At 38.6% G+C, this 72,089-nt stretch overlaps 2 protein-coding genes and 1 long non-coding RNA gene across 3 annotated transcripts; 1 reads left to right on the forward strand and 2 right to left on the reverse strand.

Annotated features, from left to right (window-relative positions):
• Positions 1-8,627: 8,627 nt before the first annotated feature.
• LOC145128363 (alcohol dehydrogenase-like 7) lies at positions 8,628-11,334 on the reverse strand. The gene is made up of 10 exons (XM_079063162.1): positions 11,092-11,334; positions 10,765-10,901; positions 10,608-10,654; positions 10,170-10,495; positions 10,000-10,082; positions 9,706-9,781; positions 9,552-9,616; positions 9,364-9,459; positions 9,104-9,268; positions 8,628-8,988 (listed from the first exon to the last, which is right to left on the reverse strand). The coding sequence occupies exons 1-10, from the start codon at positions 11,321-11,323 to the stop codon at positions 8,869-8,871; spliced, it is 1,347 nt and encodes a 448-aa protein (XP_078919288.1). The 5' UTR covers positions 11,324-11,334; the 3' UTR covers positions 8,628-8,868.
• Positions 11,335-41,777: 30,443 nt separating this feature from the next.
• LOC145128364 (alcohol dehydrogenase-like 7) lies at positions 41,778-44,952 on the reverse strand. The gene is made up of 10 exons (XM_079063163.1): positions 44,775-44,952; positions 44,505-44,641; positions 44,336-44,382; positions 43,760-44,085; positions 43,567-43,649; positions 43,338-43,413; positions 43,193-43,257; positions 42,952-43,047; positions 42,545-42,709; positions 41,778-42,104 (listed from the first exon to the last, which is right to left on the reverse strand). The coding sequence occupies exons 1-10, from the start codon at positions 44,824-44,826 to the stop codon at positions 41,988-41,990; spliced, it is 1,164 nt and encodes a 387-aa protein (XP_078919289.1). The 5' UTR covers positions 44,827-44,952; the 3' UTR covers positions 41,778-41,987.
• Positions 44,953-45,291: 339 nt separating this feature from the next.
• LOC145128680 (uncharacterized) lies at positions 45,292-47,368 on the forward strand. Its single transcript, XR_013717043.1, has 3 exons — positions 45,292-45,775; positions 46,319-46,390; positions 47,235-47,368. It is a non-coding gene; the product is annotated as an uncharacterized LOC145128680 (long non-coding RNA).
• The last annotated feature ends 24,721 nt before the right edge of the window (positions 47,369-72,089 follow it).

Raw genomic sequence — 72,089 nt, forward strand, 5'->3', positions numbered from 1 at the left:
CACAAGGTCGATCCTGAACTCGACCTGCCTCTCTGGAGGCACTCCTGGTAACTCCTACGGGAACACGTCCGCAAACTCCCTGACTACTGGAACCTCTGAAACCGAGGTCTGATCCCTGACCCGCGTATCCACCACATACGCTAGATAACCCGCACACCCGTCCTGAATGTACTGCCGAGCCCTGGCAGCCGAGCAAAACCCTGATCCCAACCTGGTGCCCTCGCAGTAAACAATCAGTTCTCCCCCACTTGGGGTTCGAACTACTACCCGCTGACCCTCGCAGTCAATCATGGCACCGAAGCGACTAAGCCAGTCCATACCCATGATCACACATACATCCCCCATGGGAATCGGGATCAGGTCTATCAGGAAAGATACCCCGAAGATCTCCAATACGCAACCTCGATAGACCGAAGAATCGGAAATCCCGTGTTCGTTTGCGATAGAGACTCGCAACATACACTCTAGCTCTCCCACAGGCAACCCAAACTCCCTACTGAAAGACCGAGAAACAAACGACCGACTCGCCCCCGAGTCGAATAATACCAAAGCAGGTAAGGAGTTCACTAAAAACGTACCTAATCACAGGTACAACATATAAGCATAAAACAGATATAATTAGTAAGATAAGGGATAGAAACATACCAGCAACCACGTCTGGTGTTGCCCTAGCCTCCTCTGTTGTAAGCTGGAAGGTGCGTCCCTGAGCCCTAGGGGGCGCTGCTCGGCCCTGACCCCCGTCATTAATCCTCAGTGTAGCCGGCGCTGGAGCCTGCGCCGGCCTGGCTGCGAGCTGTGGACAGTTGGTCTTCACGTGACCAACCTGATGATAGTGGTAGCAGATCCTCATATCCTGAATCGGGGCTGTCTGGCGACAATCCCTCGCAAAATGCCCCTCCTTGCCGTATTTGCGGCACGTGCTACCAGATCTACAAACCCCCGAGTGACCCTTCCCGCACTTGCCACAAGTGCGGCCCTGCTGTCCCCCTGACCTGGAATCAGCGGTCTTAGACCGCATCGGCGCCGGCTGTGACTGTGTCGGGGCCTGCCGCTGCTCCCTCAACTGCAGCTCAATCTCCAACTCACGCCGCCTAACGGTCTCCTGTAACTCGTGCAAAGTATCACATCGCTGAGTAGCAACAAACTGACAGATGTCAGTCTTGAGCATGCTCAGATAACGTGTCATCTGAGCCTGCTCAGAAGCAAACTCCGGGCAGACCATCGCCCTCTTCTTGAACATGCGAGTGATCTCCGTCATCGTCTCACCATCCTGTCTCAAATCCCGAAACTCCTGAGCTAACCGTTCCCGCTCGACTCGTGGAATGTAGAGAGCGCGGAACATATCCCTGAACTGCTCCCAAGTAACTGCAACTCTCTGATCATCCGAGTACGATCCAGTCATCAACCTCCACCAGTCCTTTGCCCCAGTCCTCAACAGGTTCAGGGCACATCTGACCTTCTGGTTAGTAGGAGATGAACACGTGAAGAAACACCCCTCCACGTCAGATAGCCACCTCATGGCTTTGATGAGGTCATGGGTCCCATCAAAAGTAGGGGGCTTCGTGTTGTCGAAGTCCCGATACTGAAAAGACCGACTGACTCCTACCCCTGCCGCCGTTACAGCCGTTGTAGCTGCTGCGGCAGCCGCCTCAGTGAGGGCTGTTGCGGCAGCCACCTTAGTGAGGGCTGCATAACGATCATCGAAATACTCCACCATGGCGGTCTTGATAGACCCAAACATCTCTGGTAACTAAGCCCGGAACATAGCAACAACCCCATCATGCAGGATCTCCCGGATCCCGACGTCCATCTCGTCTGGCCGATAGTCTCGGGCGCTGTCGGCGCCTCCTGTCCGCCTCCTCTTGATCCTGACCCGGATCCAGTCACAAATCGTCGAGTAACCACCATGCTGAAAATATACCGGAAAGATATAAGATATTCCACATAACAATCCGGGAACCAACTCCCAACAAAACCCTAGGGGTTGTGAATTCCTTGCTACGCGTATGGGTCCTGTGCTTTCAGTAGTACGGGCCCATACTACCTTCCACACCTACCCATATTTGTCTCAAGTATCATCACAACGCCCTAAAACTATACGTAAGCATGGCATGCACTCAATCCTCACTCCTAGAGGAAGGCTAAATATCTCATAACTGGCGGACTCATCCCAAACAACCCATCCATGAAACTTCCACCAACCTTGCAACACTCGTGTATGCTAGCCATACATAACGCTGGACCCTATAGACTTTCGAATACCTGATCCTACCCTAAGCCCTTCATCAAACAAGAACAGGAAATAAGGTCAAACCAAACATTCTCAGGCTATAAGATCTTAATTATGTACAGCCGTAATGCATACACTAAGCAACTACAGTAATGATGTCAATTTCATATAAGGAAAACCCTAGGCTATCAGGCATCATATAAACAGGCAATTCTACCATGCAATTCCTGAAGATCCCTAGCCTAGTACTAGCATGATGTTCTAACATATTACATAAATCAAATAATCCGCAAGGTAATTTGGGGTCTATCCACCAGCTCCGACTGATCGTACACTTGCATCCTCCCTTATTATTTTCAAAACATTTTAAGAAAATCATTTTAAAATCTTGTCCCCAGTTTGTTTGAGACTGGCGACACGCGAGTGTTTCCACCAATTCACTCAAACCAAGGCTCTGATACCAACTTGTAACACCCATAAAAATCATGCCAAATTTAAACTTTTTAAAACATTTCAAAACCAATTATTATTACAAAACTTGTTTTCAAAATAGTTTAATGTCAGAGTATCCCATAATCAAATCATAAACAATAGGAGGTGTACGATCACGCCTTCGCCTTCCCGTGATCGTCAGAAGTACCCGAAACAAAATCAACAAATGTAAGCCCGAAGCTTAGTGAGTTCCCCCAAAATACCAACGCCATACGATCATAATCATAACACATAAACAAACTCAACATGCATAATGAGCCATCAGTCTGAATGGATCGCCTCACAGGCCATCAGTCTATCTGGACCGCTCTCCGAGCCTTCGGCACGTCTGGACCGCTTCTCAAGGCCTTCAGCCTATCCGGACCGCTCGTCGAGCCTTTGGCCTGACTATATTCCCTCCCGGGTTTGCAGTCTATCCGGTCCGCCCTGGGTATCTTGGCCTACAGCACAAAGCAGTACCTGCCTCAAACCAATCCCCCAAACTAACAAACATGTGCACATAAATATCATACGCTAGCATGCAAGTACATATAATAATACAGATCTAACAGATCACTAACATGGCAACCATCCTATAACTAGGATACCGATCTAACCGATCAATAACATAGCAAGCATCCTATAACCAAGATACCGATCTAACATATCTCTAACATAGCAAACATCCTATAAACCAGGATACCGACCTACCAGGTCACTAAGCATATCACCATCATAACTACCAGGATGTAAATCAATAAGCATATCATGCAATAAACCTGGATACAAATCCGATAAAGGCCGACATTGGTGCCTAAGACCCTGTTGATATAGTGAGGATAACTCATCTCACAGATGTCAAACTGTAGTGATAATGCAAAACTCTCGAATCGCAGCCACAAACTCAACCACCTATCACCACCATAGGACCAAGTCCATCAGAATCCCAATTTACCAAAATACCCTCAAAAGTCCAATTGGTCAACCCTTGGTCAAAGTTAAAGGTCCATGTTGACCCGACTCGTCGAGTGCAGCTAGCAACTCGTCGAGTTCCTTAAGAACTCAGGAAGTCATGAAACCCTAACTGACTTGGCGTGTTTCCAACCAACTCGTCGAGTCCATGCGTGTCTAGAAGTCAGGGAAAACCCTTACTGACTTGTCGAGCCCCCTTACTGACTCGCCGAGTCCATGCAGAACCCAACCACGGTCAATCTTCATCGGACTCGTCGGGTCTTCTATGCGACTCGTCGAGTTCATGCAGTCCATTCCTTATACAGATGTTTTTAAGCAACCCCAAAGCTCCATATTGCAGATCTAACCTCCTAGGGCATGGTTTCCACGTAAAGTTGCAAACTTTACATACATGCATGGTCCTAAATGCCAAAACTAGACTAAGGGAAGGGTTAACCCAAAGGGAATTGGGAAAGACCCAAGCTTGCCAAATCTCATAACTTTATGGCTATAGGGACCAAGGGGAGTCCAGATCTGAAGTTACAACTTCAGATCTTAGCCCAATACCCGAAATGACTTCCAAATATCCTAAATATGGCACCAAAATTAGGCATGAAGAGATCTAATAAAAGATAAGCCAAGGCAACGACTTTATACCTCCAAAATGATGCCAAGATGAAGTAGAGTCAGATCCACAAGCTCCTCTTTGCTCCATGCTTCTTATACTTCACACCTTCTTCACAAAATGCACCAAAATCACTCTTTAAGCCTCACAATCACTCACGGGCAAGGTTAATGGTGATTAGGGTTTCTTCTGGCCGTCAATGGGTGATAAGGGACTAGAGGAAAGGACTTAAGGTCCTTTAAATAGGGTGAAAACCCTAAAAATTATGGTTTCATCTCCCAGCTCCTACTCGTCGAGTCTGGGTCCTCCGACTCGTCGAGTAGATCCAATAATCAACGCGGGCTAACCCGCCTCTACACGACGAGTTGGGGGCAACCAACTCGTCGATTAGGTCCATAGATATGAATATAATGCTTTAAAACTTGTACCTGGGAGTCGGGTTGTTACAAATGCTCTTTGATTTAGAGAATACTAATTCTTTAAGAATGCTCTTTGATTTAAAGAATACCATTGTTTTATACCAAAGAGAAAAAGATAAATTCAATTCTATAGACCACCGAAGAAGATCAAGTTTATTTAGCTTAGCATTTTACATGTTTTAGAGACATACATCAACAATATGTTATACATTCTTTAAGAATAACTCAATTTCTTTTAAAGAATGCATCATATTCTGTAAGAATACTTCATATTTTTTAAGAATACTAATTCTTTTGATATAATTTTCTCATTACAATGGTTTTGATTCTTCATTATTTCTATATTGTTGCTGTAATTATTCATTATTCTATAGTTGTTGCATTGAATGAGTTGTTTTCTTTTAAGAATTGTTTCAAATTTATAAAAATTTTACTTTGTTGTTGTTGTAATTCTTTTAGAAATGCGTTTTGTTTTAAAGAATATTTATAAATATTCTTTAAGAATGCTCCTTGATTTAGAATTTTGATTTTGGAGATTCTCTTTGAAAGAAAATAAAGATATTCTTTAAATAAAATAGATAATAATTAATAGAATTAATTTGATCCGGATAAGTTTCCTAAATTTATGGATTTGACTAATTGGTTTCCTAAAATCAAGATACACAAAAAGTCCATATTACCCCTAAAAGATTTTCAATTTGAATCCATAATTTATTTTTAATATTCTAAAACAATTTCAAAAAACCTACATTACTCCTGAATGATTGGCCCAGAATTGTCCTTACGTTCACACCATATATATCATCCACATTATAAGCTAGAACTAGGTTCATATGTGGATGAGCATCTATTGTGTGGATTTAGGGACCATATTCTTTAAGAATGCTCTTTGATTTAGAGAATACTAATTCTTTAAGAATCCTCTTTGATTTAGAGAATACCATTGTTTTATTCCAAAGAGAAAAAGATAAATTCAATTCTATAGACCACCAAAGAAGATCAAGTTTATTTAGCTAAACATTTTACATGTTCTAGAGACATACATCAACAATAAGTTTGTTTACGTTCACATAATAGATATCATCCATATTCTTTAAAAATGCTCTTTGATTTAGACAATACTAATTCTTTAAGAATGCTCTTTGATTTAGAGAATACCGTTGTTTTATTCCAAAGAGAAAAAGATAAATTCAATTCTATAGACCACCGAAGAAGATCAAGTTTATTTAGCTAGGCATTTTACATGTTCTAGAGACATACATCAACCATATGTTATACATTCTTTAAGAATAACTCAATTTCTTTTAAAGAATACATCATATTCTGTAAGAATACTTCATATTTTTTAAGAATACTAATTCTTTTGATATAATTTTCTCATTACAATGGTTTTGATTCTACATTATTTCTCTATTGTTGCTGTAATTATTCATTATTCTATAGTTGTTCCGAATGAGTTGTTTTCTTTTAAGAATTGTTTCAAATTTAGAAAAAATTTACTTTGTTGTTGTTGTAGTTCTTTTAGAAATGCGTTTTGTTTTAAAGAATATTTATAAATATTCTTTAAGAATGCTCCTTGATTTAGAATTTTGATTTTGGAGATTCTCTTTGAAAGAAAATAAAGATATTCTTTAAATAAAATAGATAATAATTAATAGAATTAATTTGATCCGGATAAGTTTCCTAAATTTATGGATTTGACTAATTGGTTTCCTAAAATCAAGATACACAAAAAGTCCATATTACCCTTAAAACATTTTCAATTTGAATCCATAATTTATTTTTAATATTCCAAAACAATTTCAAAAAACCTACATTACTCCTAAATGATTGGCCCAGAATTGTTCTTACGTTCACACAATAAATATCATCCACATTATAACCTAGCCCTATAAATATATATATATATATATATATATATATATATATATATATATATATATATATATATATATATATATTATTAGTAATCGGATCCATTTAAATCAACTAAATTAATCAAATCACTTCCATATGATGCTTTATGAAAATACCTTTCAAGTTGATGTGATAAATCTTAGATATAGAAACTTGTGATAGAGAATATGATCAAGTATATCGGTATCCACAAGTATACAATGTTGGATGTTAATCCTTTAATCACCAAGCAAGGTCACCTATTCCTTCTTTTGTGCTTGACAAAATTTAACCAAGAGCCCGAAGGAGGGAAAGCGGTGTCAACTAGGTAGCGCCCCTGGGTACGGGATTCCAAGGGGCAGCTCCCCGCAGGGTCCAAGGGGTAGAACCCCTGGCAGTGGTTCTTAGGCTCTAGGGTAGCGCCTCGAAACCTAAATGGATTTCTATTATAGGAAAGAGTTCGGACATGCATTTTCCCGCCAAAAATAGGTTATGCCATCATGATGATGTAATAGTTGGGTGCCTTATAATCACCTTTCAACCACTTGTTTTGGTACCATTTTGGCGTATAACCAACTTCTAACCACCATCTTCCTTGTATATAAAGAAGATGAATGTTCCAAAAAATGGTTGACACTTTTGATACCCGAAATTGATTATGTGAATCTATCCGTCTCTCAAAAACGCAAAACAACAAGGTACTTTTCTGTGTTTTGAATTTGGGAGTGGCCTGACTTTTAAATTGTCTTTCTTGGATTATCCCAAATCAAATTTCGTGATACCCCATTTAATATGGTCGAAATCATAGATTTTGGAAAGTGATTGCAATCACTATTCTTGAATTATCCAAGTTTATATTGATATTCCTAGACCCAAAATCTAACAATTTACACCCTCCGCTACACCACCATAACCTTGATTCTCTGGTTTCTTTTACCGATTTGTCATAGAACTAGAGAAAGACAAAGGGGGTGTGATTGTGATTTGTTTCTACAACCAGGATACACACACAAATAAAAAAGTATGATCAGAAATCTGTAAATTGATTCATGAAGAAATGGGGGTCAATTCAAGGATGGGCTTGTTCTTTTGTTGCTGACTGAGAACACACAAACTACACACTAGATTTGGGGGTGATGCTCGTAGGTTGTGGATCGAACCTGAAGTGGAACAAGCGTGGCTCTAGACTCAATAGAGTAAAAAAAAAGGAGACCTCAAAAAAAGCACCAAGGGTTTTTCCTTTTCATTTCCTGTTAGATTTACAGATGAAAACTTTTATAGGTTTGTTTGATTTGCATATCTGATCAAGTAAAGAAAGTGAAGAACAACGAGAGGGGAAATGGGTGGAAATGGTGGATGGTGACGGTGTTTGATAGTGATAAACAATTGATGGTGGTGGACAATGGTGGTAATAATGGTGCAGGGTGGTTCTGTGATGGTGAGGATGGATGACAATGTTGAATGATGGATGACGATGTTGAATGATAGTGAGGATGGTGGAGGTTACAATGTTTTATGAAGATGGTGGCGATAGTGGGTTGATGATTGTGGTTAGGTGAGGGGTAGCCGATGGTGGTGGAGGTCCAATGGGGTAGGGTAGGATGGGGTAAGTGTTTTTATTTCTTTTTTTAATTCTTTTAAATGTAAATCAGTCAAAAGAAATGTAAAAGAAATTAAAAAGAGTAACAAAAAAGTAATTTCATACATATGATGACCAACCACAATAGAAATTGAAAATACAGGGACTTTCTATGAGATGGAAAAAAGTTAAAAACTAACCTTGATATTCCTAATAACCACATGACCATTTATGAAGATTACCCTTTTAAAAATAACATAAAACACAAAGTTTATAAAAGTTCTCAAAACATATTGGAAGTAGCTGTTTTATTAGAAATTTTTTGTTTAAAATAAAATCCTTTAAACTTTAAACTCGTATGCAGACTTTTTATTAAAATAAGAGCTAAAAGTTCATAAAAAGAAAGCTTTATTTTTTTTTTCGACCCGTGTAATAAATTGCACAAAAAAAAAGCAATGAATGAAGTAAGCCATGTTAAATTGCACAAAATAAAAAAAACAATCAAACATTCCAAAAACCCTTTTAGGGTTTCTATGTGGTTTTATAATACGAATCTATCCTTTTCGTTTGAAGGTGAAACCTCCTCGAATTTCAAGATAAACTCTTGAAATATGTTTTTTTCCCCAACTCATGGTTATTTATTTATTTTTATAAATTTTGGGTTATAAACAAACCATGACCAATTCATGAATTTTGGTCATTCGTTGTTCATCCAAATCACACACCTTAAGCTCTTCCCTTGAAGAAGCAACTCAAAAGCCTTGTTGATGTCGTTAAACTTAACTTCATGTGTCACAAATTCATCTAGTTGTAGTTCCTACAAAAGATCAACAATTCTTAGATTCCATTCAAAATAATTTGAAAAGTCATATGTTAATGTTGGTATAATAAACTAATCAATTTAGAGTTTAAAAAGTCAAGATTTTGATTACCTTATCCATGTAGCGTTTTATAAGGATTGGAATATCAGATTTCGGTTTCACACCTCCAAAAAGTGAACCCATGAGAGTTTTTCCACTGTGAAGTACCTCAAAAGAACTAAAAGACAACATTGCCCCTGGTTGGTCAACTCCCAACACAACCGTTTTCCCCCATCCCTAAAGAGTACATTCATTGTTAAAAAAATATTCAATTAGTGGCTAAAAATATAATTTCATGTCTCAAAATATAAGAATATAAAAAACAATTAGACCTTTCTAGAAGAAGCATAAGCTTCATGCACAAGAGAAGTCAAACCAACACATTCAAAGCAATAATCTGCACCTCCACCAGTCATCTCAATTATCACCTGCTTCAACAAACATTTTTTTAATGTTATAAAACTTTTCATTATGAATTTAAAATCTTAATTTTAAAATAAAGCATAATGTATTAAATTACCTGGCTGACAGTTTTGTCCCCGATGTTACGCGAGTTCACAAAATCAGTGACTCCGAATTTCTTTCCTGACAATAAATAAAAAATTATCAATGTAATAAAAGAAACCATGGAAAAAAGCTTCTATATTTTATAAAGATTTTTTTTTTAAAATTACCTATTTCAAACTTGTCTTGATTCACATCAACACCAATGATCCTCTTAGCTCCACATAGCCTTGCTCCCTCAGCAACCTAAGATCCCATGTTAAAAAAAATGAAGTTTTTATTTTCAAATATGTCATACACCTTTGATCTTACATATTTCTGTGTATATGATGTTTTGATTTGATTGGAAAAATTAAGGTACAATAAAGTGATTAAACAGCAAAATTGGTCAAAATATATAGTTTTTATGTAATTTGTGCAAAAGTTTAAGATATATAAATTATAAAACAGAGTTATACTTATACCGCTAGCCCAATTGCACCAAGTCCAAATATAGCAACTGTACTACCAGCTTCCACTTTTGCTGTTTTCCAAGCAGCACCCACCCCTGAAAGCATAATTTGCATGTTAACTTTGTTATCAATTTATCATAAACATAGTAAAAAGAGAATAAAAAAGAAGACAGTTTAATTACCAGTTGATACACCACAACTTAAGAGGCAAGCTCTATTTGGTGGGGTTGCTGGATCAATTTTAGTTATGTGAGCAATGTCAACCACTGTGTATTCACTGAAACTTGATACAGACAAGAAATGGTATAAAGTTTTTCCATTCATGTCTGTGAATCTGCTTGTTTCTTCTCTATCCATCCAAGGGGAAACTTTGAATGGAAATTTTGAACATAGGTTGCTTTTTTGGGACAAGCAATCTGTACATTCACCACAATCGGCCAAAAAGATTGGGATCACAGTGTCGCCTTCAACAACTTCATGTACACCTTCACCAACACTCTCTACAATCCTTTAATCGAGGAAAACAGGATGATTATTACACTCTCTGATTTCAGGTTAAAATTTCCCAAAAAAGAAGAAGATTTGACATGCGCAGATTACTAAATTCGATGAATTCTTACCCCATTGCTTCATGACCGAGTATTCTGGGGAAAATAGCGGGAGGATGCTTCAAGAGAAAATAACAATGGTTAATTAACAATTTAACATCAACAAAACACTGGATGAATTTGAATTTGACAAAAATGTGATTTGATTTCAAATTCAACGACTCTATACCTCCAATTTCCAAAAGGTAACATCGCTATAACAAAGTGTAGTGCATATGATTTTAATTCGAACTTCGCGATGTTTAGGTGGGGCTACTATCACTTCCTCTATCACCAGCGGCTCCCTTGGTTTCCTAGCAATCGCAGCTGTGAACAACACATGCATCCATTAGTTCTTCAAGGAAATCAAAAATTCCGACGGATGGCGCCTTCATCCATTAGGTAATTGCTTATTTCTCAGGAAAACATGAAGTCTCAACATTTTCAAACAGATTTTTGATCTTTTCAAGTTCAAAACATGGAATTAGAGTGCTGAAGCATGGGCTGAAGAACTAACCTCGGCACCGGATAGGCTTTCCGGCAGTGTTGTTAGAGCTTTTTCCGTCCATAGCCAATCGGAGATGCTGTTTTTCACTTTTTTTGTCTGTTTCTTGCACACAGTTGTACTGTTTTTGGATTCTATTTTGGGGTTTTATAGTTGTTAGGAGTACTAGTATTCTCCGCCCGGCGGGAATTGGAGGGTGAGTAACCGACGTATTTATTTTTAATTTGGATTTATTTGAGGACATGTCTTAAAAAAATATTCTGACATGTCTATACGTTGGACAAAATAATAGACAAATGAATAAAAGAAATGGGGATATATATATATATATATATATATATATATATATATATATATATATATATATATATATATATATATATATCGGAAAATGATGTACTTGTTTGATATTATAAAAGAAGAGAGATAATGACTTAAAAGGTTAACATATTATTGGTTTTGTATATATTTAGTCTCCGATTTTTTTTGTCCATATTTTACTCTTGAACTTGTTGTTGTGTGTAAATTAAGTCTTTATTACCGGTTGATGCCGGTTAAGCCGGTCATTTTGTGTTTTACGAGATTTTAAGAAAAATGAAATTAGTTACGTGACAATTACCCTCTTCCACCCTTATTTATGAAGAAACCTCATTTACAAAAATCAGTTAGGGTTCTATTCTCTTTCTTCTCACAATGCGTTCTTGATCAGTGCCTCATTACTCACCCTTCTCTTCTCTCAAAACACCACTCTGATTCAATGGAGGAAAATCAAGCATTTCCAAAAGTCGATGTACACTATAATGGTACATTTGTGCCTAATCCATTAGTGTATTTTGCTCCAGAAGTACTACGACTGAATGAAGATGCAAACGAGTTTGTTTTCTCCGATTTCATCAAATATGTTGAGACGCTTATTGATTTTCAGTGCAAGTATGTGTATTTATGTATACCTGAAGTGAGATTGAGTGAGGGGCTCCAAACACTAATGAATGTGACTACTCTGAGTTTCTTGAGGTTGCAAATGCTCACAGACATGTGGATGTGTATATTGAGCACAATAATGAACCTATATTTGAGTGGATTCAGAAAGAAGAACCAGACGATGAAGAACCTGTGTATTCAGAAGAATATGTCGACTCTGTTTTGGCTGATGATGAGAGTTGTGAACATGAAGAAGATGAATCTGTTACAACAAGCAAAAGAATCTTCAAAAGAACCTATAATAATAAGTTTTTGAACAAGTTATGTCCAGTAGTTGTTGCAGATGAAGATGAAGAAGGCAATGATACAAACACTTTTACTTACTTTTTATACATGCAAGTGCTAACTAACTTTTTGTATTGACAGATTTTGGGCACCATGTGTTAGTGGATACAAACAGTTTGAAGTTGTGCAATGTAATGAAAGGTATGGTGTTGACTTGGAGAAGAGAGAATGTGAATGCAGAGGTTGGCAATTGTAACGCCCGCAGATCCGGGCCAGTAAATTTAGAGACGATGAGCATCAAAAATTAGTTTTTGATGGAAGATTATTTAGAAGGATTAATCTTTTCCAAGTGGTAGTATATGTTACAAGGGTTCCGTACATATAAAGAACGCCGAAATCCGAGTTATAACGAAGAAGTTATGACTCGTCGAAGTTTTTCGGCAAAACCGGCACGACACAACGCGATGTAAATAGTGAATTTACGATAGAAGAATTTTTAGCCTTAGCAATCTAAACAAAAGTTGTAGTATACATTAAACCGAGAGTGTACATAAAAAGAACGCTCAAATCTGACTTCGTATGAGGAAGTTATGATTTTTCTAAGATTTGGCATAGCAGTGCACGACCCGAAACTCGAATTTTAGATCGAGCGGTTTTTGGACAACGTGACCTAAATGAGAATTGAAGATCTCATTAATAGGAACTCAACGACAAAAAGACAGACGAAAACGGAGTCCGTATGTAGAAGTTATGAATTTTACGCGGTCATTTAACAGTATAATCTCCTCATACTGTTAAATTTAATATCGGTCGAGAATTAGCCGACGAAGTCAAAAGGAAAGTTGTAGATCTTGTTTTTACCTACGCGTGTATATAAAGAACGTCAAAAACGGAGCTCGTATGCGAAAGATATGGACGAAGCTTAGTCTCTACTTTTCGAGCGCGACGAATTCGATACAGTTTTGTAAATCCGAGATAGAATGAGAATTAGCCAACGGGGTCTAAATGAAAGTTGTAGTAATCGTAAATGCCAACACGTGGATATAAGTAATGTCGGAAACGGAGCTCGTATGTGAAAGATATGGACGAAGCTTAGTAGCTACTCTTCGTGCGCGATAAATACGATACGGTTTTTGTAAATCTGAGATAGAAGGAGAATTAGCCGACGGGGTCTAAATGAAAGTTGTAGTACTCGTAAATACCAACGTGTTGATATAAAGAACGTAGAAAACGGAGCTCGTACGCGGAAGATACGGACGAAACTTAGGGGCTACTTTACTATAAAATCCCTATAAATAAATGGTGAACTCTTCATATTTTCTTCACACCATAAGCCTTTCTTTCTCTCTCTAACTTCTCTCTAGCCTCCCTTAACCCCTCCCAAGTCTAGGGAACCTCCCTAGCACGAGAAGGAAGCCACAGAGAGCCCGACGGCTCCGAGAAGAAAAGCTTTCGGCTCGTAAACGCTGCTCCAGCGAAGCCCGATTTTTAATAAAAACCCGCTGTTTTGTCAAAGGAAAATTGTTTTAAGAGTAACGAAGCGCTGTCCGAGTACCGAGTCACCACCTTATCAGGTGAGTGCATAGTTACTTTCATCTTACACATAGATATGAAGTATTTTATATAAATTACGTGCAATGTGTGCATATTATCTGTATACTTGCTATCTATGATGGATGAACGATTTTATATATGTTTTAAATGATTTAAACTGTATATGTATTTTATATCTACAAAATATGTTGGGTAAAACATGGGTAGATGAATTATGATTTGGATGATGAGATGAGAGGTGATATAGACCACTAGATAAGGGTGAAAGGTGAACAATGAGGGAAGCCTTTTACCTAAGCGTTGGACCCGTCATCTAGCAGAGTATGGATGCCAACCACAAACTATTCTAGACAGTCCAGTGGAACACTAGCAGGCTCGCAACCTGTAGGTGTTGTGAACGATGTGTTCACCTGGTGTACTCTAAACCGGACGACTATGCAGACTTAGTGCCCGAATCTTGGCGATCATCCAGACTTGGTGCCTAAACCCTGGCGATCATGCAGGCTTGGTGCCTAAACCCTGGCGACTATGCAGACTTAGTACCCATTGTGTAAAATATGGCAATGATGGACTTCGTGCCGATTCCTTAGGATGATCCTTAGGAATGAATGAACGAGGAATAGATGATTCTTAGGGTAGATCCTTAAGAATAAGGAAGATAATGGGGATGGGTAATTGGGTTAATTGTTTGATGATTAAATATAATATAGTTATATTATTGTGGGTTGAAAACCCTATGTACTCACCAGGTTTCCCAACCTGACCCACTCAAGCTTATTTGCATCACAGGTGTCGATACGAAGCTGCTTTACACTGAGAGATTAAAGAGATGTAGATCACTAGTGTAAATGATTGTAAGTTCTGTTTATGCTTATGTTTTTGTATTGACGATGACATCCCAAATGTTTTAAAATGAATAAAAATACATTTCTTCGGAAATGCTTTGATAACGTATTTATCATGTTTTTTTGGAACAAATTCCGCAACATTTTTATTAAAAGAGTTACTCTGATTTTTATAAAGCATAAACAAAATCGGTCTTTTCTGGCCGTGAAAATGGGGATGTCACAGCAATTGGCAGGAATTCCGTGTGTACATGCCATATGTGTCATATCTTCTTTGAATCTTGATTCAGAGGAATATGTGTTAGGTCATAAATAGTGGTTTATACTTTGATTTTCATAAGCTATTAGAGTTCTCGGTCTAGAACCGAAAACACCATGTTTTGGTGTTGTTTGGACCAAAATCACATGTGATTTTGGATAGGCTTAATATTGGCTTGTTTGGATTTTGGGCTTAGGCTTTGTTATTAGGTTGAGGTATAAATAGTGTTATTTTAGCGTAGATTGGAGCAAGGGGACGTTCTAGGGGCTGCCAACAAGACAAGAAAACATTTTGGAGAGAACAAGAGAGAAAACAAATTGTAATCAGGAATCTTATGTACCCGATTATTCATCTATAATAGTGTGCATTGAAGATTGATTATATTCTTCTCATTCATCTTATTTCTTGTTTCATTCACTTGATTAGGTTTCTGCACCATCAAGTGAATTCGATTGATACATCAAAGCGTTTTTGGGGACTTACAAGTGGTATCAGAGCTTGGATCGGTATCAATCGGGTCATTGCAAACGGTTTTTCTTGGAGTTTCTTAGTGTTTTTGATTTATATTTTTATGAATTTTTGACCATTGTTCTTCGTGTTCTTCATATTTTTGAAGTTTCAATCGAGTTTGATTTTAAAAATTAAATTTTTCGTGTTTTTGGCAAGTTTTGGGTGATTTTTGGCCAAATTTTGCGAAATCTTAGCGAGATCCTCGGTCTCGGTCAAGATTCCTCGGAAATCTCGGACACGGCTTTCGCAGGTTCACGGTAAGAAGACGTTTTCGGAGCTCAGCAGCTTTTACGGTGCGAGGCGAGGGTTCACGGGCGAAGTTCTCGGATTCATCAAGAGTCACATTTAATCTACTCTATTAAATAAACATTTATTTTTCTACATGTCATACTCTTATTTATTTGTCATGTCATTTTATGGTTATTTTAAATTCCATTTATTAAATTTCACATAGTATTTAATTGTAATAAATGTATAACTTTATGGTTTTTTCAATTATTTTATTTATTTATTTATTTAAGTTATTTGCTTAAATTTTAAAGAAAAAAGAATTTCAATTTCAATAATTCATTATTTTTTTTCTTATAATTTTTAGATTTTATATTTAATTTTTTTAATAACCCGTGTAGTACACGAATCTCACAACTAGTATTTTAATGATTTAAAATCAATTACCGTAATTATAATATGGAAGAAAACATAAAAAGGATCTATCATAATTATAAGCTCAATGAACAAATAAATTAATTGCCATAAATATAGTATTTATTTTAAATTTAAATATTTGTTTAAATGTTAATTTAAAGATTTATTGTAACATCCGGATTTCCAGGTTTCATAAATTGAGTATTTATTTTATTGTCAAGGAGAGGGACTCGACGAGTTGACGCCTAGACTCGTCGAGTAGGATTGCGATTGCTAACTGGATTTAATGAATGGACTCGACGAGTCGGCAAGTTGGATATTTGTATGAGGATGACGGTGATGACTCCGGTGTTGGATACCATCCGAGAGGCCCAGGCAGAGGCTGTGAGACCGGAGAACCGCAAGATAGAGCGGGTGACTGGGCAGGTATCTGAGTTTGTTACTGATAGCCGAGGGCTTATGACCTTTCGGGGTCGGATTTGGGTGTCGTATACGGGCGGGCACGTAGCACTCTGATGGAGGAGGCGCATAGATCGAGATTCTCGATCCATCCAGGGGCCACAAAGATGTATTTGGACCCGAAGAGAGACTACTGGTGGCCCTGTATGAAGAGGGATGTTGCATGGGTAGTAGAGAGGTGCATGACCTGTCGCCGGGTTAAGGCCGAGCACCAGCGCCCGCATGGCAAGTTGCAGCCACTAGAGGTTCCCCAGTGGAAGTTGGAACAGATTTCTATGGATTTTATCACCAAATTGCCGAGGACCGCGAGGGGTGTTGATGCGATTTGGGTGATTGTGGACCTACTGACGAAGAGTGCTCACTTCATTGCTATCAGTAAGAGCTCTTTCGCAGAGATACTAGCAGAGATGTATGTGAGAGAGGTGGTATCGCGGCATGGAGTACCGATCTCGATTGTGTCAGATCGAGATGTACGTTTCACTTCCAGATTCTGGAAGAAATTCCATGAGGAGTTAGGTACGAGGTTGCATTTCAGCACCGCTTACCACCCACAGACGGACGGACAGAGTGAGCGGTCGATTCAGACGCTCGAGGACATGCTTCGAGCATGTGTGTTGGACTTCGGAGGAAGTTGGGACACGTACTTACCATTGGCTGAGTTTTCTTATAACAACAGCCACCATTCGAGTATTGGTATGCCTCCCTTCGAGTTGTTGTATGGGAGGAGGTGTCGGACTCCCATCTGCTGGGGAGAGGTAGGGCAGCGATTGATGGGTAGCACTGAGATAGTGCTTCAGACGACTGAGCAGATACAGCAGGTCAGACAAAGGTTGTTGACAGCTCAGAGTCGCCAGAAAAGTTATGCGGATAGGCGACGATCCGAGCTCGAGTTTCAGGTTGGTAACTTCGTACTCCTGAAGGTATCTCCTTGGAAAGGAGTGATCCGATTCAGGAAGAGGGGCAAGCTGGGGCCCCGGTACATTGGTCCTTTCAGGGTGACCGCGAGGGTGTGCAGGGTAGTGTATCGTTTAGAGCTACCTGCGGAGTTGAGCCAGATATATGATACCTTCCACGTGTCTCAGTTGAGGAAGTGTATAGCCGACGAGTCGGCGGTAGTGCCACTAGAGGATATTCAGGTGGATGCGAGTCTGAATTATGTTGAGAGGCCGACCGCGATCCTGGATCGGAGGATCATGGTTCTGAGGAACAAGGAGGTGTCCCTGGTTCAGGTCCAGTGGCAACATCGGAGAGGATCCGAGCTGAATTGGGAGCCGGAGTTGGAGATGTGGGAGCAACATCCATAGTTGTTTGCAGAGCGAGACTTCGAGGGCGAAGTCTGATTCTAGTGGGGGAGAATTGTAACATCCGGATTTCCAGGTATCATAAATTGAGTATTTATTTTATTGTCAAGGAGAGGGACTCGACGAGTTGACGCCTAGACTCGTCGAGTAGGATCGCGATTGCTGACTGGATTTAATGAATGGACTCGATGAGTCGGCAAGTTGACTCGACGAGTCCGCGCTGTGGACGGAAACCCTAAATCCTCGGGCCTGTGCCCTATTTAAGGGATCTTATGGCCCTCATTTGCGGCCACCTTCTCCCTTGAGAGCACCAGAGGACCTGAGAGCATTGTGAGTGAGAAAAGAAGCCATTTTCATCTTTTCTAGTGTGATCTTGAAAGGAAGACGGAAGGAGGGCAAGCTAGGCAGATTGAGGAGCTCAGACTTGCTACCATTTGATCAGAAGAGGCTGCTAGAGGTATAAATCTATGTTCATTCTTGTGTATATGGTGATCTACTTGAATCTAGGGTTTTCTTATGCCTTCTTTAGCTTGGATTCGAAGCATACGAGGTCCCAAGGTGGAATTCTTCTTAGATGTGGACCTTAAGAGGTCCAGAGAGTCCTATCTATCCTGCATTATGCTATCCCTTTGGAGATATGAACCTAGGTTGCCATTTTAAAAGCTATTTCACCAAAAGAAGCCCTATGAGTGTTGCATGAGCGTAAATGTTGGACCTTTACGTGATTATTGTGTATTGGAAGGTCAGATCTATAGGTTAGAGAAGCTGATCTGACCTCAGGAGGTCTTTTGAGTGTTTCCATGAAAGGAACTCGCCGAGTCCATAAGGGGACTCGACGAGTCGAGTCGGGTTGCCCCGCGATTCGTGACCAGTAGTAACCCGTCGAAGGAAAGGTTAACTCAACGAGTCGAGTGAGAATTTATGAGGACTAAGAGGACACGTATGGACTCGCCGAGTCACACGAGTGCACTCGACGAGTTTGGTCAAAGTTTGACCGTTGACTAGAGTTGACTTCAGTTGACCTTAGGGTTTTGGTCAAGCTGGTTCGAGAGAGGTCAGGGAGGGGTAGAATGGTCTTCTACCCATTCCTTAGAAACGAGGACAAGAGAAAGTATTGATTAGAGATGTTATTATGTTGATAGGAGGAGGCTAGGTCAGGTTATCGAGCACGAGAGGTTATCCGACATCGTACGAGGCGAGTCTTCTCACTATACTTTACCTAGAGTGGTAATTATGTGTGACCGGAAGGTCTTATGTGCTATGATGAGTATGTGATGCATGTTGTTATTTGATATGTATGTGCTATGTTATGTTATGAGTATTATGATATGGATCGGAAGGTCAACAGTGTATGGGCTGGAAGGTCAAGATGATGCGGGCCGGAAGGTCAGAGAAGTGGGATCGGAAGTCCCCTGAGACACATTGACCGGAAGGTCTTGTAGAGTTGTAGCCTTGAGTGGCGTATGTGTTGTATGTGGTATTTTGGGGAACTCACTAAGCATTTATGCTTACCGTTTATGTGATATGTGTTTCAGGTACCAGTGAGGATCGCGGGAAGGCGCCGACATGATCTGTACACATTGATGGAGTTTTATATATTTGAGTCTTGGGTTTGTTTTATTTGGAGGACATGTGTTACATTGGATTTTGATATTTCTTATGAATGAAATTATGTTTTAAAATGAAAAGAAAAATTGTTTTGGAAATTCACGTTGTTACAATTTGGTATCAGAGCCTTGGTTTGAGGGAGTCGGATGCACCTTCGGGTGTATTTGGACTCAAACTGAGGATTTGAGAAAGTTTTTCATAAAAGAAACAATTTTTCTAAAAAGTAAGGGAATGTGAGAAAGGCGGAAGAAAGCAGTGTGTACGATTAGCCAGCGCCCGAACGATGATTTCCCAAAATACCCTTACATTATGTGATATGATATGTTATGCATGCTAGAGTAGGCTAGGTATCCCTATTAGGACTAGAATGGCCTGATTTGTGATGCCATAGCCTAGGAGTTTTCTGCTGCTAGGAGATGCTTCGAGAGTGAGTAGGTAGCAGTGAGGAGCTTATGAGAAGTCTACCGAAGGGTAGCCTATGCTTAGCGAGATGTAGAGTACTTGTGATCTGGGATCCTAGGAGGAGGACTTGGAATGAATGCTGATGCGGTGTGGAAGGTAGAGTTATCGAGTGCGAGTATACTCGAGCGAGTCTTTGATTTTTTTATGTCATATTTCATAGACATCATGGTTGGGACACGCCACAGACCAGAGACCATCAGCGTGAGTGACGAGGAGCTTCACCAGATGATCCACGATGACGTAGCTGCGGCTATCCGAGTAGAGATACCGGAGATGTTTGGGTTTATTAAGACCACGTTGATTGAGACAGTCGATGAGCGGTACGCCGCGGTTACTGAGGCTGCAACCGTTGAAGCTACGACAACTGTTGCTGCTGCTAAACCACAGGAAGGTGACTCGTTGTTGTTCTGGGAGTTCAGCAACACGAAGCCACCAGAGTTTGATGGGACACAAGACCCGATTGCTGCGATGGGATGGATATCTGATATTGAGGGATGCTTTTACACCTGTTCGTGTCCGGAGCATCTGAGGGTACGGTTCGCGCTGAACTAGCTCCGCTTGGGAGCGAAGGATTGGTGGAAGTTTGTGACAGCAAACTTCACTCTTGCAGAAATCTCAGAGGTGACATGGGAGAGGTTCACCACCATGTTCAGAGACGAGTATGTTCCCCCGGTGGAGAGGGAACGGTTGGCACTGGAGTTCTTGTCCCTCAAGCAGGGAACAGAGTCCATGATTGTGATTACACGGATGTGTTGGATTAATGTCTAAGTCCATAACTATAATTGGTAAGACTTGACCCGACCCGGCATGGTCCATTTGGGTTGCATGGCATCATGCATTTGGATAGACTATAATGAGAGAAATAACACTTAAGGTTGGTTAATATATTATAAGTTCTAATATATTAATAAGGTTATTTAATTAGTATTGATCAAGAATTAATTTGGAATTAATTAAGTGATCAAAAGGAGACTAATTAAATATATGGGTTGATTGTGTAAATCATTCATTCTTATATATGTGGGCTTGTGATCCAAGATTCCTTATGTTGGAATAAGTCCATGGGGTGACCCATGGATACTCCATGGAGGTTAAAATCCATGGAGCATAAGGAATGGGTAAAGTTATGAGTTACATGGTGTAACCCTAATAGCCACCATATAAAAGAATCCCATGGCTCAAGAAATCGTGGACTAATGTGTGAGTGTGAGGGCTAGACGATTTCAAGGAGTGTTCAAGTTTCTCTCAAGTTATTCCAAGTGTATTTGGTGTTGTGTGAACCATTTGAGGTGTCACACTTGGGGCACTAGGCACTCAAGCTTCATGAAGACATTCTACATCAAAGAGGTATGTATTCTATCTTGTTATATTTATTATTTTGTATGCTAGATTAGGATAATACCTTGGATGTTCATAATTGTATGTATAATAGAGAAAACATAGATCCAAGGTATTTAGGGTTGCATGTACACTTAGGAGTGTTAGAATGCTCATAACCCAACAGTGGTATCAAAGCCTAGGCTTGTTTTCTTGTTATACTTGCAAAAGTAGCTGAAAAATCGAGTTGGATGCATATATTCGATTGTTTTGGCTGGAATTGGACTAGGAACATTACCCTAAGATGTTTTTGGACTTATAAACTTGTTTTTGATGTGGTAATGTTCATGCTAATCCAATTTCTAAGATAATTGTCATAATTTCAAGATTTGTATTAGTTTGTATGTTCATGCTAATTTCTTGAAGATTGATGATTTGAATTATCTTGTTCTTATGAGGCTCTTAGATTAATAGAAAAGTTGTGTGAAATAGTTGTTTTCAATCCATTTTAATCTAAGAGTTGATTCCAAAGTGTGTTTTTGTAACTTGTCATCAAGTTATATGAAAAGTCACATTTAAGAATCATAAAACTCATAAAAGTTGGCAAAGGTTACAAAATGAAGAGTCTAGTTCTAATTAAATGGTTTTATGACTCCATAACTTGTCCTCAAGTTATGGAGGTTCAAGAGTCTCTTCATTAAATTAAAAAAAAAAAGTGTAACCTTAATTAGTTCCATAAGTTACAATAAAAAAAAGGTTATTTTTATTTTTATTTTTTATTAATTAGTTTAAAGTCTTCCATAACTTGTCCTCAAGTTATGGAACTTGTAGAGTTTTTTTTTTTTTTTTTTTTTAATTAAAACTAATTTAAACTCATAAGTTATGGAATTAATTAGTTTTGAATAGTTTCAAAACTTGCCCTCAAGTTTTGGAATTTGAAAAGTTTTCACTTATGAATACTTTAATTCCAAATTAGCCCTTAGAATTTTAAAAGTTAAAATTCAACCCTTATACTTTATAATATTATAAGTTAATAATATTTATATATATGTATAAGAGTAAAGTCAGTCTTACCGTTAGTAGGCCTCATTCACGAAGCCGGTCTATAAGGGGGGTATAAGGTTACTGCCTATAAAATGGCAGTTTAATGGGTGTCCACTCTCACCCACCGCCTCCTTGACTGTGGAGGGTCGTTAGCCAAACGGGTAGGACAAGGACTATAATTCTCCTTTCATTAAAAGTATTAATGATAAATACTAAGTAACTAAACTCTTATTAATACCCAATCTTAGTTACTTAGGAAAATGTGAATTTGGTGCTAACCCATGAAATTACATTTTGCACTTTGCTTAAGTCGTTAGTGGAGCGTGTGTGGTTAACCGACACACTAACCTGGACTTAACAAGGTAGGCAAAGGGTAACTTAATATTTATCATAGTATCGGTGGAGCGTGTGTGGTTAACCGGCACACTGATTAAGGGGTAAATATTAAGGGTACCAAGTATATTTGCATGGTTATTCACACCTTGTTTTGTGATCCTCGGCATCCCAGTCACAAAACCTGAAGGGCACACTCGAGATTGAAACATGCCTTTGAACAGTTCAATGAATCTCAAAGATCTAGGACTTTCAAATCCAATTAAAACCTAATAAATTATTTCGTTTTTCATGGTGGAAATTGGTGAATCGTCATTCACCTACCTTCAAATATTTTATAGATTGGATTACGGCATCCCTCTTCTAAGTTATAAAATAGTTTGTTGGGTCCTAGCCTTAATATTTCATATTGGGTGTCATATTAAGGACTTTAAATCAACTATCTTGAATATCTCCCAAAAAGATGTCTGGTCTAGACATTTATGATCTTCCCAAATCTCTTGAAACAAGCTTTCCTAAATGAAGATGATGTCCCATGGATATCATACTTCTTTCACCTCCTCCAATTATTCTCCCTAACCCACAAGTTCCTAAAAAGTTTAAGGTCACTCAAGCCCTATTGGCAAGGCAAGGTCTAGGTGTGATCACATCTTGGAGATGTAGTCACATATTGACAAGCCGGGAGAGTTGGGTGTCAAAGTCTTGAGAAAGTTGGTGGCTCAACTACTTTCTAAGTCACATAGTGAGTTCTTTTGGGAATCCTATGAAACAGACTAAGACAAGACCCTTAATGATCTTATCTATTTGCTAAGATCAACTTCCTAAAACGCTATGGACATTGACAATGATGACATTGGATATCCAGTAAAGCTCTCTCTTCCCAATGGAAAGGGATCGGCCATAGTCAACTCGGTTGACCCAATGGTAAAGAGAGAGGCAAAGTCTGAGATAGTCCCATTATCAAGGGTCCATAGGTAAATATTGCCAAAGGAAGGGGCATTGGTTACGAAGCTGCCAAATTTACCTAAGGATGTTAAAGTCAATAAGTTTGGCTCTACTTCAGGTAAAGTCCATTGTCTAACTCTATTAAGTACATGCTGATTCTGATCGCGAAGATGGATTTCAATCGCATGGTTCGGTGATCAGAATTTTGGGCTATTACTTAAGAGTTATGATATTTATATTGCTTAGGAATAGATAACAACAAGGTTTTCATATGGATTGTAAGGATAAGTTTTTCCGCAAAGTTTTAAAATAAAAGAAAAAGGTTTTGATTTTATTTATTTTAAGTATCCTTACAATGGCATTTGTGAAAAGTTGTTGCTTATAAGATTCCATTGATAGCAATATTAGAAAAATGGATTTGATTCTTTCGGTTGTGGTAGTGTCTAATATTACCAAATAAGGAAAGATTTTCATCACCCAAGGTTCAATTGGACCGAAACTTGGAATCATGCAAGTTGTATAGTATGATGAATGAGAACTTTCAGCTTGGAAAATTAAGACTAATTCCTTATGTGAATAAGGAAAGGACTAAGGGATCGAGTACACATTCTTGTGCACTGGTCAAGTCCACCACAAAAGATCAAGAAGACTATTCGTCATGATTTACTTAAGTTCAGTAAATACGGTTATACTTATAAGTTTAAGTATAAGTCTGTAGCATTGGAGAAGTTTCAATGTGAGACAGAACGAATAAGAAGAATCAAAGTATGGCAGAAAGATAAAAGTTTCTCAAATCTGAAAAGATGGGAGAGTACTTTAGTATCATGTTTATGATCATCTTAATGATTAAGATACCATATCACAATTGGTCCTCTAAAGTCATCTTAGTGCATTCTTATGACTAAGAAGAGGAGTCATGAATTGTTGAAATGGTTAAATCAAAAAGATGAGTCATACTTCGTTCCAAAACAATTCTTAGAGTCATACTCCAAGATTGTAACTTGAGTGACATATCTTAAAGAGGGTTTGTTAATACTAGTCAAATGTAAGAGTAAAAGGTTATCTACTCTTGTACATTTGAAATTGGTAAGTTGTGATGTTTTGGATAAAACAGAGACCAACTTAGGCCAATTGTGTAAAGTGTTAGTCTTGATAAAGAATCCGCACTATCTCTTGAATATTTGACAAGGGAGTCTTATATGTCAAGAGGACAGTGGGAGTCTTAAAGCTCTTGAAAGTTTCAAGACTTAATCAAGAATAAAACCTAAAGTCCTTCACTAGCACACGACTTGAGGTTTATAACCTATCGTGTTGAAATTTTTGTGCCTATTCAAGTTGGCTTTGCATAGGAGTTCTGAGAGTTCTCAATTGGTTGCACAACTACTTGGAAGCAATGGCAGGCACCTGAGCTGCCAAATGGCAAGAATTTAAGATTGCACAAGTTTAATCAATATGAGTTTGGATTTGTCACTAACCTTGTCTTGTGATTATGGTTTTGACAAATTCACATGGATAAGAACACATACACTATTAAATCTAAGTGTCATAAGGTTTCTCTCCGATTCATGAAAATGATGGTGAGGAAACACTTTCACTAAGTAGATTTTAGCTAGATAGCAATTGTGATATTTGCATTCTCAAAGTCGTTAGTGGAGCGTGTGTGGTTTACCGGCACACTAACATGGACTTGTGAGAAATGGCAAAGGTCTAAACAATTGAGACTATGATTACGGCATCCCTTTTCATAGTTCTAAAATTGTTTAGACACACATGTGAGCTATCTAAGAGAGGTGTATGATTTTGATAAAGTTTTATCAAAACAATCTAGTATCAGAAATCTGAACTTTGGTAAGAAAGTCAGCTGATTTCTGAGTACATGTCAAAGCTAGTGGGAGCATAAGTGTTATGCTAATAATCATCATGTTAGTGGGAGCATGATAATTATGACAAAGGTTGCAAGTTAGCAATGTTAATTATAGAAAACAAAAGTTTCAATTCGTGAGGTTGCAGGGGTTGAAAAAGTTGTTTTGCTATAATTAAGGGAGAGGAAATTATACTTCATTTCAATTCTAAAAAGCTTAGATTGAGATTTTAATCGTATTTAATCAAGGATATATATATGAATTTCATGTTGGAATGGCTCAACATAAGGAAATTCTATATATGGGTCCATTATTTACGTTCTAAAATTCGATTATGATTACGGCATCCCTTTTCATAATCTGAATTTTGAGAACTTGGCAAATTGAAATGGAAATATTATAGCAAAAGACTGGTTTAGTCTTTATGTGAGACATCATGAATCGTGTCCCATATGCTTCAGATATAGGATCGATTACATGTGCTATATTCATCCTTTCTAAAATTTTCCAAATGTCTGGGGCATTATGAAGGGAAAAGGTCTAGATGTGGATATGACTAAAATGATTAAGCAATTGTCGAGGACAATCTAAGGTTTACCAAAGATTGGTTGTTCAAGGACAGTTGGAAGTATAGTGTTAATTCTGGAAGGACCATATTGACATAATCTGTAAGGAGGCAACTCTTGTTCAGAAGTGATAGTCAAAATGGAATATGGAAATGTTTCAAAGTTAGAAATTATTCAATCTGTGTAAGATTAGGAAACTTAATGAAAAAAGGATGTTTCCAAGGAGCTGATCTCCTTTGGAATGCTCTATAATGATTGTTGTCAAGTCTTTCTGACTTCGTGCATAATCATTAAGAGGATCAATGCATATAAGTTTAGAATCTAACAGATTTCAGTAAATGGCATGAATTTAGTATTCTTGCATTTGCAGTAAGGATTTGGGACTGTGAAAAGAGGATCATTGGAGTGATGTTCAATTGATCTATTTTACAAAGTAAAGATCATAGACAAACATAGTATGCATACTTGGTGTATGGCATGACTAGTGTTTAGAAAACATGGTGTACATGCTTGGAGCATGGGACAACTATTGTTTTAAATTCAAGTATAAAGTTGATAAAACAGAAACAATGAATAATGAGTAATCAGTATGGTGATAAATAAAAGTGTTTATTTATATTCATAGGGTTTGATACCATATTTGATTCATTTATTCTTGTGTTTCACTTTGCATGTTTTGACTTCCAGAATAACTAAGTCGCTCTTCCTGAATGATTAAGTTATTCAAACCATCCACAGTCGGTCATATGTTGGAAGTAGATATGAATCAAGACTGTCATGGGTTGGTTTGTAGAGGTCCAAGTTGGTGGACAAAGTGGTGCTACAACACTCATGAGTGCTCATAAGTTCTGAGTATCGGATTCAACCCGCGCTCATTTGAATCACTTCATGGATTTTATCACGAGTGATCATGAGACGATAATATCTTATATTCTTCAAACCTAGAGATATGAGTTGTTACTATGAGTTGGTTATACATTGATTGCACGAAAACGCATTGGTAACTCGATGTTATAAAACGTGCCTTTGTGTATGATTCAACAAGTAGTAGAACAAGCCATATGAGTCGAAGTTTATCCATTCCTTTTACCTTCGGGATAAAAGCGATATCTGTGGGCCCCTCGATGATTTAAAGATGATACATGTGAGTGCTTGGCCAAGCCAGGACTGATTTGATTTGTTCAACCAGTCAGTCATCATGAATCGGAAATTGGGAAACAACAAATGGACAGAGAGAATGATTGATAATCCATGTCTCAGTCCATATGATATCTAGAATGGAGGAATATATGATCCCTTATCTAATGGACAAGTCATTGACAAAGGTCAGAGTTCATCGACAAGGTCAGAGTTCGACAGAAGCTTTTGAGAGCTACGATTGCTGATCGGTTCCTGAAGTCATACGCAATAATAGTTTTAGACTTATCCAAGTGGGAGACTGTTGGATTAATATCTAAGTCCATAACTATAATTGGTAAGACTTGACCCGACCCGGCATGGTCCATTTGGGTTGCATGGCATCATGCATTTGGATAGACTATAATGAGAGAAATAACACTTAAGGTTGGTTAATATATTATAAGTTTTAATATATTAATAAGGTTATTTAATTAGTATTGATCAAGAATTAATTTGGAATTAATTAAGTGATCAAAAGGAGACTAATTAAATATATGGGTTGATTGTGTAAATCATTCATTCTTATATATGTGGGCTTGTGATCCAAGATTCCTTATGTTGGACTAAGTCCATGGGGTGACCCATGGATACTCCATGGAGGTTAAAATCCATGGAGCATAAGGAATGGGTAAAGTTATGAGTTACATGGTGTAACCCTAATAGCCACCATATAAAAGAATCCCATGGCTCAAGAAATCGTGGACTAATGTGTGAGTGTGAGGGCCAGACGATTTCAAGGAGTGTTCAAGTTTCTCTCAAGTTATTCCAAGTGTATTTGGTGTTGTGTGAACCATTTGAGGTGTCACACTTGGGGCACTAGGCACTCAAGCTTCATGAAGACATTCTACATCAAAGAGGTATGTATTCTATCTTGTTATATTTATTATTTTGTATGCTAGATTAGGATAATACCTTGGATGTTCATAATTGTATGTATAATAGAGAAAACATAGATCCAAGGTATTTAGGGTTGCATGTACACTTAGGAGTGTTAGAATGCTCATAACCCAACAGGATGTTCCATGAGAGGGCGTTGTTTTGCCCTGAGCACGTGTCGTCTAAGCAGGCATGCATGAGCCGGTATTTGAGCATTCTGAGGAGGGACATTCGGGAGTTCGTGGCGAACTCGACTTACCAGACATTTGCTGAGCTCCAGGAAAATAACCGGAAGAGGGAGATTGATCTAGAGACTCAGGCCAGGGAGGAGGCCGAGTCTCAGGGGAGGGACAGACGACCGACACAGGTACAGCCGGCAGCCAAGCGGGCTAAGCCCGCTGATACGAGATCTGGAGCCCAGAAGGGCCGCACTTGTGGGAAGTGCGGCAAGGGACATGATGGAGTGTGTCGAGCGGGTGCTTGCTACAAATGTGGCAAGGAGGGGCATATAGCCAAGGACTGCCCCAAGGGATTTATGGTTTGCTTTCATTGCAACCAGACGGGTCACCGGAGGGCCGAGTGCCCACAGCTGTTACAGGGATCAGCGCAGGGATCTGCCCCTGCTACTGCACGAGCTACTGAGGGTCGGCCAGTGAAGGCCGAGGCACCGAAGGCTCGTGGGAGAGCCTTCCAGTTGACAGCGGAGGAGGTCCGCGCAGCGCCCGACGTCGTGGCTGGTATGTATTGTTTCTTTTATTTATGCTGAGTTGAGATATTGTGCTTATATTATGATATGCGTAGGTACTTTTCTTGTGAGTTCTGTACCTGCTTTGGTATTATTTGACTCGGGTGCGAGTCGATCGTTCGTGTCGTTAGCGTTTAGTCAGCACATTAGTATTCGACGAGAGGCGTTGAGTCGACCTCTACGAGTTTCCATAGCTGACGAACGAGCGGTGTATGCTACGGACGTGATTCGAGGATGTGTACTCGAGCTCTTCGGTGTTGAGTTCCCGATAGATCTGGTACCGATTGCGATGGGGGACGTTTGTGTTATAGTGGGCATGGATTGGTTGAGCCGATTCGGGGCGGTTATAGACTGCGAGCGGCAGATGGTGACGATACGAGACCCTAGTGGGGGAGTGCTGACTGTATATGGCGAGGGTACCCGATGTGGGTCATCATTTTGTTCGGCTGCCAGAGCGAGACAGAGTTTACATCAGGGCTGCAGCGGGTTTGTAGCTTATGTGATGGATAAACGAGTGGCCGCAGAGAGGCCAAGTTCGGTTGATGATGTTCTGTTAGTGCGTGAGTTCCCAGATGTTTTTCCCGAGGAGTTTCCGGGTGTGCCTCCCGAGAGGCAGGTGGAGTTCCGCATCGATTTGGTTCCGGGGGCAGCGCCTATCGCCAAGGCGCCTTATCGCCTTGCGCCGCCAGAGATGCAGGAGTTATCCTCGCAGCTTCAGGAGCTGCTGGGGAAGGGGTTTATTCGACCGAGTAGCTCGCCGTGGGGAGCGCCGATCCTTTTTGTCAAGAAAAAGGATGGCTCCCACCGGATGTGCATTGATTACCTGGAGTTGAACAAGTTGACGGTCAAGAACCGTTACCCCTTGCCAAGGATCGATGATCTGTTCGATCAGTTACAGGGAGCGTCTTGGTTCTCTAAGATAGATTTGAGATCTGGATATCATCAGATGAGAGTGCGGGATGAGGATATCCAGAAGACGGCGTTCAGGACTCGTTATGGGCATTACGAGTTCGTGGTGATGCCTTTTGGGCTCACCAATGCACCGACAACGTTCATGGATCTCATGAACAGGGTGTGCAGGCCGATGTTGGATCGATCAGTGATCGTGTCCATCGATGATATTCTGGTGTATTCGAGATCCCGAGAGCAGCACAAGGAGCATTTGAGGGAGATCCTTAGGGTTTTGATATCGGAGAGGCTTTACGCCAAATTCTCCAAGTGTGATTTCTGGTTACGAGAGGTCCAGTTCTTAGGGCATCTCGTTAATCAGGATAGGATATTGGTCGATCCGGCCAAGATTGAGGCGGTGATGAGTTGGGGGGTGCCGAGATCCCCCACCGAGATCAGGAGTTTTCTGGGGTTGGTCGGCTACTATCGGAGATTTATCCAAGATTTCTCCAAGATTGTCGTGCCACTCACCAGGTTGACCCGGAAGGGCGTTGCTTTTACATGGGGTCCAGAGCAGCAGACCTCGTTTGAGACTCTTCGCCAGAGACTGTGCAAAGCCCCGGTGTTAGCCCTTCCAGAGGGAATGGAGGATTTCGCGGTGTATTGTGACGCATCGATATCGGGGTTGGGTGCGGTGCTTATGTAGAGAGGGCACGTGATAGCGTAAGAATCGAGGCAGCTGAAGCCTCACGAGGTGAGGTATCCCACCCACGATTTGGAGTTGGGGGCCGTTGTGTTCGCCCTCAAGATATGGCGTCATTATTTGTATGGGGTTCGGTGTACCATATACACGGACCACAAGAGTTTGAAGTACTTGATGGATCAGCCCAACCTGAACATGCGCCAGAGGAGATGGTTGGATGTGGTGAAGGATTATGACTGCGAGATCCTGTACCACCCGGGCAAGGCTAACGTTGTAGCCGATGCCCTGAGCCGTAGGACGGAGAGTGCCCCGATACGAGATATTTGTATGAGGATGACGGTGATGACTCCGGTGTTGGATACCATCCGAGAGGCCCAGGCAGAGGCTGTGAGACAGGAGAACCGCAAGAGAGAGCGGGTGACTGGGCAGGTATCTGAGTTTGTTACTGATAGCCGAGGGCTTATGACATTTCGGGGTCGGATTTGGGTGTCGTATACGGGCGGGCACGTAGCACTCTGATGGAGGAGGCGCATAGATCGAGATTCTCGATCCATCCAGGGGCCACAAAGATGTATTTGGACCCGAAGAGAGACTACTGGTGGCCCTGTATGAAGAGGGATGTTGCATGGGTAGTAGAGAGGTGCATGACCTGTCGCCGGGTTAAGGCCGAGCACCAGCGCCCGCATGGCAAGTTGCAGCCACTAGAGGTTCCCCAGTGGAAGTTGGAACAAATTTCTATGGATTTTATCACCAAATTGCCGAGGACCGCGAGGGGTGTTGATGCGATTTGGGTGATTGTGGACCGACTGACGAAGAGCGCTCACTTCATTGCTATCAGTAAGACCTCTTTCGCAGAGATACTGGCAGAGATGTATGTGAGAGAGGTGGTATCGCGGCATGGAGTATCGATCTCGATTGTGTCAGATCGAGATGTACGTTTCACTTCCAGATTCTGGAAGAAATTCCATGAGGAGTTAGGTACGAGGTTGCATTTCAACACCGCTTACCACCCACAGACGGACGGACAGAGTGAGCGGCCGATTCAGACGCTCGAGGACATGCTTCGAGCATGTGTGTTGGACTTCGGAGGAAGTTGGGACACGTACTTACCATTGGCTGAGTTTTCTTATAACAACAGCCACCATTCGAGTATTGGTATGCCTCCCTTCGAGTTGTTGTATGGGAGGAGGTGTCGGACTCCCATCTGCTGGGGAGAGGTAGGGCATCGATTGATGGGTAGCACTGAGATAGTGCTTCAGACGACTGAGCAGATACAACAGGTCAGACAAAGGTTGCTGACAGCTCAGAGTCGCCAGAAAAGTTATGCGGATAGGCGACGATCCGAGCTCGAGTTTTAGGTTGGTAACTTCGTACTCCTGAAGGTATCTCCTTGGAAAGGAGTGATCCGATTCAGGAAGAGGGGCAAGCTGGGGCCCCGGTACATTGGTCCTTTCAGGGTGACCGCGAGGGTGTGCAGGGTAGTGTATCGTTTAGAGCTACCTGCGGAGTTGAGCCAGATATATGATACCTTCCACGTGTCTCAGTTGAGGAAGTGTATAGCCGACGAGTCGGCGGTAGTGCCACTAGAGGATATTTAGGTGGATGCGAGCCTGAATTATGTTGAGAGGCCGACCGCGATCCTGGATCGGAGGATCAAGGTTCTGAGGAACAAGGAGGTGTCCCTGGTTTAGGTCCAGTGGCAACATCGGAGAGGATCCGAGCTGAATTGGGAGCCGGAGTTGGAGATGCGGGAGCAACATCCATAGTTGTTTGCAGAGCGAGACTTCGAGGGCGAAGTCTGATTCTAGTGGGGGAGAATTGTAACATCCGGATTTCCAGGTATCATAAATTGAGTATTTATTTTATTGTCAAGGAGAGGGACTCGACGAGTTGACGCCTAGACTCGTCGAGTAGGATCGCGATTGCTGACTGGATTTAATGAATGGACTCGTTGAGTCGGCAAGTTGACTCGACGAGTCCGCGCTGTGGACGGAAACCCTAAATCCTCGGGCCTGTGCCCTATTTAAGTGGCCCTCATTTGCGGCCACCTTCACCCTTGAGAGCACCAGAGGACCTGAGAGCATTGTGAGTGAGAAAAGAAGCCATTTTCATCTTTTCTAGTGTGATCTTGAAAGGAAGACGGAAGGAGAGCAAGCTAGGCAGATTGAGGAGCTCAGACTTGCTACCATTTAATCAGAAGAGGCTGCTAGAGGTATAAATCTATGTTCATTCTCGTGTATATGGTGATCTACTTGAATCTAGGGTTTTCTTATGCCTTCTTTAGCTTGGATTCGAAGCATACGAGGTCCCAAGGTGGAATTCTTCTTAGATCTGGACCTTAAGAGGTCCATAGAGTCCTATCTATCCTGCATTATGCTATCCCTTTGGAGATATGAACCTAGGTTGCCATTTTAGAAGCTATTTCACCAAAAGAAGCCCTATGAGTGTTGCATGAGCGTAAATGTTGGACCTTTACGTGATTATTGTGTATTGGAAGGTCAGATCTATAGGTTAGAGAAGCTGATCTGACCTCAGGAGGTCTTTTGAGTGTTGCCATGAAAGGAACTCGCCGAGTCCATAAGGGGACTCGACGAGTCGAGTCGGGTTGCCCCGCGATTCGTGACCAGTAGTAACCCGTCGAAGGAAAGGTTAACTCGACGAGTCGAGTGAGGATTTATGAGGACTAAGAGGACACGTATGGACTCGCCGAGTCACACGAGTGCACTCGACGAGTTTGGTCAAAGTTTGACTGTTGACTAGAGTTGACTTCAGTTGACCTTAGGGTTTTGGTCAAGCTGGTTCGAGAGAGGTCAGGGAGGGGTAGAATGGTCTTCTACCCATTCCTTAGAAACGAGGACAAGAGAAAGTATTGATTAGAGATGTTATTATGTTGATAGGAGGAGGCTAGGTCAGGTTATCGAGCACGAGAGGTTATCCGACATCGTACGAGGCGAGTCTTCTCACTATACTTTACCTAGAGTGGTAATTATGTGTGACCGGAAGGTCTTATGTGCTATGATGAGTATGTGATGCATGTTGTTATTTGATATGTATGTGCTATGTTATGTTATGAGTATTATGATATGGATCGGAAGGTCAACAGTGTATGGGCTGGAAGGTCAAGATGATGCGGGCCGGAAGGTCAGAGAAGTGGGATCGGAAGTCCCCTGAGACACATTGACCGGAAGGTCTTGTAGAGTTGTAGCCTTGAGTGGCGTATGTGTTGTATGTGGTATTTTGGGGAACTCACTAAGCATTTATGCTTACCGTTTATGTGATATGTGTTTCAGGTACCAACGACGATCGCGGGAAGGCGTCGGCATGATCTGTACACATTGATGGAGTTTTATGTATTTGAGATCTTGGGATTGTTTTATTTGGAGGACATGTGTTACATTGGATTTTGATATTTCTTATGAATGAAATTATGTTTTAAAATGAAAAGAAAAATTGTTTTGGAAATTGACGTTGTTACATTTATTAATGATTTAATTTTTTTCTAAAATGTATTTGGTTCATATATCCGCAAAATAAATGTTGTTTATAATATAATTATACAAATAAATAAAGATTTATTCTGATACATGTCGTTATCTTGTTCAATTGGCAATATATCATTATGTCATAATTTTGTGATATTTTTATTCCACTTGTCATTTATTCAATTTTTTCCATGTAATTTTAAAAAATATATATTATACATTTGATTGATACACTGATTTTTTTTTATATTTTTGTTTCGCATTCAGTGCAAATTGACCAAATTTCTTGACAAAACTTTGAATATGGAATGAAATTCTAAGATATTACAATTTAACTAACTACTATAATGATATTGATCTTGCATTAAAAATTTACATCAAAGTGATAACAACTCCAAAAGTTGTTTCAGGTTTTGCTGAGCGAAGAGTTCGAGAAAATTTTGATTCAGTAACGCCCACAAGATAGGGCTAGATGATTAAAGAATAATAAGATAACTATTCATCACGACCATAAATATATGTTTTTGATAGAAGGTTATTTAGTAAAAATAATCTAAACGAAAGTCATAGTAGTCGTTAAACCGAGAACGTGCATATAGAGAACGTCCAATTCTGACTTCATATGAGGAAGTTATATTTTTCGAAGTTTAAACGTAGTAATGTGCGACACAGAAACCGAAATAGAAATCGGTTGATTGTTAGCTGAAACAATCTAAACGAGAATTAAAAATATCGTTAATAGGAGTCTGTCTATATAAAGGCAGTCGAGAACGGATGTAGTATGCGAGAGTTATGATTTTTATACGGATTTTAACAGTCTAAGTCATTTAAAAATATAGATTTAAAAATAAAGTGAGAATTTTCCGACAGAGTCTAAACGAAATTCATAGATCTCGTTGATAGCTATACGTGGATGTAAATAACGTCCAAAACGGAGCTTGTATGAAGAAGTTACGGAATATACAAAATATGCATTTTTGTGCGGCGCATGAAGTGCAACTCGCGCTTCTAGAAGGTGGCAACGTGGAGCACATGGAAGTTGACACATAACCCAAAACAACAAGAGAAACATCGGCCGAAGTATGTAGCACGTGCCTCTAAAGGCGTAACACGCATATCAAAAATTCGCCTATAAAATGGCAGCAACCCCTCATTCACTCCCCACACCATTCCAACTCTCTCTCTCTCTCTATCTCTCTCTTTCTCTCTAGTTTCTCTCTATTTTGGTTTAACATTTCTTTAGATTTAAGATTCTAGCAAGGCACTGGAGTCTCTGAGAGCCCGACAAGTGGAAGCTCTCGATTCGGAGTTTTGCCAGTGTAACTTTCGGACTTTTGTCAGGAAAATCTCTATAAGTTATGCTACACTTCTATCGTTATCAATGTAACATATATTTACATTCATAGTCGTTGTTATGAATTTAAAAATAAGATTTATCAGTAATTTCAAGTCATAATACTGATTGATCTACTTAAGGGAGTGATTTCTAGGATGGATTTATTAAGGTGTTTAAAGTGAGATTTCCAAACAATATACTTTGTATACTAAATGGACCCTACCTCCGATATGATCCTACCTGGTTAGATATTGATGTAGACATTGGGATTAGTGAGGAATCTAGATTATCATTAGTCACTGGGAACATTATACTAAGACTCATAGGCCACATCAAATGGAAAAGCTAAGGTGTTAGGCAAAGCTCTTCCGAAATCACCATTCATCCACTCTTAACAAGTGAGCGCATCGTTACTTTCATCTTATACATAAATATGAAGTATTTAGATGATTAAATGCTACATGTGCCTATTATATGTATTATGTGTTAGAGGAATCTATGTGACATGATTTTGCTCGATTTAATTATATAAGTATTTTAGTACATATAATATATAGTAGTGCCTCGATTGTGGATGAGAGGATGCAATAGATCCAGGGTTGGGTATGTGTCTCCCTTGGGGGTGTACACTATAGTAGTGCCTCGATTATGGACAGGAGGAGTACTAGTGGACTGAGTAAGATATTTGAGATCTCTTGATTAGTATTGTTGGCATGATGATCATTTGGGTTATAACTTTCAAATCGGGACAAGAGTATAACTGTCTATCTCCTCCATATGGTTCTGTACGACCATGTTTTCGTCTAGTTTTGTGTTGGTATCAGTCTGTGCTCTATAAGGAACTGTGTATGACCTATGTTGTGTTTGGATAGTATTGAGAGGGATGCTGTTTGGGTTCCTGCAAGTCGGTGGACTGCTGGTTGGGTATCTTTAGGTCCCGGTGGGGTTGGTCATGATTGTTCAGGATATAAATGTGGTGTCGGCAAGATCAGTTTGGTACCGTGAGTTTGTTGTGTAATGGATAGCAGATGTCACGATGTATCGTAAACCAATGGCTATATGATTTATGTGGGTAAGACCCGATGGCCTTTGTTTGAGAATTTTAGGTCTAAGATCATTAGCTCTCTTGACTTATTTGGGTGTAAGTGCACTGTAGGAGTCAGGAGACTCGGTGATCAGTTTGTTTGGATTATGTGGGTAGTTAAGGTTGTTATACATGATGGTTGTGAACCAGTAGCCGCTTGCAGAGTGTTTGCATTATGAACTTGGGTTGCTTGAGGGTTGTCTATTAGGAGTTGGTTACAAATGTTGGGCATCGGTCATGGAATCTCGAGCCATAGCTGGCATGGGATTTGGTTGCAGTGTGAGAATTTTTTTGGATTGGCCGTCCTTATGCTCATGAGATTAGGAGGTTGGTGATGACTTGTCTGGAAGTCGAGCGCGTATTTGAGGTTGTTAGGCGCAACCTCCGAATTAGGGATTTGGTGTAATTCACTATTGGTATAGCTTGAGCTTTCCTTCTGCATAATGGAATGGTATTCCTAGTCAGGGACTAGGGGTGGGTGCGATGAATGATTGATCATTAATCCTAGGGAATAATTTGCTTGGGTTTATATTGATGGGCGCACGTTCTCGGGAAGTTCCTATTTTGAGTAGTTATCACAGTGTTATGAGGTCTTCCAGTTGGCAAGAGTAAGGTAGTTGTTTCAATCGTCAGGCAGGGCTGCTGGGATTCCTTCTTTTGGGTTGAGGGCAGAGTCTTTAGGTTCATCCTTTCGGAGGTATAATCAATTTCTGCCATGAATGGGTTTGGATGGAAGGTTTGGGAGACGATAATCGGTATGAGATGATTCTTCGGTCTTAATCGGAATTCATGAAGTTGGGCAGGATCATATGGCAGAGGAGGAAGTAGTAAGGAACGATTTCGAGGACGAAATCTAATTTAAGTGGGGGAGAGTTGTAACACCCTATTTCAAATCGTTTCATAATTTGGGCTCATGACTCGAAGACCGGTTTTCATAAGGCTTAGGTCCTTTGAGAAGAGTCTTGGTCCCCTTTGAGTGTGGATAATGAAGATTAGATGATCGAGGAGTTCTATTTGTGTTTTGGGGTCCAAGGGTAAATCGGTAAAGTGGTAGTTCGGACCTTTTATAAAATTTTGAGTTAAGTTCAGAAAGTTATATGGAAATGGGGAGTTAATAGAAGTATAGAGCTTATCATTACCTTTCTGTGGATATAAGGATCATCGGAATAGGAATTAAAACGAAGAAGTTACGGCCTTCAGAGGATTGGCGGTTCTTGACCCTAGCCGAGTACGTTGGGCATACGCTAGGAGTACGCCGGGCGTACTGGCTCGCATCCGGATTGCTGAGGTCTCAACATACGCGGGGCATACATAGGGTTACGCGGGGCGTACGGACAGCAGGGGCAAAACCCTAATTTTAGGGATTCACCCTATTTAAACAACTTATTTCACTCTTGGACACTCTATTTATCAGCCTCCAACACCTTATGACCTAGTATCGAAACCCTAAATGAATTTGATGAGATGTGAGCTTAAAAGTGAGTTTGTTGGTGTTTGATGGTGAAGAAAAAGAAGAGGAACACTTGGAAGAATAACTTGAGCTTGTAGATCCATAATTACATTCACCTTTGCAAGCCTTTTGAGATAAAAAACTCTCACCTTGATGGTCATTTGTGCTAGATCTATTTTATGGTATTATTTATTAACGTTTGAATCTTTTGAGTTAAAGTTGAGCTTTTGATCTACTCCATAGGCAATTAATGTTAGATCTTAGCTCCATGGAGGCCCCTTGTTCATAAAAATGCAAACTTGGTGAAAGATATTGGTCCATGCAAGTGTTAAGAGCTTTATTAAGCTTCTTTTAGAGTGTTGGGTCCCATTAAGCCATGCATGGGTGTAAATTTGCCAACTTTACGTATTAAGTCACCCTTATGGACCAGATATGAGAGTTTGGCAAAAGGTATTAACTGTTTAAGTGCTTAATTAAGTGGTTTGGAAACATGAGGCGTATGATGGGCGTACGGGCTGACTACGCCCCGCGTACTCAACAGGTGGACGCTTAGGCTGGACGATTCTCGGTATTGCGCCATGTTTGGGACTTTGAAGATTGGGCCTTGTTGGTCCATTACACTTTTGATTTTGGGTTGTTGCTAGTATTTTGGGCTCTCATGGATTTAGGTCCATGATGGGTTTTGGGCCTTTTGAGTAGTTGGGTTGGGCCTTGGTTTTTGGGCCAATTAAGAAAAAGGGTAAAATGGTCATTTTACCCTAAGATGTAGGATTTTAGGGTTTAGACCCTCGCGTTGGTTAAGGCCTAATTATTATTTAAGATATTGTTGATTTATGTCCAATGTGCGCATTTCGGTAGGAGCAGAGTGTGGGTCTCAGTTATCTCTGATCAAGGTGAGTCTTCCTTCGCAGTATCCGTGTGTCGAAGGCACCAATACCGACCCACTAGTTTATGATGTAGTGTGATGATTGTTTTTATGGCAACTGTCAGTTATGCTTGTATTTTCTTGATGACTCTGTGATTCCTGTTATGATATTATGTGGTAGTAGTAGGGGTGAAATAGATCCGATATCCGGTTAAAATAGACCGAAGGGGATTGCAAGCACCCAGATATGCTTGGCAGTATGTTTGTTTAGTATGTGCTATTTTGGGGAACTCACTAACCTTTATGCTTACAATTTTCAGTTTATGTTTGAGGTACCTTGATTTCAAAACGGAAGAACTTGGGATGACTGCATTGCACATACCACATTGTTCCGCATTTTATATAACTCTGATATATTTGGATGTTTATTCACCTACCCTGAGTTCACTATGGTTTTATGATATTGTTTTGGATAATGGTTTTATTAATATAAAATCGAAATTTTTGGTCTTAAGTTGTGGGACATTACATTAAGACCTCATTTTTATGGCTCAAGACCCTTCCTAAAGTCTGAAAGAACGGCTTAATGGGTCAAGAACATGCCATGTCCAAGAATCACCATTTTGGGACCAAAAAGTGACTTAAAGGAGCAAAAACCTAGATCTACAAGATGGAGTGGAAAATATGCAAACTTTATACCTCATTGTGGTTGCAAACAAAAATGAAATCCCAAATCCAAAGTGATCTCAAGCTCCCAGTTCTTCTCACCACCTTGTTCTTTCTTCAAAACCACTTCAAACTCTCTTAAAGGCTCCAAAATTTCTCTCTTGCTCTTAGGGTTGCTTGGGGGTCGATGTCACAGAAGGAGGTTGGGTAAGAAGATGATATGAGGCCTTAATGATGCTTAAATATGAGCCAAAACCCAAAAAATTGGGGTTGCATGATTTCGACGTACGCCCTGCGTATGAGGTGTATGCCCAACGTACTAAGGCGCGCCCTAGTATGCTTAGTGTACACATGTACGCACATCGTACTACTCAAAGTCCCAATTTATGAAAATGCCACTATGAGCCCTTTTTGCACTCTTTCTTAAACTTAGGGACCAAAATGCAAAATAATTCAATTATAGGGTCAAAATTAGAAGTACCTCATCATTGGGATGTTACAGCCACGAGTCTCAAGTTTTGTTGGTTCTTTAGATCGATTGAAGGGGTTTCGGACATCAAATCGACACAGGGCATTCTCCGATGGAAAAAGAGAAGTGAGTGGATTGATTTGTTGGAGAAATTAATATCCTCCTACATTTTCTTCCTACATATCCTGCTACCCATCCTAAATGATAGCATGTGTCATATTTAAGGAAAGTAATAATATTTTCATATACTTGTGTGACACATGTCACCATTTAAGATGGGTAGGAGGATATGTAGAAAAATCTAGGAGGATATTTAATTTCTCTATTTGCTTCTCTGGTTGGCACCAGTGAGGGCTTGATAGCATCTAACCCTATTTCACTATTTCATAGATAAAATTCCACACATACAAGAACAATATAGGGAAATTCTTGAGGGTTTTTTGAAATTGTGGGATTTTGTGATCTGGGTTTTTATTAATCGTTTATAACTTCAGATGAAATCTTCAAAAAAATCATGGAATTACGCGATTAGAGATATTATTTGTGGTTGGTCGATTGGGGGTGGATAGATGGAAGAGCATTGTTTGCTTGTGTGTGTGTGTGTGTTTCCCTTATTGGGAGAGAGAGAAGTGAAGTGGATTTATTTGGTGTGTTTTCTTCTCTGGTCGGCACCGGTGAGGGTTTGATAGCATCTAATCCCATTTCACGGTTTCAAAGATAAAATTCCGTACATACAAGAACAATAGAGGGAAATTCTTGAGGGGATTTTGAAATTGTGGGATTTTGTGATATGGGTTTATGTTAATTGTTTATGACTTTGGATGAAATCTTCAAAAAATCATGGAATTACACGATTAGAGATATTGTTCATTGTTGGTCGATTGTGGATGGATAGATTGAAGAGCATTGTTTGCTTGTGTGTGTGTGTGTTTCCTTTCTTGGGGGGGGGAGAGAGAGAGAGAGAGAGAGAGAGAGAGAGAGAGGTGAAGTGAAATTATTTGGTGTGTTTTCTTCTCTGGTGGGCACCGGTGAGGGTTTGATAGCATCTAATCCCATTTCACTGTTTCAGAGATAAAACTTCATACATACAAGAACAATAGAGGGAAATTCTTGAGGGGGTTTTGAAATTGTGGGATTTTGTGATTTGGGTTTATGTTAATCGTCTATGACTTTTGATGAAATCTTCAAAAAAAAATCATGGAAATACGCGATTAAATATATTGTTTGTGGTTGGTTGATTGGGGATGGATAGATTGAAGAGCACTGTTTGCCCGTGTGAGTGTTTTTCCCTTATTTAGAGAGAGAGAGAGAGAGAGCCGCCAAGGTATGGTTAATTATTATTAATTTTTTCTTTTTTTAAATGGTTTTAATTAAAAAAAATGTAAAAGAAATTGAAAATGGTAAATAAGTCTTTTTATATGGGTAATGGATTATTTATTAAAAGTTTTGAAACAATATGGACCATCTATAACGTTTTTTAAACTTAAGAATTATATTCCAGATTGCAGAAAACTACAGGGACAATTTATGAGGTTTTGTCTTTTATTTATATACAATGGTCTTTCAAAAGTTTGAGATATATATAATATTCTATAATTATATATCTCGGGAAAATGAAACTTTCCATAAGATGAATTTAGGTGAAAATTTATGCTGACTTCGGTGAAAAGAGGACGGGTTTTTTTTTTTTTTGAAAGATTTATATAAATGTTGATTTTATATGTTGTCTTAGCAACATACACTTCTTTACATGTGACTTAAGTGACATGTGATCAATGAGGTTGCACCTAATAAAAAAAAAATCTACACTACGGGACTGAATCAAAGTAGTGGCCTACGACCCCCCGGGCACTACGTAGGTCCGCCAATGCATGTGATTATGATTATTACTAAAGTGGATGAGGAGATAAGAGATAAATTAGTCAATTACTCCGCATTTGGAAATGCCTTGGAATAGTTAGATATTACCTGTTTGTATTGTCTTTGATAATTGTTAAACATCCCTCTTATATAATTTACAAATATTTATGGAGTTTAGATATTTTAAGAATAGGGTTTTCCGCTGTCATAATGTTGTATTATTTATTTTTTAAGTGGTGACAGTACTATTTCAAAAGGCCCTATGTTTCAAACGGTTACATTATTTGAAATGTTAATGAGGAAGCTAACATTATGGTTATCTTGTTGCTGCATATGACACATACATTTACAGCTAATGAAAAAAAAATCCATCATTGAATGAAGTTAGATCATTTGTTCATATAAATCACACATCGTAGGCTCTTCCCATCAAGGAGCAAGTCAAAAGCCTTGTTGATGTCTTCAAAGTCAACCTCATGCGTCACAAATTCATCCAGTTGTAGTTCCTGGATACACAACGAATTATTAAGTTCTGGTTGTTTATATCATTTTCTTATATTTTCTTCTTTTAGTCTCATCATCATTTGTACTAGCATCAACTAACTGGTTTTTAATTCATATCCCGAAATAAATGAAACGATGCATCATATAAAAACAGTTGATTTCTTATAAGATGGACAGAGTGTATTACAACATCCATTCAAAAAATTCTGCACTTTGACTTTTTAGGTCAAAGGAACCAACATTTCCCATAAATATTTCATATAAACATTTCAGTTTTGCCACATCTCATAACATACATCGAACTTCACTCCAGGATAACAAATAAAGAATTTTAGTGCAAATTTGTAGGAAAACTCCCGATATAAATATATGTTTTTGAGAATTCTTTGGTTTGACCTCAAAAGTCAAGGACTGAAAACTAGAGAGGCAAGATTCCACTTACCTTATCCAAATAGAATTTTTCGAGGACATGGATATCGGATTTTGGTTTTAAACCTCCAAAAAACGATCCCATGAGAGATTTCCCACTGTGAAGTATCTCAAAAGAACTTAAGGTCAACATTGCCCCAGGGTGGTCAATCCCCACCATAACTGTTTTTCCCCATCCCTGAAGATTACATTCATAGATGAAACAAAAATTCAGTTAGTGCATATACTAGAGTTGGACATGATTAAAAATCATATAGGCCAATATGCCATTTGACATTTGTCATTTTCTTGTGTCCATTTATCTAAATGAGAAATGATGGAAAGCCTCAAAATAGAGAACAAAGAAAAATGGTATAAGCAAATACAATGGATTATCATAATGTTAAAGGGTAATCTATTTAAAATAGAGATAGAATGGACCTTTCTACAAGAAGCATAAGCTTCATTCACCAGTGATGTCAAACCAACGCACTCGAAGCAATAGTCTGCACCCCCATCAGTCATCTCAATTATTATCTACTTCAACCAACAACTTTATGTTATAAAAACCATATTAACATCGTAAATTTGAAATGTAACATTTTTTTATTACTCATTAATTACTATAATGAAGATAAATATATGGTGAACTCAGAACCAAGTGCATGTCAGTTTAAGTTACCTGGCTCAAAGTTTTGTCCCCAATGTTGTGGGAATTTACAAAATCAGTAACTCCAAATTTCTTTCCTGTAAATAAAAAACTATATCAATGTAAAACTCACTCAACTTAGTAAATAATTGTTTTAAAGATCCACATTGGAAATTACCTATTTCACACTTATCTTGGTTTACATCAATACCAATAATCCTCTTAGCTCCACATAGCCTTGCTCCTTCAGCAACCTATAAAACAAGAAGATCATCAATGTCACAAAACTGTTTAATCATTCATGATCGAGTTATCAATTTTGCATAACATGTGGTTTACTTTTTCCTATCAAAATACTCATACAACTATAATAAAATAATCTTGAAATGAATTAAGTAGAATCATACTGCTAGCCCAATTGCACCAAGTCCAAATATAGCAACTGTTGTTCCAGCTTCCACTTTCGCTGTCTTCCATGCAGCACCTACCCCTGAAAAAAAAACATATAAATACAAAATCTTTATATATTTATCACAAATTATCATCAACACGTAATTAGTAAACGACTTTAAGAAGAATATAATCTATATATTTACATACCAGTTGATACTCCACAACTTAAAAGGCAAGCTCTATTTGCTGGGATTGTTGGATCAGTTTTAGTTACATGAGCTATGTCAAGCACTGTGTACTCAGTAAAACTTGATACATTCAAGAAATGGTATAAAGTTTCCCCATTGATGTCTGTGAATCTGCTTGTTTCATCCCTTTGCATTCCATGAGAAGGTCTTGGAGGGAATTTTGTACATAGGTTGCTTTTTTTGGATAAGCAATCTATACATTCACCACAATCGGCTAAAAAGATTGGGATCACAGTGTCTCCTTCAACAACTTCATGTACGCCTTCTCCTACACTCTCTACCACCCTTTAGTGCACCACAATAAAATGATTATAGTTGCATAAAAAAAATTCGTTCCCTCCTAACCATAAAAATTGCAAGTTGAAGTATTTGATAATGTCAGAATTCTTTTGTTAACATCAATAAAACACTTCATTTATGTTGAAGAAAATAAGACTTGGATACTATTACAAAGAAACATATTAATTAACCAATGTCCAAAATAAACCAAGAATGATCATATTATTAATAATTTAGATGGATCAGAAGATTTTACCCTACTGCTTCATGACCAAGTATTATGGGGAAAATAGCAGGAGGATGCTTCAGGAAAGAAAAAAAAACAGTGGTTAGTAAACATCAATAAAACACATGACAGATTCAAATTTGGAAAAAAAAAAAAAAAAATGCAACATCGTTCGATTTTGAAATCAGTCACTATCTACCTCCAGTTTCCAAAAGGTAACATCAGTGTGACAAAGGGAAGTGCATAAGATTTTGATTCGGACTTCATGATGATTTGGTGGGGCCACTATCACCTCCTCTATCACCAGCGGCTCCCCTGCTTTCCTTGCAATCGCAGCTGCCAACGACACAGTAGTTCATTAGTTTTTGAGAAGAAATCAAACTTGAAATTTCACATTTGAAACTGATTTTTTTGGTTCAAATTCGAAACCATGAACTTATTTCTCTTAAACGTTGATTGACGGCATTACCTCTGCACTTGATGGGGTTTCCGGCGGTGTTGCTGGTCCTTTTTCCGTCCATGATCAACGGCAAGAACTGGTTTCTTTCCCACACACGAACAGACAAGAGTAGTGGTTTTGGATTCTATTCTGAAGTTGTATAGTGGTTGACACAAAAAACAGGTTGGACCACCCACCACCAACGCCCGGTTTAGTTTACTTTATGTCTATCAATTATTAATACGTAACATATATATATATATATATATATATATATATATATATATATATATATATAGGAATGATAATTTGAGAACTCATAGTTTCCCGAGAACCCGAGAACTAAAAGTGGAACGTTGGATCAAAATAAAGGACGGTCAAGATGGAAGGTGACATTTTTGTAAATAATCAGAAAACTAAAGAGGCGGGGATATTACCAATTAAATTACTGAAGGGTATTATTGGAAACAAATATATTATTAGTTTATTACATTTGTTAAATCACTAAAAATAAAAAAAATTCCCCAAACTATTCCAGACGTAACATTCGATCTTCCCCAAACGCTCCTCACCTTCTCCGATTCTGGGGTCGCAATTCCGCTTCCCCCACAACCGACGCCGGCGAGTCGAATCTTCAGCACCACATCTAGGTCATTATCAGAGACCACCGCCTACATTGCCAATCTCCCTCAGCCGTTATCGAAAACAAAGAAGAAGCTGAGAGTCAAGCCCTAATTGATCAGTTAGGGCTCCGAAATGACGCCAAGGAGCTTCAGTCTTTGCTTGGAATCGAAAGGGTTACTTGGGATCGTTAGCATCGTAATTGATTTCATCTGGTTTGGGGCTTGGTAGTTGAACGTATTGAGGTCGACATCAAGTTGTTCTGTGGAAAGTAATTTCGTTGTGTGTTGCTAATCTTCATTTTCTTCCGACAATCGAAGTCGAACGTGTCTGATTGAGGTCAACTCCATATCGAACGTAGTTTTCCCTACCTAGGCGTTGCAAAACCGTTCGCCCTCGCACTAAATCAGGTATCGATCCTCTAGACATCTGCACAACGATCAGAGATTTCCTTTTAGCTTTCGTTTGCTATTACTATTAATTCATAAACATCTCATGCTGGATTGGAAATATTGAACAGAGATTATGATGATCCGTTAAGTTTCATCGATCAAGCCCTAAATTTGAGTAAATCAGCGAATTTGCGCATCAGAAATTCTCCTGAATTTGTGTTATTTGTTTTAAGTTGTAGCTTCATTCTGTTAGTAACATGAGTTGCCATTGATTCAATTTATCCTGCTAATTAACATTAATCAAATTACTTCATTGTTGTTTGGTTGGATGATTGAATAAAATTTCGAATTCGTATATCAAAATTAGGTTAAATCACTCTGTAGTCAATTTGAGAATTGTGCAGATTAAGCTTTCAATGTTTATGTTTTCAAGTTGATTACATGATTATGATATAGGCTCCCACTATTTGATAACTTTGGTTCCAGATATATGCTCCTTTTGACTTTTGTTGTTGCTGTAAGATTGTTATTTAGAGCCTTATTCATATCAGTCGCTTGTAGGTTATTCTTGATATTCTGGAAATGCTGCCAAAGCCAGATGTCAATGCAGTGCTTCATGAATTTAGATTCCAGGTTTGTGGTCTCAACTAATTTTAGATTTCTTATGTTTTTTTTATGATTTTTATGGACAAGTTTTATGTTCTCCTACAACTGCTTTATAAATTATATTTGAGTCCCCTCACATGTGGCCCAACCATTGATCTGCTTAATACACAAAACTACCAAATTTTTTTTGTCAAGGTATAAGTTCTTTTACTAGTGAAGCTACATTTCCATTGATTATGCAAATGTCTAATTTACCCATTATATTACAACTGTTTGATAACTTTACAATGGGAGCAAAACCTACCTACAGATTATAAGAACATAGTTGGTATTTGATGAATCATATTTAATTCACATATGAATTACATGTTATTAACATGTGAATCACATGTAATTCACAAATTCACATGTAAATCACATGTGAATCACATATGAATTACATGTGATTCACATGTAAATCACATATGAATCACATGTAAATCACATATGAATTACATGTGATTTACATGTAAATCACAAGCGAATCACATATGAATTACATGTGATTCACATGTAAATCACAAATGAATCACATATGAATTAAATGTGATTCACTTGTAAATCACATATGAATTACATGTGATTCACATGTAAATCACAAGTGAATCGCATATGAATTACATGCGATTCACATGTAAATCACAAGTGAATCGCATATGAATTTCACCTGTAAATCACAAGTGAATCGCATATAAATTACATGTGATTCACATGTAAATCACATGTGATTCATATGTGAATAGCATGTGATTCATATGTTAATCACATGAAAATCACATATGTATTTTTGTGAGTATTTTTGCATTAATCATTTTTTTTAATTTTCTTGTAGATTTGGAATAAATTGTGGTGAATATTGAAGAGATGAAAAATGATAAATTGAAAAAAATAAGGAAATATTGACACAAAGACATGAAAATGCTTTGAAATTTGTAGCATTTTTTATTTTTTATATTTTATTTTGTATCGAATAAAATACTTGGACTATTATGTTTATAGATTAATTAATAAAAATGAGATTTGTTGTGATTTTTTTTTACGAATATTACAGTATAAGAAATATACATATATGCATTTGCAGTTTTTTTTAAATACAATTTTTTTTGAAAAAAAATGTAACTTTCTTTAAAAAACTTGCAGTTTTTTTTATTTAAAAAGCTGTTTTTTTTAAAAAAAATTCAGTTTTTTTTTGAAAAAAATGCAGTTTTCTTTAAAAAAAATTGCAGTTTTTTTGAAAAAAAATGCAGTTTTTTTTTAAAAAAAATTGCTGTTTTTTTTAAAAAATTGTAGTTTTTTTAAAAAAATATTTTTTTCAATTTTTTTTCAAAAATCTTTGTTTTCTATAAAAAATTTAAAAATCTATATCTTTTCTTAAAAAAAATGAAAAAAATATTATGTTTAAAAAAATATGAAATTTTGATTTATGATGTAATTTTTAGACATTTATATTAATATATTAAATAACACAAAAAAATTAAACATTAAATGAGATTGGTAAGATGACGATCATGTCCTTAATGAATTATTTTTGATCTAATGCTCCACTTTTAGTTCTCGGGTTCTCGGAAAACTATGAGTTCTCAACCGATCTCAACCCTATATATATATATATATATATATATATATATATATATATATATATATATATATATATATATATATATATATATATATATATATATAAAACTAGGTTATAATGTGGATGCACAACTATTGTGCATACATGTAGACAATGTTATTCAATGAGAACTACTAAAAGAATAGGTTATTTGTTAATGTGAATACGTTCAATCTCACACGACTATTATCATTTTCATGCGTCTTCACTAATTCTTATTCATTTTGTTCTCACACATCGTTTTTTACTAATTTTCATTCTTACAGAATACGACTCAATAAACATTCTGACAATATTCTGACAGAATGAGAATAATTAAAGAAATGTCTATAATAACCTTATAGACAATTTAATTAGTGAGATTGTGTAATAATGACAATAGTTATGTAAGATTGAAGATATTCACATTACCAAACAACATATTTTCTTTGTCATTCTCACAGAATAGCATTTTCCACACATCCGCACAATAGATGTCAATCAACATTTGACCTAGCTCTCTCTCTCTCTCTTTATATATATATATATATATATATATATATATATATATATATATATATATATATATATATATATATATATATATATATATATATATATATATATATATATATATATATATATATATATGTCATGAAAGGGCTTCTAGCCTAACGGTATCAGGTGGTGCCCTCCCTTTTTGAGTTTGAGGGTTCACGTCCCATTGTGGACATAGGTGAAATTAAGTATTTAGTTTAGGAGTAGATTTATATATTTATACTAGATTTAAACCCGTGAAAACCACGGTTGAGAAAAAAACATTATTGATAATTCTTGATCGTAATGACTAATAAAAGATTTATACATTAAAATAAAAGTTGGATGACTATGAATGTCACTAACATGAAAGTAAAATGTTATAAGTCACAATAAATAAAAAAATGTTATAATTAACATACAAATGGTATAATTATCATTAAGATAAAAGTAAATATTATAATCGATATTAACATGAAAGTTGAATGCTAGAATTGAAAAATAAAATAAAATGAAATAATTGATATTAGCATGACAATTTAACGCGATAGTTAAAAATAAATGAAAGTAAAGTGATATAAACGACATTAAAATGAAAGTTGCATGTTATAATTGAAAAAATAAAAGTAAAATGTTATAATCGACATTAAAATGAAAGTTGAATATAATAAAAAATAAGAAAGTGAAATGCTATAATCAACAATAACATGGAAGTTGATTGCTATAAGTGAGAAAAGATGAAACTAAAACACTATAATAACATTAAAATAAAAGTTTAACGTTATAATCAATTTAAATTTAAAATCAATGTGAAATTTTAAAATCAATACGAAATTTTACTTTAATGTCATGAAACGATCGGGAATCTGAATCTGCAACCGAAATGGTTATTAACCGCTAATTACAAAATCGTAACCAATTAGAATGGTTCCGGTTTTGAGTAATCAGTGATTACTGAAACCCACAATGAGGTAACCTTTAAATCATTATTGTTTTTTAATCTCCAAATTCAAACTCAAGGGACTTGGCTTGACTCTTTTGGGTTCTTTAAGCCATGTTTGACTTTTAAAGTGAAACCAGAGCTTCAAATTTGATACTAATTCATTGATTTAACCCAAATTATGGCATTATAATTTAAATCCTATTCCAATTTTTACAACTAATATCAATGTAAGTACACTTGTCACCTACAAAACCAGCTTACTAACATTTCTTACTAAACAAAGGATAACCAACAACACCCTCCCCGTGAGTTGAGTTAACCGCACTCTACACCATTATCTTTCGCTTCACAACCTTGTTTCCAGCAACATGGTTACTCTTTCTATCCACAAAGTTTATGCCATGTTCCAACCTAAACCCATCAAGATTAACATCTAATTGCAATGTTGTCCCTGTATAAACCTCCATGTTAAATGACATCACTATTTGAACCTCTTAGTCAACAATCACTTTACAAAAACAACCTGAAAGATTGGTATCAATATTTGAACCCGTTAGTCAATAACAACGATTTTATTAAAATATAAAGAAAATCCTTCTTCTCTCTAACAAAATATGTGAGAAAACATGAGTTGTTTATAGTAAGAATAATAAAAAGAAAATGACCAACCATAAAAAAATTTAAGGCATTGTACTTTGACACTGAGATAATTAAATTGAAACATCCCAAAAATACGGTCCAAAAATTTCATTTTTAAATCATAAGTAAAACCATAGTTATCAAAATCATTTCATCAAAATATAAATCATAGTATCTCCAAAAAATCATATCAAAACACATGTCAATCTATCATAGTAAAACATCCCAGGCTAAACATCATGGTGTGTGCAATGCAGTCATCCTGAGCTCTTCCCTTTGCTACCGGAAGTACCTGAAACCAGAAACTGAAACTATAAACACGAAGCTTAGTGAGTCTCCCCAAACTACCATATACCATACACATAAGCACATAATCACATATAAACATATTGTCACACCCCAAAACCGGAACGACGGAAACGTTCGGGGGTGGAGGACGTCATGTTTGTATCACAAGTCATGCATCATAGTAATCAAAGTAATAAACAACCATTTCATTAGAAAGAAAGTGTTTACAAAGTATGTGGTTCACATAACATAGACTACAAAGTAAATAACAAAACAAGACATGAAGTTATACTGCTCCATCTTCTGAATCCCAGTGCGCGTACCTGTCTACTGGTCTCCTGAGAATACAAGTTATTTTGAAAGAGTAGATCAACATTTAAGCTGGTGAGTTCATAATATTTTAGTGATGTAAGTAAGTTGTAAGAAAGTTGTAGTAAGTGTAAGAAAGTTGTAGTGAGTTGTAAGTTCTTTTAGAAAAGTTCACCTGTTCCTCCAGAAAATCCTATATTTCCTGCTTTGATGAAAGATAAGTAAAAATGACTCTACAATCCTTTCTATGAGTACTAAATGGATACAAGTTATATAAAACACGGAGTAAACAAACAATCGGTTGTGTGTATCTGGCCTAAGCCCAAAACCAAACATGGAACAGGAAATGAGGCGGAAGGAACACATCTCATTGTTTGTTAGATCTTCGTTGTATATAACCCTGCTGTATTCACTTGGTACTCACGGAGTTACGTGTAATAGTTCCTTTATATTTGATGAAAAGATTCTTTAAGAAAACCCTTATTTCTTTTAGTAAAAATGGTAACCACAATGGTTCCTTCTATAATTACTTAGTTTATACTAGCTATATATAATCAATATCGAACATATAGTTAATTGTGTGAATCTCCCTAAGCCCACAACCAAACAAGGAACAGGAAATGAGGTGGAAAGCACACATCCAACTACCTATCGGGTATTAATTATGTATAAACTAAGGTATTATAGAATTAACCACCTAAGGTCCTTTAAGTTATACTGGTTTAATAAAATGGATTAAACCTTTTACTAGTAAGTTTCAAGTTTTGTATACCAAATGTTCTATTTGAAAAGTATGTTTTGTACTAGAAAACAGTGCATTGAATTAGTGTCCTATGACCTGACCCATACCTGGTACTCTTTATGATTACTTGGTGTATACAGAATATATATATAGCTAAGATCGAATACATAGTAGGCTGGGGAATCTGCTCTAAGCCCACAACCAAACAAGGAACAGGAAATGAAGCGGAAAGCACACATCCTACTACCTGTCGGATCCGATTATTATATATTCCTGATGTATAAACTAAGGAATCATAAAGTTAGCATTATAGGCCCCTTTCTACTGGATGTACTAGACTCGAATGTTCTGTTTGTCGCTTGAAAAGATGTAAGTTTTCCCTAGTTTATAACTACCTTAACTCGAAAATAGTTTGCATTAACTTTCAAGTGGAACTGTCACAATATGAAAGTAATGGGAAAAATGTAAGTACACAGTTGTCTTTTAAATTGACATCCTGAAGTACTGATTACCTTAAAACAAGTTTGTTTTATTAAGGTCATAATGTGATGAGTAGTACCCATACTATACGCTCTCCCTGCAAGAGATGCTCGTTACCAAACGTGACTTCAGCAAACAAATTGCTAAGCCGTGAAGTAGTCTCACATTAAAGTTATCTGATCATGTATACCCAATTTATTATCACCTTTTGTTTAGAACAATGAGTTAGTGATTATTCGTATAATTAGATCCTGGTTTGTTCTTCTGCTATAGCATCTTAGTATGTTCTTTCTGTTATAGTATCTTAGTATGTTCTTTCTGTTATAGTATCTTAGTATGTTCTTTCTGTTATCGTGTATTGTATCTACCTCCCTGTTTCTCTTTATAGTATGTTCTAGTATCTAGTATGAACTGAACCCCTAAACTATACTTATTATAGTTTACTAGTATGTTTACTTGAACTGTTACTGAAAAGACTCATTTATCTACTAAGTTGTGATTTTACTTTAAAAACAGAGTTTTATAAACTATAAAGTAACATAACTTAAAAAGAGTTTTTTTGAAATGTTTTGATCACTTATAAAAACATAAGCAATCCTTTGAAAGATGTTTATAACAAACATTTACACAATTATCATTGTGTTCAACTTGTATTCCCCCCCCCCCCCCCCCACCCCTTAAAAGCATTTAAAACAGTTTAAAAAATTGATTATAGGGGTATGAACTCACCTTATGTGGGTGATTCAAACGAATATGCGCGTAAGGATGAGAAGTTCCACGAATGAAGTCTCGAGACACAAACAAGTCCTAATGACATATAATTGCATATATTGGCATGAATATAGTGTTTAAAAGCAACTACATGCAAGGAAACACCCTTAGGGACTAGGAAACACTTGGACCAAGTGTTAGAATCAAATGGGATTCATCATTGGGGTGTTTAGGGCCACACATAGATGTTTACGGCCATGATGTTTACGGTCTAGGGTGTTTACGGCCAAGGGGTTTACGGCCAAGGGTGTTTACGGCCGTAAACTCCTGGAGATCATCCTCAAATCGTTTGTTCAAGGTATTTAGGCTAATGATTCTACTAGGTAGCAAGTGTATGAAAGGAATACTCATGATTTTGAAGCCTTAAAAGGGGTTTTCAGCCACCAAGAACAAGTGTGTGTTCTTAGTGTTCTTGGTGAAAGATGAAGATCTTGAAGATCTACCCAAAAAGACGATTTTCATGGATGGAATTAAAGGGTGGTTCATGATTAAGAAGAATAAAAACAACTAGATGGAAGAATCACATACGTTTTTGAAGATCGGGGATGAAGAACTCGATGATACTTGAGAGAGAATGGAAGTTTGCGGCTAGGACTTGAAGAAATGAAGAAAAATGAAGTAAACTCTTATATATGGAGGATAGTTTATGGACACCAAGAGTTTACGGCCGTAAACTCCTTGTCATGGAGTTTTCGGCTCGATTTCAACTCGATGAACTTAAGCTGATACAACCCTACATCCAATCCTTAAGTGTACTAGTCTTAGAACCCTTAAACGGACTCAAAAAAATGCTAACTGATAGCAGAAACGGGTCTGACACTCGGTTGAATTGAATGGCTGGACTTACGAGGCAAAAATTTTTGGGTTGTCACATCATCCCCCCGTTAGATGGAATTTCGTCCCAAAATTAGCTTTCTTAGCAGTACTACTGGGGTTGCGCTCCTCTAATTGGCAGAATACCCATTCGTAGACCTGGCAACTTTACCCTAATGTCCCTGATAGGATTCACACCTGGTCCATCTATCATTACCTCGTGTATACAAGTCGTATATAATTAAGATTAGTTAGACGGTCGGATGTGCGACTCTGCCCCAGGTCCACAACCAAACAAGGAACAGGAGATAGGGCGGAAGCACACATACTAAATTTGCGTAATCATAATCATATACCACCCTCGCGTATACACTGAATAATGATAGTTGGGTTGTATTCGTCCTTAGCCTCTGTGCTTGAACTTGGTCTGCTTAACGAGTGGTACTTCGGGAAGGTCTGCGGAACATACAACGACAAGGCTTCGGAGGGCAAAGTACTCTTCGCACGAGTACTTCGGGGTTTAGAATACGAGGTAGACGATTCTGACGTCTAGGTCGGACTGTCGATACGAATGACGAAGGTTTCGTGAATTTGACGGTCAAGGCGATAGAAACACATGAACTTAGTATGGTGAGGACCACGCCAACTCATGCCGAACGATAGCAACGGACTCTTTACTGAACAAAAGTTTGGCCGATTTGAAAGAAACATTTGTTATACGATGATGTACCCCTAGTGTGCTCGACAATGTACTCTTTGTAAATGTTCTAGTGCTTTCTGTCTTCTCCTTAATGTTAACACTTCTACGTATCGTACCGCGATGAGTGAGTACATACAATGAAAGTGCTTTGATAACTAGTGTCGATACTTTATACTACGATCCTCCTCGGTACCACTATGATCGCCTGTCATATACAAGTTATGAATAATTAAGATGAATAAGACGGTCGACTGAGTAACTCTGCCTCAAATCCACAACCAAACAAGGAACGGGAATTAGGGCGGAATCACTCACTCTAGGTCTGCAAAATCTTAGCTATGCACAACCCTGATGTACATACTCAGCCATCATAGCTTCTCTGAACGGATCTTTTAGTTCTCTTGAATACTGTGACTTGTTCCGATAAGTGAGTTATTATAATTACTTTTAAATGTTTTCCCCAAGTTTTAATCTTATATAAATATAAATTAATTTTTAAAGTAATTCTTTAATTCAAAAACGTACCGCTGCTCGCTGGCGATTCCGGGGTTGATTCTCCTGCGGTGATCATCAGAATCCGTCCATATGCTCCTGAGTTCTTTGATATCGGGCAGTCCCTCCTATAGTGTTCAGTCTCACCACAGCCATAGCAGGCTTGGTTTTCTTCAACTCCGGGGACTTGAGAGACCGGTTGAGTCGGTACCCTGCAGAAACGGACTGTGTGTCCCTTTCTGTGGCAGTTCAGGCACTGCATTTCCCGACATACTCCGGTGTGGTGATAGTTGCACTTTCCACACTTCGGGAAGGTTCCAACATATCGACTGGCAGGTGCTGGAGTAGTAGGTGTTGTGGCGGCATACATAGTACTTGTTTGTTGCTCCTGCGGAGTTTCCTGTGTTGTTCGCTTCTTCTTCCTCTTGTTCCCCGACTACCGTTTATAGTCATCTCCTTTTGATGGCTCGGGAACGGGGACTACTACACCATGGCGGACTCCATGTTCAATGAGTCGTTGGGCCAGGCGTTTGGCACTATCGAATGTGGTTGGGTTAGAAGACATCACATCTCCTTGGATCGGGGGAGATAGACCCCTGATGTATCTTTCTATCTTCTTGCTCTCCGGGGTAACCATCCCGGGGCATAGTGCTGCTAGGTCGCTGAACCTGTCAGTGTAGGTCACTATGTCCGAACCGACCATAGTGTGCTCCCATAATTCTTGTTCCAGCTTCTGAACTTCGCCCCTCGGGCAGTATTCTTCCAGCATCATCTCTTTTAGGTTCTCCCAACCTATCAAGTTAGCCACTGATAGGGTCAGTGACTTAACATGGCTATTCCACCATGTCAGGGCTCTTTCAGAGAAGGTGTAGGCAACAAACTTCACTTTGCTCCCTTCTGGGCACGAACAGATTGCGAAGACCGAATCTGTTTTCTCGAACCATCGCATTAGAGCGATGACTCCACCATTTCCATTAAAGGAATTGGGTTTGCAGTTCATGAAGTCCTTGTACGAACACTCCCTTGGGTGTTTCGTGAGTAACTTCGGGGTTGGTTAAGTGGGTACCGCTACCAGATTCGAAGGTACCACTTTCGCCAAAGTGAGCTAGAGCAGTTGCCACTGCGGCTGAAATTGCTGCTTGAAGATCAGCAGGATCGAACTGTGGAGGAGGTAGTGGTGTTTGAGTTGGAGTTATCGGAGTAGTGTGCCTGTTTGATCTACGAGGAGGCATCTTTGCTAAAAGAATACAAAGATAAGATGGAATAAGTCTATAGCGGTGGATATAAGCCAAAAGCTGAAAGACAAGGTTATCCTAGTTCTGAGTGTATCGGGTCCTGACTTTCACAGGGTTTTGGAAACAATTCATAAAAGAGTCTATACCAAATAAACTTTATGAATTAGAAATGGCTATCCTCGAATGAATATCTGTGACCTGAATAATTGTTACCAGTTGCATGTAAAGAAAATAATCCTAACACATAATGTGAGCAGTGTTTCCACTAACTCATTAAGTTAACCAAGATTATTATTTATTAGTGTGACACATAAGACATTTTGGTTACTTCGGTTGATCCTTCCTTGAAAGCTTCTCCTGAACCTGCTCTTGTTCCTCCTTGACTCTTTTGTTGTCTACTACGAGGAAGTGGTTACATTTATCTGGGTTTGTCGTGCAAGAATGGAAGTGACTAAAGAATTTATGAGTTTTAAGTGAAACATTATGGGGTGATCCTTACAGAGTCCTCCTATAATTGCACAATGTATACAAGTTGTATATAATTTAAGATTAAATAGACCTTCGAATAAGTGATCCTACTCCAAAACCACAACCAAACAAGGAACAGGTAGTGAATCGTAGATCACAAATTCTAAGTCTATAAAATCTCAATTATATAAAACCTTGGAAGTATACATTGCAAGATTATAGACCTATCCGTAAGGGTCTTTTAAGTTATCACATAAGTTATTTTTATAGTGCCTAAAATACTCCTATAGTATTTTAATGTAATATACTTGGTATGTTTTAAACTTTTTATTGTGTTATAGTATCATAAAATACTCCCATAGTATTCTAACTTTATGTACTGATCTAGAAATCCCTTGAATAGAGTTAGGTAAGTTTTAAGACTGTTGCAACACCACATCACTCCCAAACACATGTCGGTCACATCTCGAATGAATATAGTTGATCAGACTATATTGATCCTAGCTATGATTACATAATTGTCCAGGTTTGACCGCAATGTTCAAACTTTAAATACTTATGTTCTGTTCTTCTTGTGATACTTGTTCTAGTATGTATATATGTATAAGCATGTATGTATACTTTTATAAGGTATTGCTATATATTTAAAATATATTATTATCCAGAGTAGTTCGGCCCCATTGTATTTATAGTTGTATATCTTTTATCGGTTGATATACTTAGTTCACTATAAACAATGCTCTGATACCAATCTATCACACCCCAAAACCGCAACGGCAGAAACGTTCTGGGGTGGATGACGTCATGTTTAGTATCACAAGTCATGCATCATAGTAATCAAAGTAATAAACAACCATTTCATTAGAAAGAAAGTGTTTACAAAGTATGTTGTTCACATAACATAGACTACAAAGTAAATAACAAAACAAGACATCAAGCTATACTGCCCCATCTTCTGAATCCCAGTGCGCGTACCTGTCTACTGGTCTCCTGAGAATACAAGTTATTTTGAAAGAGTAGATCAACATTTAAGCTGGTGAGTTCATAATATTTTAGTGATGTAAGTAAGTTGTAAGAAAGCTGTAGTAAGTTGTAAGAAAGTTGTAGTGAGTTGTAAGTTCTTTTAGAAAAGTTCGCATGTTCCTCTAGAAAATCCCATATTTCCTGCTTTGATGAAAGATAAGTAAAAATGACTCTACAATCCTTTCTATGAGTACTAAATGGATACAAGTTATATAAAACCCGGAGTAAACAAACAATCGGTTGTGTATATCTGCCCTAAGCCCACAACCAAACAAGGAACAGGAAATGAGGCGGAAGGCACACATCCCATTGTTTGTTAGATCTTCGATGTATATAACCCTGGTGTATTCACTTGGTACTCACGGAGTTAACTGTAATAGTTCCTTTATATTTGATGAAAAGATTCTTTAATAAAACCCTTATTTCTTTTAGTAAAAATGGTAACCACAATGGTTCCTTCTATAATTACTTAGTTTATACTAGCTATATATAATCTAATATCGAACATATAGTTAATTGTGTGAATCTGCCCTAAGCCTACAACCAAACAAGGAACAGGAAATGAGGCAGAAAGCACACATCCAACTACCTATCGGGTATTAATTATATATAACCCTGATGTATAAACTAATGTATTATAGAATTAACCACCTATGGTCCTTTAAGTTATACTGGTTTAATAAAATAGATTAAACCTTTTACTGGTAAGTTTCTAGTTTTGTATACCAAATGTTCTATTTGAAAAGTATGTTTTGTACTAGAAAACGGTGCATTGAATTAGTGTCCTATGACCTGACCCATACCTGGTACACCTTATAATTATTTGGTGTATATATATATATATATATATATATATATATATATATATATATATATATATATATATATATATATAGCTAAGATCAAATAGCTAGTAGGCTGGGTGAATCTGCTCTAAGCCCACAACCAAACAAGGAACAGGAAATGAAGCGGAAAGCACACATCCTACTACCTGTCGGATCCGATTAATATATATTCCTGATGTATAAACTAAGGAATCATAAAGTTAGCATTATAGGCCCCTTTCTACTGGATGTACTAGACTCGACTGTTCTGTTTGTCGCTTGAAAAGATGTAAGTTTTCCCTAGTTTATAACTATCTTAACTCGAAAATAGTTTGCATTAACTTTCAAGTGGAACTATCACAATATGAAAGTAATGGGAAAAATGTAAGTACACAGTTGTCTTCTAAATTGACATCCTGAAGTATTGATTACCTGAAAACAAGTTTGTTTTATTAAGGTCATAATGTGATGAGTAGTACCCATACTATACGCTCTCCCTGCAAGTGATTCTGGTTACCAAATGCGACTTCAGCAAAAAAATTGTTAAGTCGTGAAGTAGTCTCACATTAAAGTTATCTGATCATGTATACCCAATTTATTATCACCTTTTGTTTAGAACAATGAGTTAGTGATTATTCGTATAATTAGATCCTGGTTTGTTCTTCTGCTATAGCATCTTAGTATGTTCTTTCTGTTATAGTATCTTAATATGTTCTTTCTGTTATAGTATCTTAGTATGTTCTTTCTGTTATCGTGTATTGTATCTACCTCCCTGTTTCTCTTTATAGTATGTTCTAGTATCTAGTATGAACTGAACCCCTAAACTATACTTATTATAGTTTACTAGTATGTTTACTTGAACTGTTACTGAAAAGACTCATTTATCTACTAAGTTATGATTTTACTTTAAAAACGGAGTTTTATAAACTATAAAGTAACATAACTTAAAAAGAGTTTTTTTGAAATGTTTTGATCACTTATAAAAACATAAGCAATCCTTTGAAAGATGTTTATAACAAACATTTACACAATTATCATTGTGTTCAACTTGTATTCCCCCCTTAAAAGCATTTAAAACAGTTTAAAAGATTGATTATAGGGGTATGAACTCACCTTATGTGGGTGATTCAAACGAATATGCGCGTAAGGATGAGAAGTTCCACGAATGAAGTCCCGAGACACAAACAAGTCCTAATGACATATAGTTGCATATATTGGCATGAATATAGTGTTTAAAAGCAACTACATGCAAGGAAACACCCTTAGGGACTAGGAAACACTTGGACCAAGTGTTAAAATCAAATGGGATTCATCATTGGGGTGTTTAGGGCCACACATAGATGTTTACGGTCTAGGGTGTTTACGGCCGTAAACTCCTGGAGATCATCCTCAAATCGTTTGTTCCAGGTATTTAGGCTAATGATTGTACTAGGTAGCAAGTGTATGAAAGGAATACTCACGATTTTGAAGCCTTGAAATGGGTTTTCGGCCACCAAGAACAAGTGTGTGTTCTTGGTGTTCTTGGTGAAAGATGAAGATCTTGAAGATCTACCCAAAAAGACGATTTTCATGGATGGAATCAAAGGGTGGTTCATGATTAAGAAGAATAAAAACAACTAGATGGAAGAATCACTTATGTTTTTGAAGACCGGGGATGAAAAACTCGATGATACTTGAGAGAGAATGGAAGTTTGCGGCTAGGACTTGAAAAAATGAAGAAAAATGAAGTAAACTCTCATATATGGAGGATAGTTTATGTTGGATAAGGTGTCTAAGTCCATAACTTATTTGGTATATACTTGACCCGACCCGGCATGGTCCATTTGGGTTGCACTTCACCCAAACTGTTTATGGATAATTTTATGAGAATTGTATACTTACGATTTATTAATATATTATAAGTTATAATATATTAATATAAAGTCATGTTATTTAATTAGTTTTAATCTTGAATTAATTATGAATTAATTTAGTGATTAAAAGGAAGACTAATTAAATCATGGGCTATTATATTTATATGGTGTGGGCTAATACTCATTTGTTAATGGGCTAAACTTATATGGAAGTCCATGGATGATCCATGGAGCTTTTAACCCATGGATCCTTGGAAAGGAAAAGACATGGGTTATTAGGGTTTCACCCTAACCATGCACACTATATAAACAAGCTCATGTTGCATGAAATAACACCCTAGTGTGTGTGTAATAGTGGTGGCCGATTTCTAAGTGTTAGTATACTCTCTCATACATTTTCCAAGTTTGTGGTGATTTGTGATTTCCATTTGAGGCATTCACATTATTGGTGCTTGGCTCTCAAACTCCAAGGAATCAACAATCAACAAAAGGTATGTAATTCATCTAGTCCTTTTATGTTTAAAAGTACCCCATGCCATGCTAGATAGGTTATAAACCTTGGAAAATAATATTTTGCATGTACCTTAGACAAACATAGATCCAAGGTTTATTAGGGTTGCATGTACACTTAGGAAGTGTTAGAATGCTCAAAACCCAACAGTTTACGGCCACCAAGAGTTTACGGCCGTAAACTCCTAGTTTGCGGCCGTAAACTCCTAGTTTGCGGCCGTAAACTCCTTGTCATCGAGTTTCCGGCTCGATTTCAACTCGATGAACTTAAGCTGATACAACCCTACACCCAATCTTTAAGTGTACTAGGCTTAGACCCCTTAAACAGACTCTAAAAAATGCTAACTGATAGCAGAAATAGGTTTGACACTCGTTTGAATTGAATGGCTGGACTTACGAGGCAAAAAATTTCAGGTTGTCACACATATCGTGGGCCCCGCCCCTTCATCGGGCCCCGCTCGGCATCAGACAATGTCCGACATCGGGCCCCGCCTGGCATCGAGCAAAGCTCAGCATACATATATACATATCAACAAATAAAATAATCACGTAACATAAACATGTAAACATTCCTCGGGCCCCGCCCGACATCGGACCAAAATCCGGAAGCATACTAACATTCCTTGGGCATTGCCCGGCATCGGACCGTAATCCGGAAACATACAATACAGGTACATGCAAGAATCACGAAGACATCAAGCATACAAACATTCCTTGGGCACCGCCCAACATCGGATCGAAATCTAGAAACATATAAACCTACATTGGGCACTGCCCGACATCGGACCTTAGTCCAGTACATACTAACATACATATACGGGCCGACATTGGTCCCTTCGGCCCGTTCATATAGGAGGAAAACTTACCTCCAATGTCGAATGATAGCTGAAACGTCTCTGTCCCGGAATCAGCTCAACACACTATCTGAATCAAAACAACCCCTTAGATACCATTTATACTCATACCCCCTTTTTGGATCAACTGTGTCAAAGTCAAAGTCAAGATCAAGTCAAAGTCAACACTCCGATTTGACTCAACTCGCCGAGTTCCCATGAATCACAGAAACATGAAATCGCGATTCAACTCGTCGAGTTTTCCTCCAACTCGCCGAGTTCCTCATTCTCAACAGAATCGGGACTATTCCAAACCAAATCGCCGATTTCCCTTATGGAATCGTCGAGTTCATCATTCTTTCAATCCTTCTTAATGTTTTAAGAAGGATTAAGGTGTTTAAACAGGGTGCAACCCCGGAAATTAGGGTTTCACCTCTGCCAGCCTACTCGTCGAGTTGGGGCCTCCCAACTCGTCGACTAGGTTACTTAAATTACGCGGCCTTTAAGATCTTCTACTCGACGAGTTTGGGGCTCCTAACTCGTCGAGTTGCTCTATAAAATGGAATAAATTATAAATTAATACGTACCAGGAACCAGTCATTACAATTATCCCCCATTTGTCTCAGACTTCCTCCTCGAAGTCTGCTGTCTCAAATAACTCTGGATAATGCTCTATCATCTCCTCATCTGGCTCCCAAGTCCACTCTGACCCCTTGCGGTGCATCCACTGCATTTTCACCAGATGAACAACCTTGTTCCTCAAGGTTTTCGTCTTCCGATCCAGAATCGGTATTGGTCTCTCAATGTAGATGAGGTAGTCGTCCACCTGAATATCCTCCAGAGGCACAACTGCGGAATCATCCACTACGCACCTCTGCAGCTGGGAGACATGGAATGTACTGTGGATCTGACTAAGCTCGGCTAATGGAAGATACGTATCCCAACTGTCGCCGAAATCCAATACACATGCGCGCAACATGTCCTCGAGAGTCTGGATTATCCTCTCACTCTGCCCATCCGTATGGGGTGGAAAGTTGTACTGAAGTGAAGACGAGTACCCATCTCGTCATGAAACCGCTTCGAAAATCTAGAAGTGAATCGAACATCTCGGTCTGACACAACCGGAACCGGCACTCCATGACGTGTCACCACCTCGCGTACATAGATCTCGGCTAGCTTCTCAACCGATATACTCTCCTGTATCAGGATGAAATGTACGCTCTTGGTAAACCGATCCACGATGACCCAAATTGAATCCACTCCACGTGCAGTCCTGGGAAGCTTGGTGATGAAATCCATGGTGATGTCGTCCCATTTCGACACAGGTATCTCCAACGGTTGCATCTTGTTGTGAGGTCTCTAGTGCTCGGCCTTAACTTTCCTGCAAGTAAAGCATCTCTCTACATACCAAGCTATGTCGCGCTTTATGCAGGGTCACCAATAATCAGGGCGAATATCCCGATACATCTTCGTCGCCCCGGTATGAATGGAGAACCTAGACTTGTGGGCCTCCTCCATCAGAACCTGGTACATCCCGCCCTAGTAAGGAACCCAGACCCTTTGATGCAGGGTCAACAACCCACGGCTGTCGTAATCGAATGAGGCCACCTGGCCTATGATCCGCTCACACTTCCGACACTCCTCCTTCATACCCTCGACCTGCGCCTCCCGAATCCATTCCAGCAACGGAGTAATCACTGTCATCCTCAGACATATGTCTCGAATCGGAGCCGCGACCGCCTTGCGGCTGAGAGCATCGGCCACCACATTGGCCTTCCCCGGGTGATAAAGGATCTCGCAGTCATAATCCTTCACCACATCCAACCAACGACGTTGCCTCATGTTCAGATTCGGCTGATCCATCAGGTACCTCAAGCTCTTGTGGTCCGTGTAAATGGTACAACAAACCCCATAGAGGTAGTGTTGCCAAATTTTGAGGGCGAAAACCATAACCCCCAGCTCCAGATCATGCGTCGGATAGTTCGCCTCATGAGGCTTCAACTGCCTTGACGTGTACGCAATCATGCGACCTCACTGCATCAGCACTGCACCCATACCCGTGATCGAAGCGTCATAGTAAACCACAAAATCGTCGACGCCCTCCGGCAAAGTTAGAATCGGTGCCTCGCACAATCGCTGTCTGAGATTCTCGAAAGCTGCCTGCTGCTCAGGCCCCCAACGAAATGTCACCGACTTCTTGGTTAGTCAGGTCAAAGGAACCGTTCTCTTGGAGAAATTCTGGATGAATCTCTGATAATAACCTGCTAAACCAAGTAAACTCCGAATCTCAGTTGGAGACCTCGGAACCTCCCACTGCATCACAACTTCTGCCTTGGCCGGATCTACCAATATCCGGTTCTGGTTGACGAGGTGTCCCAGAAACTACACCTCGCACAACCAAAACTTGCACTTGGAGAACTTTGAGAAAAGTCTCTCCCTCCTCAGTGTCTCCAGCACCTCCTTCAGGTGCTCCTCGTGCTGCTCGCGAGTCTTGGAATACACCAATATGTCATCGATAAAAACTATCACAGACCGGTCCAGCATCGGTCTGAACACGCGGTTCATGAGATCCATGAACGTGGCTGGTGAGCCAAAACGGCATCACTACGAACTCATAGTGACCATAACGAGTCCGAAAGACTGTCTTTTGCACATCATCGTCCCAGACTCGCATCTGGTGATAACCTGATCGCAGATCAATCTTGGAGAACCAAGATGCACCCTGAAGCTGGTCAAATAAATCGTCAATACTCGGGAGGGGATAATGGTTCTTCACTGTTACCTTATTCAGCTCCTGATAATTTATACACATCCAATGCGACCCGTCTTTCTTCTTCACAAACAGGATCGGGGCTCCCCATGGGGAACTGCTCGGCCTGATAAATCCCTTGTCTAACAGCTTCTACAGCTGTGTAGACAACTCCTGCATCTCGGGAGGAGCCAACCGATATGGTGCCTTGGCTATCGGATCCGCACCAGGAACCAGGTCAATCTTGAACTCTACCTGTCTCTCCAGAGTTACTCCAGGAAAATCCTCTGGGAATACGTCCGTGTAATCCCATACGATCGGTACATCATCCACGATCCCCTTACCTTTATCTCGGGTATCAATGACATAGGCGACATAACCTGTGCAACCCTGCTGAAGGTAGCGCCTAGCTCTCACTATTGAACACAAGGTAGGCCCATGTTGCGGCCTCTCGCCCTGAATCATCAACCCTCCCCCACTTGGGGTCCGAACTCGCACTAGCTGCTGCTCGCAGTCAATCACTACCCATTAGGGCTCAACCAATCCATACCCACGTTAACCTTATTCCCTCGCGGGGGAATGGGGACTAAATCCACGGAAAACTACTCATCGAACAACTGCATTGTACATCCTCGATGCACTCTCGCAACCCGAACGGTCCTATCATTAGCTATCTCTACATCAAGTGGCCAGTCCAACTCTCCTGGAGCTCCCACAAATCGATTGTTGAGCGCGAGCGATACAAAAGATCGGGTAGCCCCCGAATCAAATAATACCAGAGCAGATATACCGTTCACAAGGAACGATCCTATAATGAAACACATAAACATAAGAAACAATCAATATAAATAAAGAGATAAGGAGAAGATACATACCCGTCACAACATCGGGAGCTGCACGTGCCTCCTCTGCTATCAGCTGGAAGGCCCTGCTCTTCGCCACTAGGGCCTCCGTCCGGCCCTGACGGCCGTCGGTAATCCTCAATGTTGCAGGAGCGGGTGCCGCCACCCATCCTGCTGCTGCTAAACTCGAACACTGAGACCTCTTGTGGCCCCTCTGATTACACTGCAAGCAAATCAGATCAGATACTGTCGTGGTGTAGGTAGTAGTACAATCCCTGCTGACATGACCAGCTCGGCCGCCCTTAAAGCAGCCCAAACTACCCGCCCTGCATGCCCCCTCGTGCATCTTGCCGTACTTGCCACAACGGATGCGGCCCTGTTGGCTCCTCGATCTCTGATCTGATACCTTGGGCTTTTTGCCCGAACTCCCTGTCTGAACCCCCTCTGGTTTCCTCTTCTTCTCCATCTCTAAATCCAACTCCCTCTCTTGAGCCCTCGCAATCATATCTTCCAACGTCTTGCATCTGGATCGGCTCACAAACTAGAGGATATCACTCCGCAACATCTCATGGTACCGAGCCTTTTTCATCTCCTTGTCTGCCATGTACTGCGGAACAAGAAGGGCCCTCTCCCTGAACATGGAGGTGATCTCAGTTACTGTCTCAGTAGTCTGCTGGAGATCCTGGAACTCCCTCGCAAGCTGTTGTACCTCGATCAATGGTGCAACCTCGACCCTAAACATGGACGATAAATCACTCCATGTCATCGCATCAAGGGCGGAATCATCTCTAATAGCATGTCCAATCTCCTCCCATCAGTCACGTGCTCTGTCCTTCAGGAGACAGGAAGCAAGTGGGACCTTGTCCCCCTCGGGACATCGACTAGTACAGAAGGCGTTGGCGACGTCATCCAACCACCTGCTGCTAGCAATGGGGTCCCTAGCCCCATGATAGTCTGGAGCTCCATAAGCTCTGAACTCCCTGAATGTCATTGTATCGTTCCCCCATCATGGTCTCCATCTCGGTGCGGAATGCACCCAACCTCTCGTCGAGAATCTCCAAAATTCCCTCCTTGACCGTACCAAAGACCACAGGAGTCTGGTCCATAATACTGCACGTAATCTCAGATGAAATAAAATCTTTCATCTGGTCATCGAGCTGCCTGACTCCAGAGCCCGAGCCCGATCCCTCGCCGGCACCTAAACTGCCAACTAGTCTAGTGCGTAGCGTCACCATACTGAAAATACACCATAAAAAACATCAGAATACTCATCGTAACTCGAGGGATCACACACACTGCAAGTTCCCTGGATTCATCTCAGCCCTCCTTAACTTGAGTACAGATCCTCTGCTTTCAGTAGTACCGACCCATACTACCTTCCACATCTATCCGTACCTTCCTCAAGGATTGCCTTGACTCCACCAAGTCCCTTCTACTACTACTGCTCTACGCGCTAATCCCATCCTAAGCTTGCCCTATGGTAATCTCTGACCCACTCTCCGCCATCAGCTGCATAAGAAGGCCCTGCTATCTTCCCCTAAGTGGCTCGTGAATACCATTACATATTACTAAGACCATATAATTCTTCGAATGAGAGGTCCTACCCTACAATGGTTGGACTCAAACAAGAGCTGCACAATAGAGCTAAACCTAACCTTCTGAAATTATTTAGTCCTCGTAATATGTAACTTAGCGTATTCGTTTACTAGTTAGTTAAAGACAACTAGAACTCCTAAAAGCACAAAGCAAGCAGCATTCGAGCATTGAGTAATCAAAACCAAGCATATCATAATCAGGCCATCATATCACTGACTAATCAGTGCTAGCATGCAGTCCAATAAGCTCATACAGTAGGCATAAAAGGCATCCTTCCTAGATCCTTAGCCCTAATCTAGCATGCAGTTCTTATATACATATAACAGGCATACAAGGAATCCTTCCTAGATCCTTAGCCCTAATCTAGCATGCGGTTCTCATAATCACATCATATCATAACAAACATGTATGGGTAATTTGGGAGAACTTACTTAAGCTCAGCTAATTGCATGCACCACACCCTTTTCTCTTTTTGGAAATCCTTTTTATAAAAATGATTTTCTTTTCAAATTTTTCATACCAAGTCCTCACTTTGAGTTCAGACACACCTGGTATTATGCCCGAATCCCTCAAACCAAGGCTCTGATACCAACTTGAAACATCCCAAAAATACGGTCCAAAAATTTCATTTTTAAATCAGAAGTAAAACCATAGTTATCAAAATCATCTCATCAAAATATAAATCATAGTATCTCCAAAACATCATATCAAAACACATGTCAATCTATCAGAGTAAAACATCCCATGCTAAACATCATGGTGTGTGCAATTCAGTCATCCTGAGCTCTTCCCTTTGCTACCGGAAGTACCTGAAACCAAAAACTAAAACTGTAAGCACGAACCTTAGTGAGTCTCCCCAAACTACCACATACCATACACATAAGCACATAATCACATATAAACATATCTTGGGCCGCCTGACATTGAGGAAAGCTCGGTATACATATACACATATCAACAAATAAAATAATCACGTAACATAAACATGTAAACATTCCTTGGGCCCCGCCCGGCATCAGACCGAAATTCGGAAGCATACTAACATTCCTTGGGCATTTCCCGGAATCGGACGGTAATCCAGAAACATACAATACAGGTACATGCAAGAATCATGAAGACATCAAGCATACAAACATTCCTCGGGCACCGCCCGGCATCGGATCGAAATCCGGAAACATATAAACCTACATCGGGCACTACACTGCATCAGACCTTAGTCCGGTACATACTAACATACATATACGGGCCGACATTGGTGCCTTCCACCCGTTCATACAGGAGGAAAACTCACCTCCAATGTCGAATGATAGCTGAAACGTATCTGTCCCGGAATCAGCTCAACACACTACCTGAATTAAAACAACCCCTTAGATACCATTTATACTCATACCCCCTTTTTGGGTCAACTGTGGTCAAAGTCAAAGTCAAGATCAAGTCAAAGTCAGCACTTCGAGTTGACTCAACTCGTCGAGTTCCCATGAATCATAGAAACGTGAAATCATGATCCAACTCGTCGAGTTTTTCTCCAACTCGCCGAGTTCCTCTTTCTCAACAGAATCGGGACTATTCCAAACCAACTCGCCGAGTTCCCTTATGGACTCGTAAAGTTCATCAGTCTGTCAATCCTTCTTAATGCATTAAGCCCTTATTCTTCAAGTCCAAGTCCCTTATTCCAGATCTAGACTGGAAATGCTCTAGAAGGGTAAAGTTTCCAACTGTACCCATTAATACCTTTCTTAAATGGAGTAAGCTCAAACCCTAACCCAAAAAGGCCAAAGTCTTAATCCCAACATCACCAAAACTACAAGATAGACTATGAGGTCATAGATCTGGACTCTAGGGACTAAACGATCACGTAAAGCCTTAAACTTTATCCACATGCATGGCCATAAAAGCTTCAAAAGACCAAAATGATAGTCTAGAGGTTACATGGGGCTTCCATGGCCATAAAGTTGGAACCTTTATGCCATGAAAACCCTTAAGGATCGAGATCTGAAGTGTTCTCCACTTGGGACGTGGAAATCCTAAGAATCATATCATTTGGACCAAAATAAGCAAGGAACTTCAAAAATGGAGATCTAAATGACCACAAAGCAAGGTTCAAGCTTTATACCAGCAAAATGTCATGGATGAAACAAGGGTTCTGGATCTATAAACTCCTTCTTGTATCCTCAAGCTTCTTCTTCTTCCAATGGCTTCAAAACACACACTAAAACACTTGAAATAGTTCACAGACACTCACAATAGCATTAGGGTTTCGAGATTTAGGCTTTGGGACTTGGAGGCTGGAAATGAGGCCAACATGAAAGGTTTAAGGTGTTTAAATAGGGTGCAACCCCGAAAATTAGGGCTTCACCTCTGCCAGCCTACTCGTCGAGTTGGGGCCTCCCAACTCGTCGAGTAGGTTACTTAAATTAGGCGACCCTTAAGATCTTCTACTCGACGAGTTTGGGGCTCCCAACTCGTCGAGTTACTCTATAAAATGGAATAAATTATAAATTAATACGTACCAGAAACCAAACCTTACGTAAATGCAATTTGGTAATAGATTAATTGGGTCACAAATAAGTAGCTTAGCATAACAATGCAACTCAAATCAGAATGATAGATTCATAAGTTTAGAGGTAACAAATCAACATATCAACAACTATAATGTCTTTCAAAGTACAATGCCTTAATAATAATAAATAGATAAATAATTAAAGGTATAAGGATGTTTTAGAAAGAAAGGAAATTATGATGTTATAATAGATAAATATATGAATGCACATTCATATTTCTTGAATTTAGCCCAAATTAATAAAAGCAAAAAGATTGATTTACTCGAAACTAAGAGTTCCATCATACAATCAACCAAAAGTGATAAAAAATAGATAATTAAAATATCAAGCTACACAGACCATACAAAATATGACTTGCCACATCCGTTAGCACCAATTGCAGATCAACATATATTTGTAATGAAGAGAGCTAAAATTAGGAAAAACAAAGTTAGAAAAAATATCAAAAATCCATTTTTAGTTACCAATTAAAAAAAATTATGAATCTACTAAACTACCTGATTGAAAGGTTCTCATAGTGTTCATTAAAAGCAACTTTTGAAATTACATCTTCATCTATATCAAAAGGTTCATGCTCTGTTTTTAATGTTTTTATAATAAAATAAGACAAATTGAATTGTTATATCCAAACATAAGAGAGACTAAAAATGCTAGATTTGCTCTCTGTTTTCAAGGACAATAAAGAATACAAGTTCCATTAACTATAAATTTTATGCAAAACAATTACCATGGCTAAATCCTATGTGATAAGTCCTCGAAATAAGTTGGTATAAATTCAGCAGCTTTCTGTACTAATTTGTAAGAATGAAAACAAAGAACCTTCCAATAGAATGCTACAAATAATAATTTAATCTCCTTCTTGAGGCACGTCATTAATCAACACAACATTTGCTTAGATCTTAATTATGTACCACTTAGATTCATTCATATGGACTTTAACCTGCTTCAAAAATACTATACTAAGCATGGATATATTTAAAGGATCCGATTAAAGACAAAGCAACTTTAATTGCAATAATAGGATGTTTGGAAGAGCATTTAGCCTTTAGGCTAAATGCAAGAAATAGGCCAATAAATATACATTTATATTTTGCTACAAGAAATTATACAATACTTAAAATGATCTGATTTGATAAACTGTAGTCTCTTCGCTATTTACAAATGTAGCTTTTGCTACTACCCAGGACCTAGCCAAAAATAACACCTTAAAACAGCTAATTATCCATTGAAATTTTCTAATAACTCCAATATATCTAGAAACGTTGAAAATGTAATTTTTTTTGTTTCCTTGTACTTAGATCATGAGTACTAATTTCTACTCCCTTGTTGCATAATAAGTCTTTTTAGAACTGATATGATGTTCTCAAGTTCTCAATATTAGATCATGTATATCATTAACATTTTTCCTAAATTTGAAAAGTGGTGGCTAATGATGAAAAGAAGTAACCCAGCTAACCTGGTTTAACCACATGACGATTAGATAGTATAATTCCCTGATGCTTATCAACAACAAAACTCGTAGCATAGGTAGCACCTGCAGATGGATGCAAATTGAAACTCAATTTTACCTGAAAATCTTGAAATCTTTGGATTGAGCCCTAACTGACACCCATCAACTCTGATGTTAACCTCCATATCTTCAATTTCTTGTTTCTCTCACTTCTTTATGATGTTTAACATCACGTTCAAGAGGATTAATATATGAGAAATTATTTGATTTTTTAATCTTCTACTGGTAGTGCATTGGTGATCGGAGCCCTGCTCAATCAATAACGTTTTGCTCATCGAATACTCTTGAAATCGATAATGATTCAGTCAACAAATATTTTCACGAGAAGGAATATACAACGCAACGATTGATGGAGAGGGAAGAAGATGGGTTTAAGAGAGAAAATAGAGAAAAAAGATATTTTAACGAGATTTATAGATCTATACCATCAGAATTTGAGACAGTTATGGAGATTACATCGGATTTCAAGCAATTAAATTAGGAAGTTGTACAACGGATTGAACGGAAATGAGTAAAAAAAATAGGGACATTCTAGGAAATTCACTTTGAGAGAACGGGGAACGTGTTAATATGATACTTTTTTAGTAGAATAGGGGATTTTCGATTAAAATATATATATATATATATATATATATATATATATATATATATATATATATATATATATATATATATATATATATGTCAATAATACTCTTTGTGTCAGAGTGTTTTAGCATCATCAGAAGTTCCCATTATCCATCTATATTATTAGTCTGACCAAAAAAGGAAATTGATGGGGTTTTAATTTAGAAATATTGAAACTAGAAGGTAAATTTATTAATGAAATTGATATCCATTTATTATTATATTAGGTTTAAACCCGTGGAGAACAAAGTTGAAAAAGAAAAACACTATTGATAATTCTAAATCGTAATAACTAATAAAAAATTTACAAAAAAAAATATATTATTTTACAAATATAGAAGTTTTGTTGTAAGTTTATAATGATTAGTTAAAATTAATATATATAATGTTATGAATATCCGAGTAGATCTGTATCAACACTATGAGAAAAAAAAAATCAAAATCAGCTATCTTTTAATCATTGAAAACATCTTGATTAAGTATAGAACCAAGGTAAGCAGATTTCCGAGTATATGTATGTACGCACACAAGCACATTTCTTTTTGTGTGTGCGTGTGTGAATATATATATATATATATATATATATATATATATATATATATATATATATATATATATATATATATATATATATATATATATATATATATATATATATATATATAAGTTCAGGTTCATTTGAGACCATGTTAATTTTGTGAGACCGTGAGACGTAATTCAAAAATAATTTTAAAATGCAAAATAC

This window comes from Lactuca virosa, chromosome 8 (genome assembly GCF_052849685.1).
Source record: "Lactuca virosa cultivar CGN04683 chromosome 8, Lactuca_virosa_CGN04683_v6, whole genome shotgun sequence".
NCBI lineage: Eukaryota > Viridiplantae > Streptophyta > Magnoliopsida > Asterales > Asteraceae > Lactuca > Lactuca virosa.

Bases quoted from the DNA above. Each gene is read 5' to 3' on its own strand.
- LOC145128364 (XM_079063163.1), bottom strand. From the start codon at position 44,826: ATGGACGGAAAAAGGACCAGCAACACCGCCGGAAACCCCATCAAGTGC. The intron at 44,383-44,504 runs GTAGATAGTGAC...TCTTTCCTGAAG, and splicing joins TTACCTTTTGGAAACTGGAG to CATCCTCCTGCTATTTTCCC. The intron at 43,650-43,759 runs GTATGTAAATAT...TTTTTTTTTCAG, and splicing joins AAGTTGTGGAGTATCAACTG to GGGTAGGTGCTGCATGGAAG.
- LOC145128363 (XM_079063162.1), bottom strand. From the start codon at position 11,323: ATGTCCTCAAATAAATCCAAATTAAAAATAAATACGTCGGTTACTCAC. The intron at 10,902-11,091 runs GTTAGTTCTTCA...TGTTGTTCACAG, and splicing joins AAAGCCTATCCGGTGCCGAG to CTGCGATTGCTAGGAAACCA. The intron at 9,617-9,705 runs GTAATTTTAAAA...ATTTATTGTCAG, and splicing joins TCAAGACAAGTTTGAAATAG to GAAAGAAATTCGGAGTCACT.